Genomic DNA, 72,089 nt, shown 5'->3' with positions numbered 1-72,089 from the left:
TTCTAAATTGTAGAAGGGCCCAACAAGATTGGGTTCAGCATCGCGTGTGCCTTCGGCACGAGGAGCAGAGGGACCGGGGTTAAAGTCCAACCCTAGTGACTTCTTGTTCTCTTTGGCAGAAGGTTTGGCAAACTGGAAGGTGCGCTTAAAGAGATTATCTTCACGACACCATAACAGAGAGGATGGGTCGGCATTAGCAGGCTGAGGTCCACGAATCATGCAGGGGTAGAAGCCTTGAGCAATAACTTCGGACTTCGACTTGGGCTGAAGACCTTTGTATATAATATCTCCCCAGGGGCCCTTGATGACATTCTTTTCAGCATATTCGTCGGTGACAAATCTGTACCTGAACCATTCCTCTGCCCAATGTCTTCGAATCCATTAGATTCGGTTCTTGCGTTCGCCATAGGTCTCTTCTAGATCTGACTTGTATAACTCATAGAGATCCGGTGGCAGGTCCTTAGCAGTGTTTTCACGGTGCTGTCTATCGCCCTTCCTGACTGATTTTTCTGTTGCCATGAAGTTTAGACTGAAAGGCTTCAACACTGTCAAAGTCTTCCGTCTGCTGGTCAGACAGGAACTGGCTTTAGGAGAATTTATGTGATGCTATAAGAACTCTGCAAATGAATGCAGACTATGAGAACGAAGGGATTCTCGCACGGACATGTACCTGTGACAGCATTAGAGATGCGAGGGAAGGAGAAGAGGTCATATGCATTCTTAGAAGATTTTGAAGATAAATCAGTTTAGAAGACATTGACCTCATAGTGCGAAGACATTCACTCATATGTAGAGAGTTGGTTCCAGATTTGTACGAATCCACGAATAAGTACAAGTGAGGAATCTAACTACTTTGTGAAGCATAAGTGAACATACTAGGCATGCTATGAGATGCAGAACAGGATAGATCCAACTTTGTAGCAACAGAAACCACTTGTGGTTGAAAAGGATGAATCTATCGGATCAAAAAGACTGTAAAAAGAGTTTTTATTTACCACTCGAGGAACTGCTAGACAGAGTAGGAGATGAGGCCGAGCAGTTCGATCTTCCGTGCCCTAACTTGGCGACGGAGGACACCTACGGCGACGGCGGAGAAGACGATGTCCGCGGCCGGCGTGATGACGGCGTCGGTGAGGTCGCGGCAGCTAAGCGCTTCGTCGCCGGCGTCGTCGAGGGCTAGCGGTGGCGCTAGGGTTTGTGCGAGGAAGAGAAGTGGAAGAAGAGATAATGACTGGGGTGTGGTGAGTATTTATAAGGACAGGGACGATGCAACGTTATTACGCAGGTGCCCCTGGCAGTTCACATCTGAAAGACACGTGGCGATCATGCAACACATCGGAGGTTTTTCCACATTCCAACGTACGCCTGGATTGTCGGGTGGTCATTCCCACTTCTCCGGGTTTCAGGCAAAAAGGATTGAGCATTTAAAACAGATTTAATGATTGTCTCTGTATCTTCTGCTGACAAGGACACAACAAAGACATTCAACAGTTTCAATAGAATGCATATGATTTGGATAGATATATTTGAGACGGGAGCATAGAAAGGTTAGGGTCCGATCACATTCACTTAGTTCAAAAGATTCAATGAGAAGACATAGCTATAAGTGAATGTTGTAGAGGACAGAACGCAATCATATGAATATATCCGAATAAGACCAAATCAATATAGTGAAGATAAACATGAAACCATGTTAATATTGAAAATAAACCAAATGCGAAGACTTTGCAAATGTAACGCCAACAGAAATTACCCCAAACAAAAGTTTGGTGGTGGTGTTACCCACCGTATAGGAAGTATTAACCCAGACACGGCGCACAATTGTCGTGACGCTCCGAAGTCAAATTCCGCGTTAATGTATTCACACTTAGAGTGTAAGTCTTCATTAGTTGAAGATATACATTACTACGTGTGTTGCACATCTAAGACATCAACATGCATAAGTGTTAGGATGTGTGCATGATCACAGGACATTTGAGGATTCCAAGATATTTAGCTCACACCGCAACTTGCAAAACCTTTTCTCATCCAAGGGCTTTGTGAAGATATCTGCCAGTTGCTCTTCAGTGTTGACGTGAATGATATCAATATCTTCCTTCATGACATGATCTCTGAGAAAGTGATGACGGATCTGAATGTGCTTTGTCTTCGAGTGCTGAACTGGGTTGTTGGCGATCTTGATGGCGCTTTCATTGTCGCAGTAGAGTGGCACTTGCTTCAGATGAATGCCATAGTCTTTGAGTGTTTGCTTCATCCATAGAAGCTGAGCGCAGCAAGATCCAGCAGCAATGTATTCAGATTCAGCAGTGGAGAGAGATACACAGTTCTGCTTCTTTGAAGACCAACACACAAGTGATCGTCCCAGAAAGTGACATGTGCCTGATGTAGACTTGCGATCCACCTTGTCACCAGCATAATCAGCATCCGAGAATCCAACTAGATCAAACTCTGAGCCCTTTGGATACCATAATCCTAGTGTTGGGGTGTAAGCCAAATATCGAAGAATTCGCTTCACAGCTAAGTGATGCGATTCCTTTGGTGCCGCTTGGAATCGGGCACACATGCAAACACTAAGCATGATATCTGGCCTAGATGCACATAAATAAAGCAAAGAACCAATCATGGAGCGGTATACCTTTTGATCGAACTCTTTACCATTGGCGTCAGAATCCAGATGACTCTTGGTAGGCATTGGCGTCGTATAACCTTGCAGTCTTGCATTCCAAACTTCTTCAGGCAATCTTTGAGGTATTTCTCTTGAGATATGAAGATGCCGTTGCGTTGCTGCCGTATTTGAAGACCAAGGAAGAACTTCAGCTCACCCATCATGGACATCTGATATTGCTCTTGCATCATGTATCCAAACTCATCACTGTATTTCTGATTAGTGCAGCCGAAGATAATGTCATCCACATATATTTGGCACACAAACAGTTCACCATCATATGTCTTCGTGAAGAGTGTGGGATCCAGGGAACCAGGTTTGAAGCCTTTGCTCTTCAGGAAGTCTTTGAGTGTGTCATACCAAGCACGAGGGGCTTGTTTGAGGCCATACAGTGCCTTGTTGAGCTTGTAAACCATGTCAGGATGTTTTGGATCTTCAAAGCCAGGCGGTTGTGCAACATACACTTCTTCTTCAATCTTGCCATTGAGAAAGGCACTCTTCACATCCATTTGATACAGAAGGATGTTATGATGATTTGCATAGGCTAGCAGTATGCGTATAGCTTCAAGCCTAGCCACAGGAGCAAATGTTTCATCGAAGTCAATTCCTTCAACTTGAGTGTATCCTTGAGCAACGAGACGAGCCTTGTTTCTGACAACTTGACCATGCTCATCTTGCTTGTTGCGATATATCCATTTAGTGCCTATGATATTGTGTTTACGAGGATCAGGACGCTTGACCAGTTCCCATACATTATTCAGCTCGAACTGTTGAAGCTCTTCTTGCATAGCTTGAATCCATTCAGGTTCCATGAAGGCTTCATCAACTTTCTTGGGTTCAGATATTGAGACGAATGCAAAGTGCCCACAGAAATTTGCTAGTTGTGTTGCCCTTGAACGAGTGAGTGGACCAGGTGCATTGATGCTATCAATTATCTTCTCAATCTGTACTTCATTTGCAACACGAGGATGAACTGGACGAAGATTTTGCTCTTGCTGATCATTGTCATCGTTTGAAGGATTGTCTTCAGGCTGAGCATTGTCTTCAGGTTGATTAGGTGCAGAGATGATAAGTTCCTCTTCAGGCTGTACTTCAGACGGTATGATTTCTCCAGTTCCCATAAGCTTGATGGATTCACTGGGTGGAATTTCATCTAGCACATTTGGCAGGTGCTCTCTTTGCGAGCCGTTAGTCTCATCGAACCGCACATCCACAGTTTCAACCACTTTATAGTGAAAGAGGTTGAAGACTCTGTAGGAGTGCGAATCCTTTCCGTAACCAAGCATAAAACCTTCATGTGCTTTCGGTGCAAATTTTGAAGTGTGATGTGGATCCTTGATCCAGCACCTAGCACCAAATACTCTGAAGTAACTGACATTTGGCTTCTTACCAGTGAGGAGTTCATAGGATGTTTTCTTCAGAAGCTTGTGAAGATAAACACGGTTGATGACATGGCATGCAGTATCAATAGCTTCAGGCCAGAACTTTCTTGGTGTCTTGTATTCATCGAGCATCGTCCGAGCCATCTCAATGAGTGTTCTGTTCTTGCGTTCCACGATGCCATTCTGCTGCGGCGTGTACGGAGCTGAGAACTCATGAGTGATGCCCAATGTATCGAGATAAGTGTCGAGGCCGGTGTTCTTGAATTCAGTGCCATTGTCACTTCTGATGTGCTTGATCTTGACGCCATAGTTGTTCATGGCTCGATTGGCGAAGCGTCTGAAGACATCCTGCACTTCAGTCTTGTAGAGGATTATATGCACCCATGTATATCTTGAATAATCATCAACAATGACGAAACCATAGAGACAAGCAGTAGTAGTAAGAGTAGAGTAGTGAGTAGGGCCGAAGAGGTCCATGTGTAGCAGTTCGAAGGGTTGAGTCGTTGTCATGATTGTCTTCGAGGGATGCTTGGCCCTCGTCATCTTTCCAGCTTCGCAGGCACCGCATAAGTGATCCTTCTTGAACTTGACGCCCTCGATGCCTATGACGTGCTTCTTCTTTGCAAGAGTATGCAAGTTCCTCATGCCAGCATGCCTTAGCCTCCGATGCCAGAGCCAACACTCTGAAGCTTTTGCAAGAAGACATACGGCAAGCTGTGGTCCTGCTGAGAAATCTACCATGTAAAAATTATCTTTCCGATACCCTTCAAAGACTAGAGACTTGTCAGATTCCATTAGAACAAGGCAACGATATTTTCCAAATATCACAATCATGTTCAAATCGCAAAGCATTGAGACAGACATTAAGTTGAAACCAAGGGATTCAACAAGCATCACTTTGTCCATGTGTTGATCCTTTGAGATTGCAACTCTACCTAGACCCAATACCTTGCTTTTACCAGTATCAGCAAATGTGATGTGACTTTTGTCAGATGGACGTAAGGTTGAGTCCATGAGAAGACTTCGTTCGCCAGTCATGTGATTAGTACATCCACTATCAATAATCCATTCTGAAGCAGCTGGTGTCATACCCTACAGTGCAGTTAGGGGGATAGGCTTCACGAAGAGTATTGTGAAGCATAAACATTTGACGAGCAAGTGGATTATGAAAGCTTAGATCGAGGTTAGGACTGATAGGACAAATAGCAAGCGACTCAGGAACAAAATACATAATAAGACCATTTGGGCATTTGATCTTGCGCCCTACAAGATGTTTTAGGTCCCCAGCAATAGCTTCAGACGCATTTGATTTTCGGCTGGAGACCTTTCCCTGCAAAAGAGAGTTAAGCTTTCTTAGCCACCCACATCTTCAAGGTTGGCTTCGAAGCAATGAGTCTAAGTGCAACATCTGAGAACTTTGGCTTTGGAGCCCTAGCAAATAGTTTTGCAGGTGGAGAATAGTACTCATAAGAATAAGCAGAGTAGTTCTGGGTCTTATGAACATGGCGGTTTGATGAAACACGCTCATATTCATAGGCCTGAGTATGGTTTCCCTGCAAAACATTTGTGTTAGTGCGACTCAGGTGAGTCCTCTGTCTGTATGAAGCCTTTGGACCATATGAAGCCTGTGGTCTGGGGTTTGTCTTCTTCCCTTGTGGTGTCATGACGACATTCACAGGTAGATTCTCCAGACACCTTTTTGGCACCCAGACTTTCTTCATAGGTGGCCCATTCCTGCAGTTAGTACCAATATACCTGGCAAACACTTCACCATTCTGATTCTTAAACAGTTTATAGTTTGCATCAAAGGATTCATCAATGACAATGGGATTAGCACAAGTGAAGCCAGATAGGGTGGATGGATCCACTGAAGGTTCCTTTGCAGCAACCCATGTGGTTTTGGGGTACTGCTCAGGTTTCCAGTAAGAGCCATCAGCATTCATTTTCCTTTCGAACCCAACACCCTCTTTCCTAGGGTTTTGGTTCAGAATCTGCCTTTTGAGGACATCACATAGTGTCTGATGCCCTTTGAGACTTTTGTACATCCCTGTTTCAAGCAATGTCTTCAACCTAGCATTTTCATCAGCAATAGCAGTGGCATCCTCAGCAGAGGGGTTAGTTACCACATCAACAGTTGAAGATATTGCAACAGTAGCAGCAGTAGAACATCCAGCAACAGAAGTAGCATTATCACGCTCAAGGCATTTAAGACATGGTGGTTCAAATCCTTCCTGAGCGGGACTGATCTGTTCGGCGCGAAGTGACTCGTTTTCCTTTTGAAGATCTTCATGAGCCGCTCTCAATTTCTCAAGTTCTTGCTTCCTTTGAAGATAATCATAGGAAAGCTTTTCATGAGTTGTTGAGAGTGTTTCATGACAACTTTCAAGTTCCTCATACTTAACATGAAGATTTTTTTATGTCTTCAATTAAGGACTAAGATCGAGTCATTTCAGCGTCCAACAGGTCATCGCTTTTGTCTAACAGTTTTTGAATACGTTCCATAGCTTTCTGTTGTTCAGTTGTAATTTTAGCAAGTGTTTTGTAGCTGGGTTTGGAATTACAATCAGAGTCATCTTCACTAGATGTTTGATAGTGAGTATTGCGTGATTTTACCTTGGCACCGCGTGCCATGAAGCAATAGGTGGGAGTGAAGTTGTCCTTGTCATTAGCATCGGCGTCGTTGATGAAGTCATTGTCTTCAGTGTTGAAGATGGACTTGGCAACGTAGGCTGTAGCCAGACTTGCAATGCCAGAATCGGACTCCTCCTCAGACTCCACCTCTGCCTCCTCAGAAGCAGACTCCTCCTCTGAATCCATTTCCTTGCCAAAAAATGCATGAGCCTTGCCAGATGAGCTCTTCTTGTGTGATGAATACTTTGAGGAAGACTTGGAAGAAGATTTTGAGTACTTCTTCTTCTTCTTGTCGTCAGAATCATATTCCTTGCTCTTCTTCTTCTTGTTCTCATTGTCCCACTACGGACACTCAGAGATGTAGTGACCAGGTTTCTTACACTTGTGGCATGTTCTCTTCTTGTAGTCATGAGCAGAAGCTTCATCATTCCTTGAGCTGGATCGTGAAGACTTTCTGAAGCCTTTCTTCTTGGTGAATTTTTGGAACTTCTTCACAAGCATAGCAAGCTCTCTTCCAATGTATTCAGGATCATCAGAACTGCAGTCAGATTCTTCTCCAGATGAGGAAACAACTTTTGCCTTCAAGGCACGAGTTCGGCCATAGTTGGGACCGTACATATCTCTTTTCTCAAAAAGCTGAAACTCATGTGTGTTGAGCCTTTCAAGTATGTCAGACGGATCGAGTCTCTTGAAGTTGGGGCGTTCTTGAATCATCAGGGCTAGGGTGTCAAACGAGTTGTCAAGTGATCTCAAGAGTGTCTTGACAATTTCATGCTTGGTGATCTCAGTAGCGCCGAGAGCTTGGAGCTCATTTGTGATGTCAGTAAGGCGATCAAACGTGAGCTGAACATTCTCATTGTCGTTTCTCTTGAAGCGGTTGAAGAGGTTGCGAAGGACAGTGATCCTTTGATCTCTCTGGGTTGAGACGCCTTCGTTGACCTTGGAGAGCCAGTCCCAGACTAGCTTAGATGTTTCTAGAGCACTCACACGACCATACTGCCCTTTGGTCAGATGACCACAGATGATGTTCTTGGCAGTGGAGTCCAGTTGAACGAACTTCTAGACATCATCAGCGGTGACACCTTCACCAGCCTTGGGGACGCCATTCTTGACGACATACCAGAGGTCGACATCAATGGCTTCAAGATGCATGCACATCTTATTCTTCCAGTAGGGATATTCAGTTCCATCGAAGACGGGGCACGCAGCGGAGACTTTGATTATCCCTGCAGTCGACATAGCTAAAACTCCAGGTGGTTAAACCGAATCACACAGAACAAGGGAGTACCTTGCTCTGATACCAATTGAAAGTGCTAGTGATCGACTAGAGGGGGGGGGGTGAATAGGCGATTTTTATGAAAGTCTTCAAAGCATGGAAGTTTCAAAGACAATCGATAGAAATGAACCTATTAACATGCAGCTGAAGGTATACTACACTAGGCAAGCCATAGTCAAGTATTCAATGAAGTGAAAACACAAAGACTAATAACAGCTAGGAAGTATGGATCGGGATGGAAGACAGTATGAAGCCAATCAGAACAAGCAGTCACATAGTGGAGACAAATAGATAATGCAAACAGGCAATGACTTCACAAGGACCAACTGTAAATAAAGAGATGGGAAGGATAGAACCAGTTGCCCGTTGAAGACATGGATTTGTTGGACCAGTTCCAGTTGCTGTGACAACTGTACGTCTGGTTAGGGAGGCTGAGATTTAACTCAGAAGACCGTGTCTTCACCTTATTCCCCTTGAGCTAAGGACATCCAGTCCTCGCCCAATCACTCTGGTAAGTCTTCAAGGGAGACTTCCAAATCTTCAAAGACTTCGTTCACCGGCGATCCACAATGACTCTTGGATGCTCAGAACGCGACGCCTAATCGGCTGGAGGATTCACAGTCCTCAAGTGTAACAAGTCTTCAGATCACACAGACAGGAAGACTTCAGTGATGCCTAACACTCTTTGGCTCTGGGTGTTTAGGGCTTTGTCCTCGCAAGGATTTCTCTCTCAAAGGCTTCGAGGTGGGTTGCTCTCAAACGACAAAAGTCGTGCACTAACTCTGAGCAGCCAACCAATATATGGTGCGGGGGGTGGGCTATTTATAGCCACTAGGCAACCCGACCTGATTTGTCCGAAATGACCATGGGTCACTAAGGAACTGACATGTGTTCCAACGGTCAGATTTCAATCACACACGGCAACTTTACTTGGGCTACAAGTAAAGCTGACTCATCCAACTCTAGATAGGATTTGCTCTCATTGTCTTCGCTCGAAGACATAGGATTTTGGTTAAGCATCACTTCAGTCACTCTGACTTTGTTCACTGGGACCCCACCTAACAGTATGGTGGTTCCTATGACTCAACAAAGAAGAAAAGAAAACAATGAAACAACTAAGTCTTCGCGCTCCATAGTCTTCACTCAATGTCTTCTCTTGTCATAGTCTTCAATGTGAATATCTTCACATACCACCTTTGTCTTCAATGTCTTCATACATTTTAGGGGTCATCTCCGGTAGGAAAACCAAATCATTGAGGGACTACTACCTGTGTTATCCTGCAATTCTCACAAACACATTAGTCCCTCAACCAGGTTTGTCGTCAATACTCCAAAACCAACTAGGGGTGGCACTAGATGCACTTACACGCCCCCCCAAGACCAATCCGAATTGGGAAGGGGGCCGGGCCCCCCTTTCTTTTCTCATCCCTCCCCCTTCCTTCTCTCCTAAATCCAACAAGGCAAGGGGGAAATCATACTCCCGGTGGGAGTAGGACTCCCCATGGGGGGCGCCTAGGAGGCCGGCCCCCTCCCCCTCCTCCACTCCTTTATATACGAGGGAGGGGGGCGCCTAGGAGGCCGGCCCCCTCCCCCTCCTCCACTCCTTTATATACGAGGGAGGGGGGCACCCCATGGACACACAAGTTGATCATTGATCTCTTAGCCGTGTGTGGTGCCTCCCTCCACCATAATCCACCTCGGTCATATCGTAGCGGTGCTTAGGCGAAGCCCTGTTCCGGTAGCATCATCATCACCGTCATCATGCCATCATGCTGACGAAGCTCTCCCTCGACACTCTGCTGGATCGTGAGTTCGTGGGACGTCACCGAGCCGAACGTGTGCAGATCGCGGAGGTGCCGTACTTTCGGTACTAGGATCGGTCGATCGTGAAGACTTGTGACTACATCAACCGCGTTGTCATAACGCTTCCGCTTACGGTCTAAGAGGGTACGTAGACAGTACTCTCCCTCTCGTTGCTATGCATCACCATGATCTTGCGTGTGCGTAGGAAATTTTTGAAATTACCGTGTTCCCCAACATTATTGACTTGTGATATCACACCAAAAGAATACAAGCACTGCGAGCACACGTACAGCCTCTACACGACTATGATGCACACAACCAACACAAATGCAGAAACAGAGGAAAACACAACCCCTGAAAGTCATGTTGAAGTGAAGTCGAGCATATGACAACAACCATCGACATCAACAACCACAAATGTCAACGCTGCGAACTGTGGGGAAATTGCTTAAAAATTACGCCACCCAACCACTATTTGTTGTGATGATGGATATACATAAGATAAAGTTCCAACTTCATCCATGTCAGCATTTCAACTGCAAAGCTGATTTTGTGCAAGCATGATTGGACGGATTTTGCAAAGATTCTATTCACCATGTGTCATCATGCCTGTCTCGGTTAACCAATTTGTTTGCTAGGAAGGACTTTCTTTGAGTATAGCCTCCCATGGCATTGTGTTAGTCGGTACACAATCTGAAAGTGAAAAATCTACACGTAACACTACCAACCGACAGATCTACGATTGTCCTTTTTTGAATCAAGATTGGTGCAATGAATTGATGTATAAGTTGAGAATCATTTTGCTCCACCTATGCATTAGAAGACATGTTGATATGCAAATCTTTTTTGTCTGCATGTTGTCAGGGCTGGGTGGGTGGCTGCATGCACATATGGCTCTCTCTCCAAACTAAATTGTGACATTTTTGAATTGGAAATAAATTTTCAACCAAAATTTTTTTTTTGGAACTTTTTACATATTTGAATTTAGGTCAACAAGATCCTTAAAACAAGACCAATCTCTGACATTTCTCACTCATTCATAAAAAGAACATATTTTACTAATTTCTTAATGACTAGGAGTGTGCAATATATTTAAAACACCGATTTCACTCATTCAAAATGTTCATTTCACTAAATAAACAATTTCAATCAGTTTCAGAAAGAACGATTTAACTCATCTAAAAGAACCTATTTGAAGGAAATATGCCCTAGAGGCACTAATAAAGTTGTTATTTATATTTCCTTATATCATGATAAATGTTTATTATTCATGCTAGAATTGTATTAACTAGAAACTTGATACATGTGTGAATACATAGACAAAACAAAGTGTCCCTAGTATGCCTCTACTAGACTAGCTCGTTAAACAAAGATGGTTAAGTTTCCTGGCCATAGACATGTGTTGTCATTTGATGAACGGGATCACATCATTAGAGAATGATGTGATGGACAAGACACATCCGTTAGCTTAGCATAATGATCGTTTAGTTTTATTGCTATTGCTTTCATCATGACTTATACATGTTCCTCTGACTATGAGATTATGCAACTCCCGAATACCAGAGGAACACTTAGTATGCTATCAAACATCACAGCGTAACTGGGTGATTATAAAGATGCTCTATAGGTGTCTTCGATGGTGTTTGTTGAGTTGGCATAGGTCGAGATTAGGATTTGTCACTCCATGTATCGGAGAGGTATCTCTGGGCCCTCTCGGTAATGCTCATCACTATAAGCCTTGCAAGCAATGTGACTAATGAGTTAGTTGTGGGATGATGCATTACGGAACGAGTAAAGAGACTTTCCGATAACGAGATTGAACTAGGTATGATGATACCGACGATCGAATCTCGGGCAAGTAACATACCTATGACAAAGGGAACAACGTATGTTGTTATGCGGTTTGACCGATAAAGATCTTCGTAGAATATCTAGGAGCCAATATGAGCATCCAGGTTCCGCTATTGGTTATTGACCGGAGATGTGTCTTGGTCATGTCTACATAGTTCTCGAACCCGTAGGGTCCGCACGCTTAACGTTCGATGACGATTTGTATTATGAGTTATGTGATTTGATGACCAAAGCTTGTTCGGAGTCCCGGATGAGAACACGGACATGACGAGGAGTCTTGAAATGATCGAGAGGTAAAGATTCATACCTTGGAAGGTTGCATTTGGACATCGGAATGGTTCCGAATGGTTCAGACATTTTTCGGAGTACCGAGAGGTTACCGGAACCCCCTGGGAGAAGTTATGAGCCTTATGGGCCATAAGAGGGAAGCACACCAGCCCACAAGGAGCTGGTGCGCCCCCCTTGGGCAAGAGGCCGATTAGGACTATGAGAAGGGGGGCGCCCCCCTTTCCTTCTCCTTCTCCCTTTCCTACTCCGTGTGGGAGGTGGAATCCTACTAGGACTAGGGAGTCCTAGTAGGACTCCACACCTTGGCATGCCCCCTATGGCCGGATGCCTCTCCCTCTCCCTCCTTTATATACGGAGGCAGGGGGCACCCCAAAGACACACAAGTTGATCTTTTAGCCGTGTGCGGTGCCCCCTCCATAGTTACACACCTTGGTCATATCGTCGTAGTGCTTAGGCGAAGCCCTGCGTCGGTACCTTCATCATCACCGTCACCACACTGTCGTCCTGAGGAACTCTCCCTCGGCCTCAACTAGATCAAGAGTTCAAGGGACGTCACCGAGCTGAACGTATGCTGATCGCGGAGGTGCCGTGTGTTTGGTACTTGGATCGGTTGGATCGCGAAGACGTTCGACTACATCAACTGCGTTACTAAATGCTTCCGCTTTCGGTCTACGAGGGTACGTGTACACACTCTCCCCGCTCGTTGCTATGCTTCTCCTAGATAGATCTTGCGTGAACGTAGGTAATTTTTTTTTGAAATACTACGTTCCCCAATAGTGGATGTTATAAGCCAGGTCTATGCATAGATGTTATATGCACGAGTAGAACACAAAGAGTTACGGGCGATAATAGTCTTACTGCTTACCAGCATGTCATACTTTGATTCGGCGGTATTGTTGGATGAAGCGGCCTAGACCGACATTACATGATCGCGTTCATGAGACTGGTTCTACCGCCGTGCTTTGCACACAGGTGGCTAGTGGATGTCTGTTTCTCCAACTTTAGTTGAATCGAGTTTGACTACGCCCGGTCCTTGTTGAAGGTTAAAACAACACACTTGACGAAAAATCATTATGGTTTTGATGCGTACGTAAGAATGGTTCTTGATAGAAGCCCGTAGCAGCCACGTAAAACTTGCAACAACAAAGTAGAGGATGTCTAACTTGTTTTTGCAGGGCTTGTTGTGTGTGATATGGTCAAGACGTGATGATATATAAATTGTTGTATGAGATGATCATGTTTTGTAATAGTTATCGGCAACTGGCAGGAGCCATATGGTTGTCGCTTTATTGTATGAAATGCAATGGCCGTGTAATTGCTTTACTTTATCACTAAGCGGTAGCGAAAGTCGTAGAAGCAATAGTTGGCGAGACAACAATGATGCTTCGATGGAGATCAAGGTCTCAAGCCGGTGACGATGGTGATCATGACGGTGCTTTGGAGATGGAGATCAAAGGCACAAGATGATGATGGCCATATCATATCACTTATTTGATTCCATGTGATGTTTATCTTTTTATGCATCTTATTTTGCTTAGTATGTCGATAGCATTATAATATGATCTCTCACTAAATTTCAAGGTATAAGTGTTCTCCCTGAGTATGCATCGTTGCGACAGTTCGTCGTGCCGAGACACCACGTGATGATCGGGTGTGATAAGCTCTACGTTCACATACAACGGGTGCAAGCCAGTTTTGCACACACAGAATACTCGGGTTAAACTTGACGAGCCTAGCATATGCAGATATGGCCTCGGAACACTGAGACCGAAAGGTCGAGCGTGAATGATATAGTAGATATGATCAACATAGTGATGTTCACCATTGAAAACTACTCCATCTCACGTAATGATTGGACATGGTTTAGTTGATATGGATCACGTGATCACTTAGATGATTAGAGGGATGTCTATCTAAGTGGGAGTTCTTAAGTAATATGATTAATCGAACTTAAATTTATCATGAACTTAGTCCTGATAGTATTTTCATATCTATGTTGTAGATCAATAGCTCGCGTACAACTCCCCTGTTTTATTTTTTGATATGTTCCTGTCACATCCCTAGTTCTGATATGACCTAGGTTAGCCTTCATGTTTGCATCATGTTTAAATTTCATTTAAATTTGAAATGAGGATTTGTGAAACCCTCAGAATCATCTCTGGAAATGACCCAAGTAAAAAAAATTGCTCCAAAAGGGTCCAAGAAAATGCTCATGTTGCTCTCTGAAAATATTGGACAGAGATAAAAATCAAACCAATATTTTTAAGATCTCATAAGTATTTATTTTGGGCATTTGGAATTAATCCAGTAATTATTTGCTTTGGATATATATTTGCTATATATATAATATATGTCCAAAAATTCTGGATTTTGGTGAGGGGCTTTGGATTAATCCCTTAGGTCCTTGCAAAATTTGACAGAATTAAATAAAACAATTTAGTATTTTACTAAATCAGAAACAAATGTCAGAAAATAGAAAAGAAAATAAAAATGAAAAAAACTTACCTGTGCAGCCTGGCCTGGCCCAGTGGCCCAACAGGCCGGCCCAGCCGACTGGCAGCGCCAGTCGTCGTCCTCCTGGCGCCAGGAAGACGAGAGGCACGCGCTCGCCTCCCGCGCGCATGGGCGCCACGCCTCCTGCCGGCCCGTCCTTCCCCCCAGTCGCCTGGATGCCCCGCGCGACGCCACGCGCCGCCCCGCACCTCTCTCTCGCTCTCCCGTGGTCTCCCCTCCTCTCCCTCGCCCTCTCCCAGCGACCGAGCGCGTTCGTCGCCGCCGTTCGCCGTTGCCGCGGCCACCGTCACTGCCTCGCCTCTCCGACAAGCCCGTTAGCTCCGCGCTGTCCTCCTCGACCTCTCCGACGACGCACGCAAGCTGGGACGCCCTGCAGAGCTGCCCTCGACGTTGTCTTCCTCGTCGGTGCCGCAGATCACCGCCATCAAATTCGTCACCGTTGGACCTCCCCCGAGCTCTCTGACGCCTCCACCGGATCCGCGGTGAGCCTCGCCACCGTTCCCCCCTCTCCGCTTAGTCGCTCGCGTGCCGTAGCATCATTCCCCCGCCATGGCCGTAGCACCTCGCCACCGTCCATGCCGCCGTCGTCGTCTTGGCCCGCCTCCGCCCAAACCGAGCACCCCATCGTGCTCCTGGTGCTATGAGGGTGCCGCGGAGCCCCTTGGGTGGCCTCCCCGTGCCCCGCAGCCTGTTTTCGCCCAGAGCCGAACTCGGGCCGCCACCTCGAGCCCCACTCCGGCGAGCTCCGGCGCCCCCGCAGCCTCCCACCAGCTCCCCTGGATGCGGACGACGATGGGCTACGCCCCGGTGGTCTTCGGGCGTCTAGCGCCGCTCGTAGTGCAAGTCCGACGAGTCGCCAACGCGCTATTGGTCGCCGCCGGCCAGAACTCCGGCGGGCTGACGTGGCATCTTAGTTAGGCACTAACTACCCCCCTAGAGACACTGACACTGGGCCCCAGCGCCACTAATCTAAATTAGATTAGAAATAACCCCTCTGTTAAACTAACTATGACACTGACGTGTGGCCCCACACGTCAGGTTTGACTCAGGTTGACTGCTGACGCAGTGCTGACCTCAAGCTGACGCAATAAATGATTTCTGGAATTATTCTAAAGCAGGAAATTCCAGAAATTAGCCAAAACTTCAAAAATTCATATAAATTCAACCGTAGCTCAGATTGAAATAATTTATATATGAAAAATTACCATAAAAAATCAATCTATCCATCTATACCATTTTCATGCATGACAAACCAACCTATACATGCTGTATATATGAAAACATATAAATGACATATTTAAGAGCTTAATTTGGAGTTGCATTTGAACCCTTGGTTCAAATGGACTTCAACCAAATAAATGCTAGATGCATTAACTCAAACAACATCACATACTCATGCCATGTTCATGCATCATATTATTGTATATGCTTGTGTATTGATTGCCGACACCGTTCCTTCTTGATAGGTCCTGCTCCGGAGAGTGTTCGAGAGTACCTGTCTGAGGAGCAGTGCCCCCCTGTTGATCTACCGGGCAAGCAACCCCCCTTGTTCATTCCGATACAATCCTACTCTCTCGCTCCTGCTCTCATTTATTGCATTAGGACAACAACGATTCAACTGCTACTTTATGTTGTGGTAGTTGAACCCATTCCTCTGCATGACCTGTCATTGCCACAGTAAATAGTTAAAACCCACTAGCATGTGTAGGAGTTGATTGAGCCATGTTGTGTTCCTACCATGCCATGCCTGCTATTGCTTAGAGTTGTGTCAGGTCTGATTCATTGGGAATGAATTGGAATGCAATGCTATGTTCTGATGTTGAGAGTTAAGTGTGTGAACACGATTTGGTAAAGGTAGCGGTGAGAGGCCATGTAGGAGTACATGGTGGGTTGTCTCACTGGAACCGCCCTTAAGCACTGAGTTCCGTGTATGTCGTCCAATGACTAGCTACTACCACACATTGGAATGCTTAAGTGCCCCTCTCGACTTATTAACCAACTTGATCTCTGTCCAGGAGTTGCAAATAGTTTATGGTGTTTGTAGGTAGTGCTATTTTTCTACCGAGTGGCACCCGACAGGGTGGACTTGGGACAGACTAGGCACCGTGGCCCGGTGTACCGAGTGGCACACGGATGGTGGGCTCGGGAACCCTGTACACATTGTTTGGGGCCGTGAGTGAAACCCCGGCCAGATCTCCTTACGGATGGAACCCGAATAGGCGATAAACCTGGACTAGAGTCTTGAGTGGTTAGTCAGGTCGTGGCCGACACCCTCGCCAGGCTTCCGCTTGAAGGTTGCCGAGATACATGACGTGTATATGGTGATAAGTGGTGAGAGCGTGTGTGAAGAAGTACACCCCTGCAGGGTTATCGTGATCTATTCGAATAGCCGTGTCCTCGGTTATGGACTTCTTGGATGCTTACGTGGTACATAGACAACTTAAAGTGGATACTCTAAAATGCTCAAGACAAGTGTGAGTGCTATGGATGGCCTTCTCATAAGGAGACGGGGATGAATCCATAGTAGTGTATTGATGTGGTGATTAGTGGACTCGTGTGCGCTGCCTCACCTCAAAGAAGTTTCTCGTTATCGTAGAACAGGATAGCCACTGAGTCAAAGCTGGCTTGCTGCAACTAAACCCCACATTACCTTCTTGATACAAATGCATGTATGATAGGATCTGATGTAAGTCTTGCTGAGTACCTTTGTACTCACGTTTGCTTTATTTATGTTTTGCAGGTGAGACATCTATCTCACTAGTAGTACCGCTTGGACTTCGACGAGTAGCTTGTTACCTCAGCTACGATCTTGTACCCTTGGGAGGGACTTGTAGATAGTAAGGCTTCTCAGCCTTTTTCTTTTATAGTTGTCTGTACTCAGACATGTAATGCTTCCGTTGCTTGTATGCTCTGAATGATGGGTCATGTGACCCCTGTTTGTATTTAATGCTATGTGGCTCTTATGAGCCTTTACCTATATGAGTTTGCGTTATGTTGTGATGCCATGTTGTACAACACATACTTGCATGTTATGCATACATGTGACGTGTATTGCTATGTGTGGGATCCGACAATCTAGTTGTTTATCCTTGGCAGCCTCTCTTATGAGGAAATGTAGTCTAGTGCTTCCTTGAGCCATAGTAGTCCGCTACAGCCCGGTTCACCGGAGTCCTGCTAGCCCAGCACTACTGCTCAGAACACTTGACTGGCTGGCATGCGTTTCACTTTGTTCCAATGTCTGTCCCTTCGGGGAAATGTCACGCGGTGACATCTGGAGTCCTGCCTAACCTACTACAGCCCGGGTTCCCCGGAGTCCTGTTAGCCCAGTGCTACAGCCCGGATTCACAAGCTGCTGACCGACATGCTCGATGTGAATCATGTATGCCTGTCCCCATAGGTTAGTGCCGCTTTGGGTTCACGACTGGCCATGTCGACCCGGGTTCTCTGTCATATGGATGCTAGCGACACAATCATATATGTGAGCCAAAAGGTGCAAACTGTCCCGGGCCGGGGTAAGGCGACACCCGTGGGGATACCGTGCGTGAGGCCGCAAAGTGATATGCGGTGTTACCGGCTAGATCGATGTGACTTGGAATCGGGGTCCCGACAGCTTTGGTATCAGAGCCTGACTGCCTGTAGGATTTCCAAGCCAACCTGATCGAAGTTGAGTCTAGAAATTCTTTAGCTATATAGGGGAATTGATTGTGGAAGGGGACGTGAGGCTCTTTTACTCCTTATACCTCATGCCTTCTGATCTAAGTCATCCTATCTTTCCTACGGGGTTAAGGAACTAGGCTTTCTCTTCCGTCTATCAGGATCACGTGTTACTACTCTGTAGTCTCTAAGGTTTGGTTGATCTGAGTCTTATCCCAGTTTGAGTACCTCCGGTGTAGCCTGTTTAGTAATATCTCAGAACCTTGAGTGACGATGTTGAGTATGGTGCTACCCCGTCTTTTGCAGAATGTCTCATTTCGAGCATTTTACTGCCGTTATGCTGCCGGAATTGTCCTAGGAGTTCAATAGATAGTATTTTCCTTGTACTATAATCTACATCCTTATGATGATGCTGAATCCATCCTTGTTTCCTTGGTTGGTTCTTCAGGATGTCGTCAGTTAACCGAAGTTCTGTTGCTCATAGCCGGAACCACGGAGATGGTAGGGATGAGGATCCTCCCGACCAGCCTTCATTGGCAGAGTTCATGTTAGAAATGGAGAACAAGCGAGAGTCTAACCGCTTGTTAGCACGTATTGAGGAGAACACCTCCCATCAGCACAAAGAGTCAGCGACCATCTATGATTTCATTGGTCTGAAACCACCTACCTTCCATCATTCCATTGAACCACTCGGTGCAGATGACTGGCTCCGTAGTATCACACACAAGCTGCATTCTGCGAACGTAGCTGAAAGTGACAAGGTCACCTATGTTGCTTATCACCTGGAAGGTCCTGCTAGTATTTGGTGGCAAAACTATGAGGCTATGCTTCCAGCTGGCCAGATAACCACCTGGAGAGATTTCACCGAGGCTTTTCGCGAGCATCACATTCCTCAGGCTCTCATCGATCGCAAGAGAGAAGAGTTCTGTAGTTTCACCCAGAGTAAGATGGTTGTTGATGCTTACAGTAGAGAGTTTGAGAACCTTGGCCGCTATGCTACAGAAGAGGTGTCCACGCATGCCAAGAAGCAGGCTAGGTTCCGGAAGGGTCTCAACCCCAAGTTGCGTCGTGATCTCCACTTGCATCATTGCAATACATTCCAGGCTCTTGTGAACAAGGCCATTAATGCAGAGACAACTCAACTCACTTATGACGAGTCTCGTAAGCACACCTGTGGTTTGGGTTCTTCTTCCGGTTCTACTTCGCAGAAGCGCCGGATTTGGGTTCCGAACTCCGCTCTTCCACCCGGTTATTCACTGAGGCCCTCTCATGTGGCACCTCACCCAGTTCAACAGTATGCTCCACCCAAGCATGTTGGTAGACCGCCTTCCAATGCGGGTCCACATCCTACTTCAAGGACTTGTTTCACATGCGGAGAGCCAGGACACTATGCACGTGACTTCTCTCAAACCAACTATGCTCCACCCCTGCCTGAGAAGTCTGTTGGCCGTGGTAAGCCACCATGAAAGATGATCAGTGCCAAGTCAGCTCCCACTGAACGTGGATGTGTGCATCATGTCTCAGCTGAAGATGCTCATGATGATCCGGATGTCGTTTTGGGTACACTCCTTGTCAACTGTCATCCAGCTTCGGTTCTGTTCGATACCGGAGCATCTCACTCCTTCATCTCTGAAGGCTATGCTCATTTGCGCGATATGTCATTTTGTGATATGCCAACTCCACTTGAAATCCAAAGTCCAGGGTCTAGATGGCAAACTACCAGAATAAGCCATGGTAATGAAATCCTTGTTGACAGGCTTGTATTCCTTGCATCACTTGTAGCCCTCAAGTCTACAGATATTAACATCATCTTGGGTATGGACTGGATGAAAGCTCATCATGCCAAGATTGATTGTTACACAAGGTCTGTTCAGCTTACACACCCATCTGGCAAGATAGTCACTCGTCTCCACTAGAGTTGCAAAGCGTCAGCTCTATTCTCTTAATGCCAACCCTCTTCCAGACCTTGAAGATATCCTGGTAGTCCGTGACTTTCCGGATGTCTTTCCAGAGGAACTGCCAGGTATTCCACCTGACAGAGATGTAGAGTTTGTCATAGATCTTATCCCAGGAACCGCTCCAATCTCTAGGAGACCTTACAAGATGGCACCCTTAGAACTAGCTGAGCTTAAGAAACAACTCGATGAATCCTTGCAAAAGGGTTTCATCCGTCCTAGTTCTTCTCCCTAGGCTTGCCCCGTCCTCTTCGTCAAGAAGAAGGATGGTACGGACCGAATGGTTGTAGATTATCGTCCCGTTAATTTGGTCACGATAAAGAACAAGTATCCGCTCCCCAGGATCAACGACCTGTATGATCAGCTCGCTGGATCCTCGGTCTTTTCAAAGATGGATTTGAGGTTAGGCTACCACCAAATCAAGATCAGAAATGGGGACATTCCTAAGACGGCTTTTGTCACTCGTTATGGCCAGTACGAGTACACCATCATGTCCTTTGGTCTAACCAATGCTCCAGCTACATTCTCCCGCTTGATGAACTCGATCTTCATGGAGTACTTAGATAAGTTCGTCATGGTTTACCTTGATGATATTCTTATCTACTCGAAGAACGAGGAAGAGCACGCCGAACATCTTAGACTTGTGTTAGAGAAACTCAGAGAGCACCGCCTTTATGCCAAGTTCTCCAAGTGCGAATTTTGGTTGCTAGAAGTGACCTACCTGGGCCACGTGATATCTCGTAAGGGCATTGCTGTCAATCCCGAGAGAGTTTAGGCCATTCTTGATTGGACTCCGCCTGAAACGGTTAAGCAAGTTAGGAGTTTCCTTGGCCTAGCCAGTTATTGTTGATGCTTTGTTGAAAACTTCTCCAAAGTGGCCAAACCTCTCACGGAACTTCTCGAGAAAGATAAAAAGTTTGAGTGGTCCCCATAGTGTGAGCACAGTTTTCAGGAACTGAAAAGATGCCTGACTTCTGCTCCCATACTTGTGCCACCGGATTTCACTAAAGACTTTGTTATCTACTGCGACGCCTCACGATAGGGACTAGGTTGCATTCTTATGCAAGATCGCCATGTGATTGCCTATGCATCTCGACAGTTGCATCCACATGAGGAGAATTATCCTACACATGATCTAGAGCTTGCAGCCGTAGTCTATGCACTTAAGACCTGGCGACATTACCTTCTTGGTAAACGTTGCAAGATTTACACCGATCATCAGAGTCTCAAGTATATCTTCACCCAACCTGATTTAAACCTTAGGCAAAGACGTTGGTTGGAGTTGATCTCAGATTACGACTTAGGGATTACCTACACCCCAGGCAAGGGCAATGTCATGGCTGATGCGCTAAGTCGTAAGTCCTATTGCAACAATATCATGTTGCAACAGGGCCAACCACTTCTCCATAAGGAGTTATGTAAGCTCAACCTTCACCTTGCTCCTCACGGATTCCTTTCTACCTTGGTGGTGAAACCTACCCTTGAGGATCAGATCATTTCTGACCATAAGTTTGATAGGGGTGTTATCCGCATCAAGAGAAACATTAAGAAGGGAGTTGGTGCATGTTTCTCTATGGATGATCGAGGTGTTGTTTTCTTTGAGAATCGCTTGGTGGTTACCAAGAATCAACATCTGCGACAACTGATTCTTAAGGAGGCTCAGGAATCTCCTCTCACGATTCATTCCGGTAGTACTAAGATGTATCAGGACCTACGCCAGAGGTTCTGGTGGACTAGGATGAAGAGAGAAATTGCTGAGTTCATTGCTAACTGTGACGTTTGTCGTCGCGTTAAGGCAGAACATCAAAGACCTGCTGGCACCCTTCAACCTTTAGTTATTCCTGAGTGGAAATGGGATAAAGTTGGTATGGACTTCATCACCGGCTTTCCCAGGACCAAGAAAGGGAATAATGCTATCTTCGTAGTCATTAATCGTCTTTCCAAAGTGGCTCACTTCCTACCTGTTTGAGAGAGTATCACTTCTAGTCAGCTCGCTGACTTATATATTTCTTAAATAGTGTCACTTCATGGTGTTCCAGTAGAGATCAATTCAGACCGTGGTAGTCTTTTCACTTCTCATTTCTGGGAGAGTTTCCAAACTGCCATGGGCACCCATCTTTCCTTCAGTACCGCTTTCCACCCTCAATCAAGTGGTCAGGTGGAAAGGGTCAACCAAATTCTCGAAGACATGCTTAGAGCTTGTGTTATCTCATTCAGTATGGATTGGGAGAAGTGTCTTCCCTTCGCCGAGTTTTCTTATAACAATAGCTGCCAATCCAGCCTCAAGAAAGCTCCTTTTGAGGTTTTGTATGGATGAAGATGTCGAACACCTTTGAACTGGTCAGAAACCGGTGAAAGACAATTCTTTGGACCGGATATGATCAGGAGGCAGAAGAGCAAGTTCGCAACATTCGTGAGAATTTGAAAACAGCCCAATCTCGTCAAAAGAGCAAGTATGACCGTAGTCATAAGGAAGTGGCTTATGAAGCTGGCGACAACGCTTACCTTCGGGTTACTCCTTTGAAGGGTACCCATCGTTTCGGTATCAAGGGCAAGTTGGCTCCTCGTTACATTGGTCCCTTTCTCATTCTCGCTAAACGAGGAGAGGTTGCCTACCAGTTGGAACTACCCCCACATCTTTCTCGAGTTCATGATGTCTTCCACGTCTCTCAACTCAGGCGTTGCTTCTCGGATCCCATCCACGGAGTGGACCATGAAATGCTTGATCTCCAAGATAACCTCACTTATCGAGAGTACCCCGTCTGCATTCTGGATCAAGCAGAGCGTGTCACTCGATGTCATAACATCAAGTTTCTCAAGGTTCAGTGGTCTCATCATTCCGAGAGAGAAGCTACCTGGGAGCGTGAAGATCGTCTTCGACTTGAGTACCCCGCTTTCTTTCCGCCAACCCCTGAATCTCGGGACGAGATTCTTTCGAGTGGGGGCGAGTTGTCACATCCCTAGTTCTGGTATGACCTAGGCTAGCCTTCATGTTTGCATCATGTTTAAATTTCATTTAAATTTGAAATGAGGATTTGTGAAACCCTCAGAATCATCTCTGGAAATGACCCAAGTAAAAAAGTTGCTCCAAAAGGGTCCAAGAAAATGCTCATGTTGCTCTCTGAAAATATTGGACACAGATAAAAATCAAACCAATATTTTTAAGATCTCATAAGTATTTATTTTGGGCATTTGGAATTAATCCAGTAATTATTTGCTTTGGATATATATTTGCTATATATATAATATATGTCCAAAAATTCTGAATTTTGGTGAGGGGCTTTGGATTAATCCCTTAGGTCCCTGCAAAATTTGACAGAATTAAATAAAACGATTTAGTATTTTACTAAATCAGAAACAAATGTCAGAAAATAGAAAAGAAAACAAAAATGGAAAAAAACTTACCTGTGCAGCCTGGCCTGGCCCAGTGGCCCAACAGGCCGGCCCAGCCGACTGGCAGTGCCAGTCGTCGTCCTCCTGGCGCCAGGAGGACGAGAGGCACGCGCTCGCCGCCCGCACGCATGGGCGCCACGCCTCCTGCCTGCCTGTCCTCCCCCCTTCCGTCGCCTGGATGCCCCACGCGACGCCAAGCGCCGCCCCACACCTCTCTCTCGCTCTCCCGTGGTCTCCCCTCCTCTCCCTCGCTCTCTCCCAGCGACCGAGCGCGTTCGTCGCCGCCGTTCGCCGTTGCCGCGGCCACCGTCACTACCTCGCCTCCGACAAGCCCGTTAGCTCCGCGCTGTCCTCCTCGACCTCTCCGACGACTCACGCAAGCTGGGACGCCCTGCAGAGCTGCCCTCGACGTCGTCTTCCTCGTCGGTGCCGCAGATCGCCGCCGTCAAATTCGTCGCCGTTGGACCTCCCCCGAGCTCTCTGACGCCTCCACCGGATCTGCGGTGAGCCCCGCCACCGTCCCCCCCCCCTCTGCTTAGTCGCTCGCACGCCGTAGCATCATTCCCCCACCATGGCCGTAGCGCCTCGTCGCCGTCCATGTCGCCGTCGTCGTCTTGGCCCGCCTCCGCCCAAACCGAGCACCCCATCGTGCTCTTGGTGCCACGACGGTGCTGCGGAGCCCCTTGGGTGGCCTCCCCGTGCCCCGCAGCCCGTTTTTGCCCGGAGCCGAACTCGGGCCGCCGCCTCGAGCCCCGCTCCAGCGAGCTCCGGCGCCCCCGTAGCCTCCCACCAGCTCCACTGGATGCGGACGACGACGGGCTACGCCCCGGTGGTCTTCGGGCGTCTAGACGCCGCTCGTAGCGCAAGTCCGATGAGTCGCCGCCGCGCTATTGGTCGCCACCGGCCAGAACTCCGGCGGGCTGACGTGGCATCTTAGTTAGGCACTAACTACCCCCCTAGAGACACTAACACTGGGCCCCAGCGCCACTAATCTAAATTAGATTAGAAATAACCCCTCTGTTAAACTAACTATGACACTGACGTGTGGCCCCACACGTCAGGTTTGACTCGGGTTGACTGCTGACGCAGTGCTGACCTCAAGCTGACGCAATAAATGATTTCTGGAATTATTCTAAAGCAGGAAATTCCAGAAATTAGCCAAAACTTCAAAAATTCATATAAATTCAACCGTAGCTCAGATTGAAATAATTTATATATGAAAAATTATCAGAAAAATTCAATCTATCCATCTGTACCATTTTCATGCATGACAAACCAACCTATACATGCTGTATATATGAAAACATATAAATGACATATTTAAGAGCTTAATTTGGAGTTGCATTTGAACCCTTGGTTCAAATGGACTTCAACCAAATAAATGCTAGATGCATTAACTCAAACAACATCACATACTCATGCCATGTTCATGCATCATATTATTGTATATGCTTGTGTATTGATTGCCGACACCGTTCCTTCTCGATAGGTCCTGCTCCGGAGAGTGTTCGAGAGTACCTGTCTGAGGAGCAGTGCCCCCCTGTTGATCTACCAGGCAAGCAACCCCCCTTGTTCATTCCGATACAATCCTACTCTCTCGCTCCTGCTCTCATTTATTGCATTAGGACAACAACGATTCAACTGCTACTTTATGCTGCGGTAGTTGAACCCATTCCTCTGCATGACCTGTCATTGCCACAGTAAATAGTTAAAACCCACTAGCATGTGTAGGAGTTGATTGAGCCACGTTGTGTTCCTACCATGCTTGCCTGCTATTGCTTAGAGTTGTGTCAGGTCTGATTCATTGGGAATGAATTGGAGTGCAATGCTATGTTCTGATGTTGAGAGTTAAGTGTGTGAACACGATTTGGTAAAGGTAGCGGTGAGAGGCCATGTAGGAGTACATGGTGGGTTGTCTCACTGGAACCGTCCTTAAGCACTGAGTTCCATGTATGTCGTCCAATGACTAGCTACTACCACACATTGGAATGCTTAAGTGCCCCTCTCGACTTATTAACCAACTTGATCTCTGTCCAGGAGTTGAAAATAGTTTCTGGTGTTTGTAGGTAGTGCTATTTTTCTACCGAGTGGCACCCGGCAGGGTGGACTTGGGACAGACTAGGCACCGTGGCCCGGTGTACCGAGTGGCACCCGGATGGTGGGCTCGGGAACCCTGTACACATCGTTTGGGGCCATGAGCGAAACCCCGGCCGGATCTCCTTGCGGATGGAACCCGAATAGGCGATAAACCTGGACTAGAGTATTGAGTGGTTAGTCACACCCTCGCCAGGCTTCCGCTTGAAGGTTGACGAGATACATGACGTGTATATGGTGATAAGTGGTGAGTGCGTGTGTGAAGAAGTACACCCCTGCAGGGTTATCGTGATCTATTCGAATAGCCGTGTCCTCGGTTATGGACTTCTTGGATGCTTATGTGGTACATAGACAACTTAAAGTGGATACTCTAAAATGCTCCAGACAAGTGTGAGTGCTATGGATGGCCTTCTCATAAGGAGACGAGGATGAATCCATAGTAGTGTATTGATGTGGTGATTAGTGGACTCATGTGCGCTGCCTCACCTCAAAGAAGTTTCTCATTATCGTAGAACAGGATAGCCACTGAGTCAAAGCTGGCTTGCTGCAACTAAACCCCACATTACCTTCTTGATGCAAATGCATGTATGATAGGATCTGATTTAAGTCTTGTTGAGTACCTTTGTACTCACGTTTGCTTTATTTATGTTTTGCAGGTGAGACATCTGTCTCACTAGTAGTACCGCTTGGACTTCGACGAGTAGCTTGTTACCTCAGCTACGATCTTGTACCCTTTGGAGGGACTTGTAGATAGTCAGGCTTCTCAACCTTTTTCTTTTGTAGTTGTCTGTACTCAGACATGTAATGCTTCCGTTGCTTGTATGCTCTGAATGATGGGTCATGTGACCCCTGTTTGTATTAATTAATGCTATGTGGCTCTTCTGAGCCTTTATCTATATGAGTTTGTGTTATGTTGTGATGCCATGTTGTACAGCAGATACTTGCATGTTATGCGTACGTGTGACGTGTATTGCTATGTGTGAGATCCGACAATCTAGTTGTTTATACTTGGCAGCCTCTCTTATGGGGAAATGTAGTATAGTCCTTCCTTGAGCCATAGTAGTCCACTACAGCCCAGTTCACCGGAGTCCTGCTAGCCCAGCACTACTGCTCAGAACACTTGACTGGCCGGCATGTGTTTCACTTCGTTCCTGTGTCTGTCCCTTCGGGGAAATGTCACGCGGTGACATCTGGAGTCCTGCCTAGCCTGCTACAGGCCGGGTTCCCCGGAGTCCTGTTAGCCCAGTGCTACAGCCCGAATTCACACGCTGTTGACCGACATGCTCGATGTGAATCATGTATGCCTGTCCCCATAGGTTAGTGCCGCTTTGGGTTCACGACTAGCCATGTCGTCCCGGGTTCTCTATCACATGGATGCTAGCGACACTATCATATACGTGAGCCAAAAGGCGCAAACGGTCCCGGGCCAGGGTAAGGCGACACCCGTGGGGATACCGTGTGTGAGGACGCAAAGTGATATGAGGTGTTACCGGCTAGATCGATGTGACTTGGAATCGGGGTCCCGACAGTTCCTAGAGAAAAATAAGTTGAAAGATGATAGTAGGAATGATGCGGACTTGGTCAGTGATGTGAGGATTATCCTCATTACTGCACAGAAGAATTATGTCCTGGATGCACCGCTAGGTGACAGACCTATTGCAGGAGCAGATGCAGACGTTATGAACGTTTAACAAAGCAAGGTATGATGACTACTTGATAGTTTAGTGCACCATGCTTTACGGCTTAGAACCGGGACTTCAAAAATGTTTTGAATGCCACAGAGCATATGAGATGTTCCAAGAGCTGGAGTTGGTATTTCAGACTCATGCCCGAGCTGAGAGGTATGAGACCTCGGACAAAGTACTTAGCCTACAAAATGGAGGAGAATAGCTCAACTAGTGAGCACGTGCTTAGAATGTCTGAGTACTACAATCGCTTGAATCAAGTGGGAGTTAATCTTCCGGATAAGATAGTGATTGACAAAATTCTCTAGTCACTATCACCAAGTTACTCGAACTTTGTGATGAACTATAATATGCAATGGATCACGAAAATAATCCCCGAGCTCTTCGTGATGCTGAAATCAACGAAGGTAGAAATCAAGAAAGAGCATCAATTGTTGATGGTTAACAAAACCAATAGTTTCAAGAAAAGGGCAAAGGAAAAGAAAGGGAACTTCAAGAAGAATGACAAGCAAGTCGTCACTCCGATGAAGAATTCCAAAGCTAGACCCAAACCTGAAACTGAGTGTTTCTACTGCAAAGGAAATGGTCACTGGAAGCGGAACTGCCCCAAATACTTGGCGGATAAGAAGGATGGCAAAGTGAACAAAAGTATATATGATATACATTTTTTGATGTGTACTTTACTAGTCTTCATAGTAGCCCCTGGGTATTTGATACTCGTTCAGTTGCTATGATTAGTAACTCAAAACAGGAGTTACAAAATGAACAAAGACTAGTTGAGGACGAGGTGACGATGTGTGTTGGAAATGATTCCAAAGGTTGATAAGATCACCATCGCACACTCCCTTTACCTTCGGGATTAGTGTTGAACCTAAAATAAATGTTATTTGGTGTTTGCGTTGAGCATAATATGATTGGATCATGTTTATTGCAATACAGTTATTCATTTAAGTCAAAGAATAATTGTTATTCTGTTTACATGAATAAAACCTTCTGTGGTCGTACACCCAACGTGAATGGTTTATTAAATCTCGATCGTAGTGATACACATATTCATGATATTGATGCCAAAAGATGCAAAGTTAATAATGATAGTGCAACATACTAGTGGCACTGCCGTTTAGGTCATATTGGTGTAAAGCGCATGAAGAAACTCCATGCGTATGGACTTTTGAAATCACTTGATTATGAATCATTTGATGCTTACGAACCATGCCTCATGGGAAAGATGACTAAGACTCTATTCTCCGGAACAATGGAGCGAGCCACTGACTTATTGAAAATAATACATACCGATGTATGCGGTCTGATGAGTGTTGAGGCTCACGGCGGGTATCATTGTTTTCTGACATGCACAGATGATTTGAGCAGATATGGGTATATCTACTTAATGAAACATAAAGTCTGAAAAATGTGAATAGTTCAAAGAATTTCAGAGTGAAGTGGAAAATCATCGTAACAAGAAAATAAAGTTTATACGATCTGATCGTGGAGGTGAATATTTGAGTTATGAGTTTGGTATTCATTTGAAACAATGTGGAATAGTTTCACAACTCACGCCACCTGGAACACCATGATAACCCACAAGTATAGGGGATCGCAACGGCTTTCAAGGGTAGAGTATTCAACCCAAATTTATTGATTCGACACAAGGGGAGCCAAAGAATATTCTCAAGTATTAGCAGCTGAGTTGTCAATTCAACCACACCTGGAAACTTAGTACCTGCAGCAAGTGTTTAGTAGCACAGTAATATGATAGTGGTGGTAGCAGCAACAAAAGTAAAGACAGCAAAAGTAATGTTTTTGGTATTTTGTAGTGATTGTAACAGTAGCAACGGGAAAGTAAATAAGCGAGAACCAGTATATGGAAAACTCGTAGGCACCGGATCAGTGATGGATAATTATGCCGGATGCGGTTCATCATGTAACAGTCATAACATAGGGTGACACAGAACTAGCTGCAATTCATCAATGTAATGTAGGCATGTATTCCGTATATAGTCATACGTGCTTATGGAAAAGAACTTGCATGACATCTTTTGTCCTACCCTCCCGTGGCAGCGGGGTCCTATTGGAAACTAAGGGATATTGAGGCCTCCTTTTAATAGAGAACCGGAACAAAGCATTAGCACATAGTGAATACATGAATTCCTCAGACTATGGTCATTACCGGGAGTGGTCCCGATTATTGTCACTTCGGGGTTGCCGGATCATAACACATAGTAGGTGACTATAGACTTGCAAGATAGGATCAAGAACTCACATATATTCATGAAAACATAATAGGTTCAGATCTGAAATCATGGCACTCGGGCACTAGTGACAAGCATTAAGCATAGCAAAGTCATAGCAACATCAATATCAGAACATAGTGGATACTAGGGATCAAACCCTAACAAAACTAATTCGATTACATGACAAATCTCATCCAACCCATCACTGTCCAGCAAGCCTACGATGGAATTACTCACGCACGGCGGTGAGCATCATGAAATTGGTGATGGAGGATGGTTGATGATGACGACGGCGACGAATCCCCCTCTCTGGAGCCCCGAACGGACTCCAGATCAGCCCTCCCGAGAGGTTTTAGGGCTTGGCGGCGGCTCCATATCGTAAAACGCGATGATTTCTTCTCTATGATTTTTTTCTCTCCGAAAGCAAATATATAGAGTTGGAGTTGGCGTCAGAGGGCATCCAGGGGGCCCAGGAGGTAGGGGGCGCGCCCCCACCCTCGTGAGAAGGGTGTGGGCCCCCTGGTCTTCATCTTTGGCGAGGATTTTTTATTATTTTTTCTAAGATGTTCTGTGGAGTTTCAGGTCATTCCAAGAATATTTGTTTTCTGCACATAAAACAACATCATGGCAATTTTGCTGAAAACAGCGTCAGCCCGAGTTAGTTCCATTCAAATCATACAAGTTAGAGTCCAAAACAAGGGCAAAAGTGTTTGGAAAATTAGATACGACGGAGACGTATCACACCACAGCGTAATGGTGTGTCCGAACATTGTAACCGTACTTTCTTGGATATGGTGCGGTCTATGATGTCTCTTACCGATTTACCACTATCGTTTTGGGGTTATGCATTAGAGGCAGCTGCATTCACATTAAATAGGGCACCATCTAAATCCTTTGAGGCGACACCGTATGAACTGTGGTTTGGTAAGAAACCTAAGCTGTCGTTTCTTAAAGTTTGGGGCTGTGATGCTTATGTGAAAAAGCTTCAACCTGATAAGCTCCAACCCAAATCAGGGAAATGTGTCTTCATAGGATACCCAAAGCCCAAAGGAGATTGTTGCGTACACCTTCTATCACAGATCTGAAGGCAAAATATTCGTTGTTAAGAATGGATCCTTTCTAGAGAAGGAGTTTCTCTCGAAAGAAGTGAGTGGGAGGGAAGTAGAACTTGATGAGGTAATTGTACCTGCTCCCGAATTGGAAAGTAGTTCATCACAAAAATCAGTTCCAATGATTCCTACACCAATTAGTGAGGAAGCTAATGATGATGATCATGAAACTTCAGATCAAGTTACTACGGAACCTCGTAGGTCAACCAGAATATGGTCCACACTAGAGTCGTACGGTAATCCTGTTCTGGAAGTCATGTTACTTGACCATGACGAACCTACGAACTATGAGGAAGCGATGATGAGTCCAGATTCCACGAAATGGCTTGAGGCCATAAAATCTGAGATGGGATCCATGTATGAGAACAAAGTATGGACTTTGGCTGACTTGCCTGATGATCGGCAAGCCACTGAGAATAAATGAATCTTCAACAGGAAGACGAATGCTAATAGTAGTGTTACTATCTATAAAGCTCAAATTGTCACAAAAAGTTTTCGACAAGTTCAAGGTGTTGACTACGATGAGATTTTCTCACTCGTAGCGATGCTTAAGTATGTCCGAATCATGTTAGCAATTGCCACATTTTATGAAATCTGGCAAATGGATGTCAAAACTGCATTCCTTAATGGATTTATTAAAGAAGAGTTGTATATAGTACAACAAGAAGGTTTTGTCAATCTTAAAGGTGCTAACAAAGTGTGCAAGCTCCAGCGATCCATCTATGGACTGGTGCAAGCATCTCGGAGTTGGAATACACGCTTTGATGAGTTGATCAAAGCATATAGTTTTATAGAGACTTGCGGTGAAGCCTGTATTTACAAGAAAGTGAGTGGGAGCACTACAACATTTCTATAAGTATATGTGAATGACATATTGTTGATGGAAATAATGTAGAATTTTTTGGAAAGCATAAAGGAGTGTTTGAAAAGAGTTTTTCAAAGAAAGACCTCAGTGAAGCTGCTTACATATTGAGCATCAAGATCTATAGAGATAGATCAAGACGATTGATAGATTTTTTCAATGAGTACATACCTTGACAAGTTTTTGAAGTAGTTCAAAATGGAACAGTCAAAGAAGGAGTTCTTGCATGTGTTGTGAGGTGTGAAGTTGAGTAAAGAGTAAAAACCCGACCACGGCAGAAAATAGAAAGAGAATGAAAAGTCATTCCCTATGCCTCAGTCATAGGTTCTATAAAGTATGCTATGCTGTGTACCAGACCTATTGTGTACCTCACCATGAGTTTGGCAAGAGGGTACAATAGTGATCCAGGAGTGGATCACTGGACAATGGTCAAAATTATCCTTAGTGGAATAAGGAAATGTTTCTCGGTTATGGAGGTGAAAAGGAGTTCATCGTAAAGAGTTATGTCGATGCAAGCTTTGACACCTATCTGGATGACTCTAAGTCTCGATCTAGATACATATTGAAAGTGGGAGAAATTAGCTAGAGTAGCTCCATGCAGAGTATTGTAGACATAGAAATTTGCAAAATATAAACATATCTGAATGTTGCAGACCCATAGACTAAAATTTCTCTCACAGACAAAACATGATCATACCTTATTACTCTTGGGTGTTAATCACATAGCGATGTGAACTAGATTATTGACTCTAGTAAACCTTTTGAGTCTTGGTCACATGGCAATGTGAACTATGGGTGTTAATCACATAAAGATGTGAATTATTGGTGTTAAATAACATGGCGATGTGAACTAGATTATTGACTCTAGTGCAAGTGGGAGACTGAAAGAAATATGCCCTAGAGGCAATAATAAAGTTGTTATTTATATTTTCTTATATCATGATAAATGTTTATTATTCATGCTAGAATTGTATTAACCAGAAACTTGATACATGTGTGAATACATAGACAAAACAAAGTGTCCCTAGTACGTCTCTACTAGACTAGCTCGTTAATCAAAGATGGTTAAGTTTCCTGACCATAGGCATGTGTTGTCATTTGATGAACATGATCACATCATTAGAGAATGATGTGATGGACAAGACCCATCCGTTAGCTTAGCATAATGATCGTTTAGTTTTATTGCTATTGCTTTCATCATGACTTATACATGTTCCTCTGACTATGAGATTATGCAACTCCCGAATACCGGAGGAACACTTAGTGTGCTATCAAACGTCACAACATAACTGGGTGATTATAAATATGCTCTACAGGTGTCTCCGATGGTGTTTGTTGAGTTGGCATAGATCGAGATTAGGATTTTGTCATTCCATGTATCGGAGAGGTATCTCTGGGCCCTCTCGGTAATGCTCATCACTGTAAGCCTTGCAAGCAATGTGACTAATGAGTTAGTTGCAAGATGATGCATTACAGAATGAGTAAAGAGATTTGCCAGTAATGAGATTGAACTAGGTATGATGATACCGACGATCGAATCTTGGGCAAGTAACATACCGATGACAAAGGGAACAACATATGTTGTTATGCGGTTTGACCAATAAAGATCTTCGTAGAATATGTAGGAGCCGATATGAGCATCCAGGTTCCGGTATTGGTTATTGACTGGATATGTGTAGCGGTCATGCCTACATAGTTCTCGAACCTGTAGGGTCCGCACGCTTAACGTTTGATGACGATTTGTATTATGAGTTATGTGATTTGACGACCGAAGCTTTTTGGGAGTCCCGGATGAGATCACGGACATGACGGGGAGTCTCAAAATGATCGAGAGGTAAAGATTCATATATTGGAAGGTTGCATTTGGACATCAGAATGGTCCCGAGTGGCTTGGGCATTTTTCCGGAGTACCTGGAGGTTACCGGAAACCCCCGGGAGAAGTTATGGGCCTTATGGGCCATAAGAGGGAAGCACACCAGCCCACAAGGGGCTGGTGTGCCCCCCCTTGGGCAGGAGGCCGATTAGGACTATGAGAAGGGGGCACCCCCCTTTCCTTCTCCTTCTCCCTTCCCTCTTTCCTACTCTGTGTGGGAGGTGGAATACTATTAGGACTAGGGAGTCCTAGTAGGACTCCACACCTTGGCGCGCCCCCCTATGGCCGACTGCCTCTCCCTCTCCCTCCTTTATATACGGAGGCAGGGGGCACCCCAAAGACACATAAGTTGATCTTTTAGCCGTGTGCAGTGCCCCCCTCCACAATTACAGACCTCGGTCATATTGTCGTAGTGCTTAGGCGAAGCCCTGCGCTGGTAACTTCATCATCACCGTCACCACGCTGTCGTGCTAACGAAACTCTCCCTCGGCCTCAATTGGATCAAGAGTTCGAGGGACGTCACCGAGCTGAATGTGTGCTGATCGCGGAGGTGCCGTGCATTCGGTACTTGGATCGGTTGGATCGCGAAGACGTTCGACTACATCAACCGCGTTACTAAACGCTTCCGCTTTCGGTCTACGAGGGTATGTGGACATACTCTCCCCACTCGTTGCTATGCTTCTCCTAGATAGATCTTGCGTGATCATAGGTAAATTTTTAGAAATACTATGTTCCCCAACACTATTTCACTCATTTCAAACCATAGATACTTTCTAAATCATTGATTTCACTAAATTCAAAACACTAATTCCAATCAACTAAAAATCACTTATTTTAGAGAAGTGGTTTCACCAATTTCACAAGATTCAAGAAAAAGTTTTCACTCATTTAGCAAAACTTATCCATTCAATTCAAATAACTCTTTTCACTCATTTCAAAATACTTATTTCACTCATTTTAGATAGTAAATTTCACTAATTTTTTTTAAAAAAGACCTACTCTTCTGAAAAAAAAATCTATTTCACTTATTTTGGAAAACTTATTTTGCTCATTAAAAAAACAAAGTTCACTCATTTTTTAAAAACCAGGAGTGTGAGATATATTCGAAACACTTATTTCACTCAATTTTTTTTAAAAAATCACTCGTTATTAGAAAGACCAGTTTCACTCGTTCAAAATGATATATTTCACTTATTTTGGAAACTAGATTTTATTATTTTTTGAATCATTTATTTCACTTAAAGTAAACACTGAATTCATTCAACTCACAAAATAGTTTCAGTTATGTCAAAGAAGTGTTTCACTTATTTCACGCAATTAAAAAAGTTTCCAACCATTTCAAAAAACTGATCTCAGTCATTTCAAAAAACTAATTTAACTTAATTTAAAAAATTACTCGTTTCAAAGAAAAAAAATGATTTCACTCAATTTACATTTTAGGTAGCAGATTTCACAAATTTAAAAGGAGTGATTTCACTAATTTCACAAGATTCAAGAAAAGGGTTTCACTCATTTCACAAAAATGATTCCTGTCAATTCAAAAAACTCATTTCACTCATTTTAAAAAGGTCACACTTCTAAAAAAATATCATTTCACTCATTTTGAAAACATTATTTGCTCATTTTATAGAAAAAATAGAGTTCACTCATTTCTTAAAAACCGAGACTGTGAAATACATTAAATATTGTGGTTTCACCCAGTTCACATGAATTGTTTCACTTAGTTCAAAAAAGAAATTCACTCATTATGAGAAATGCCAATTTCAGTCTTGTAAAACAACATATTTCACTCATTTCAAAAAATAGATTTCATAATTTTTCTGAATCCTTGATTTCACTTAATTCAAAGCACCGATTTCACTCAACTCAAACAATAATTTCAATTTTTTTCAAAGAAGTGGTTTAACTTATTTCACACAATTAAAAAAAATCATTCATTTCAAAAATCTGATCTCAGACATTTCAAAAAATGGATTTAACTGAATTTGAAAAATCAATCATTTTAAAGAAAACCAATTTCGCTCATTTTACATGTTAGGTAGCAGATTTCAACCATTTCAAAAAATTGATTTCACTCATATGAAAATATTAAATCTCCTGAAATGAAAACTAATTCCACCAAAAAAACTTTCTCTCATTTTCGAAAATTAGGTTCCGCTCATCTCAAAAGAATAATTTCACTAAACTCAAAAACACTTTTCACTCATTGGTCTTGTTCCTGGCAGTTTCGCACACTGAAATAGACTGAGTGAAACAAGTGGATTGAAACATTGAAGTTTAAACATGTTTGAAATATATCCAAGATTGATCTTGTTTTAAAGGTCTTGCACCATGAGTTGAAATAAATATTCTTAAAAAAATGAGATTATGATTAATAAGATATTCATAATTTAATTAGGTTAACATGAAATAAAGTCCATGTATTTGTGTGTGTGTGTGTGTGAGAGAGAGAGAGAGAGAGAGAGAGAGGAGAGATGCTGCATGCGTACTACGTCATCCCAGTTGCAGGCACGAAGACATACTAATTGTCATCGACAAGGTCAAACTGGCTTCGGTAGGGGAGCGACGACACGGCACATCGGCGACTCTTTCTAGTGGCAATAGTAGTCGTTCCATAATATTGAAATCTAGATGTAATTTTTATTATGTTTGAGATGCTATGTACTTCCGATGAACTTTTATAAAAAATCTTATTGTTTTCGCAAAAAAGAATGATACTTTGTGACATATATCAAAGGGAGCATCTATTTAATAGGCACCTCATTTTTTGAAACAATAACTTTTCTCTTATCCGGCCCAACAATCCAACATGTGTGTGTTGTTCTTCTTCCACATCTCGTTCTTCTTTCTTCTCGTGCAACGATTCCTCCTCCATCAAGCCCTACCGAGCCGTCATGATGGGCATCACTCCGGCCATCTCTCTAAGCCCCCTCCCCTACCTTGACCTGTAGAAACTCCGTCAACCCTTGCGCGAGCCCTGGGATCCGGCGAGGTCCTGGTAAGACCTTGGGGCACCTGACGCTCGTCACTATCGCTCATTATGCCGTCCCTATCTTCGGCCTCGGGCCAAGCAAAAATTGACTGACGCTAAAATATTTTTGGGTTTGTCTAGGGTAGGGTACATCTAGATATGCCCTAGTTGTTGCACATCTAAGTGACTCAATCAAGTATAAGAACGAAGAGAGAGAAAAAAAAAGAAAATATCACACGAATCTTCATGTAAAATTAATGACTTAGGACTTAGATGTGCTTTGCACATCTAAATGTGATTTAGCAAAACTGAATAGCAAACGTGTTAAATCAAAATACATGCCAACTCAAAAAGGAAATTCAAAATACATGTAATATTAGTGTCATGAACTTTTCAATATATATAATTAATATTTTAAAATATATGTCTAAAGAAACTTTCAAATACCTTTTCCCCCAAACTTCTTCCTCCTCGGCCCCCGCCTTATCCTCGGCCGCGATTGCGTTGGCATCGTCCTTCTTCCCGGGCCATTCGAACTCCCCGCCGCACCAACTCAGCAATGCCGATGCAGTTCCTCTCGCTGCCCACCGCCCCCGCCGCCTCCCCGGCGCCCCACCTCCTCCCACCCAAGCCCTTCTTCCTCAAGCCCCTCTCCTCCTCCTCCTCCGCCGCCGCCTCCTTCCGCCGCCCCTTCCAGCCCCCGCCACCGCCCCCCAAACCCTCCCCTCCGCCCCCGCCCCCACCGACTCCTCCCCCTCTCCCCAACCCGCTCTCCTCCAAGCTATGGCTCTCCAGCAAGCTCTCCCCGCCCCCGCCTCCCCCTCCCCCACCCCCAACGCGGCAACACCACCCTCCCCCGCCTCCGCCAGTGGAGCCGGAGCCCGAGGAAGAGGAGGATGTGGAGGACGCGGAGGGGGATTTCCGTCAGAAGGGGAAGGTGTTCGTCGGGAACCTGCCGCCGCGGGCTCGGAAGGCGGAGGTGGCCGACTTCTTCCGCCAGTTCGGGCCGCTCGACAAGGTGGAGCTCGTGCGCGCCCACGACGACCCGGAGCGCAACGCCGGCTTCTGCTTCCTCTACTACGCCGACGCCGAGGGCCAGGGCGCCGACGCCGCCGCGGAGCGCGCGGCGGAGGTCGACGGGGTGGACTTCCGGGGCAGGTCGCTCACGGTGCGGCTCGACGACGGGAGGAAGGGGCGGGCCAGGGCGGAGGACCGGGCGCACTGGGTGGACCACGGCCAAGGGAAGGAGGCGCCGTCGCCGTGGCACCACGGCAGGGACGAGGCCTGCCGCGAGTTCCGCAGGGTGGTGGAGTCGCGGCCCGAGGACTGGCAGGCCGTCGTCTCCGCCTTCGAGAGGATCCCCAAGGTGGGCGGCTCCTCTCCTCGTACCACCTCGCCCTTGTTATCTGCCACTCCTAGTTGCAGTGCTCCTCCACTTATATAACATGCCAATTGCATATATCATCTTAACATGTGGTAATACTGATATGGTACTGAATAGTTCCTCTAGGATGCGAATTGCACGATAACGCGAGGATGGTCTAGTTGTCCATTCAATGGCAGATGATCTGTGATTGCACACACTGAAAATTCACCTTCTGTAAATCCTCATTTGCCTAATGTAGTTGCTGCACAGCTTGCCTCTGTAATTTCAATCTGCTGTTTACTTTGACGTCACCTGCAATTTCAATCAAAGTTCAAGTTCCCAAATATTTGGCCAGTTGACTGTTGAAAAATTAGCTGCTCAACAAGGTGTTCTTCATTTACACGAACAATTATTGTACTCATTCTGCATTTTCTGTATATTTTGTAAGCTGTAACCATGTGCAGGAATAGATATTATATGAGTTGGTTAAGAGTTAGCGACCCTATATTTTTGTGTGTGCAAGCGACTGTGTTTCAACTCATATCGTTCCTTTCTTATTCGAAAGCCTGGATAATGATATTTATGCACCCAAGACCTCCTATGGAAGTTGCACAGCAATTTACTTGATACGCAGGGCCGAAAAAGTAAAATAATGTTGGTTTAGTTGATGCTTGCTGCTTTTTTTATTGCGCAGAAGATAGAATCGCCTGAGTCTCATTGTGATTGAATTCTTTTGATATGATCCATTTATATTCGTTGTTTTGATTGTTTCAGCCATCAAGGAGAGAATTTGGTCTGATGATTGTGTATTATGCCAAGCGGGGTGATAAGCATCATGCTCGTGCAACCTTTGAGAACATGAGAGCAAGAGGAATAGAACCCAATGCCTTTGTCTTCACAAGGTAGGCGCATTTTAGCTGTTACTTACATTTTTTAGGCCGTTTCTTTCCCGTGATAGACAGACTAATGTAGGATAAAATAAAAGCCAGAGGTCTTGTGCAAACAACTTTATGAAATAGACAAACTGCAAAACTTATTACATGTAAATTGACTGATTGAGCATGAACATGTTTCTGCATGGTACCAGAATGAAAGGTGACTGAGGAAATATTAGTAGTGAACCGACCCAGAAACAGAATAGGCTGCCACCTTAATGCCAGTTTGCCAATGTGAAATAAAGATGTTTATCGATGCAGATAGTGAGATACAAAGGCAGGTGGTTCTCAAGGTCACATCTAGAAAAAAATTGCTTTGCATAGATAGTGTGCTCCCATCATAATTCTCTTTAAACATAAAATAGCAATCCTTGAATAATGTGTTGTAGTCACATTGCTATTATACTTCTACATTTGCGGTGTTGCTAGATATAATCTTCATGGTTGCTTCACTTTGCTGGCTTCTCCCCTGCATTAAATTTTATTCATTTCATGCAGCCTTGTTCACGCTTATGCAGTTGCTAGAGATATGCGTGGAGCGCTGTCATGCGTCGAAGAAATGAAAGCTGAGGGCATTGAGCTGACAATTGTTACTTACAGTATCCTTATTTCAGGATTCGGCAAAATCAATGATGCTCAGTGAGTAACCAACCCCCTACCCTCTCCTCCCTCAAGCAATGGAGCCATGCTCTATGTGCTCCTTATGTCCTTCATTCAGAACTTCTGATATTTATAACAATACTTCTGCATTTGACAGATTCAGACATTTTCTTTATGTACCATGTCACTTGACTTTTCATGTCTCTATTTCTCAGCCCAAGACGGCTTCTTGCTAATATCTTTTCTCTTGTTTCGGAAGATCTGCAGACAACTTGTTCAAAGAGGCTAAGACCAACCTAGGGGATCTCAATGGGATCATATATAGCAACATCATACATGCCCACTGGTTAGTGTTACCAGATTCATCAGGCCCTTCAAAGTTCAAATGGAGATAACTATTATATGGGAAATGATTATGATGCTAATATGTTACCTATTTGGCGATGTAGTAATATCAGCTTGTAGCTCATATAGTATTGATCTAGCACTCAAGTATATGTACTTTCTGCAGCCAGTCTGGCAATATGGATAGAGCTGAAGAGCTGGTCCGTGAAATGGAAGAGGATGGGATAGACGCTCCCATAGATGCATATCACAGTATGATGCATGGATATACTATCATTCAAGATGAAAAGAAATGTCTAATTGTGTTTGAAAGGCTGAAGGTATAGTCTATAGTGGGAAATGACATCTCATGGCTAATTGAGCTGGCTGGCATTCTTACATTATTGTTTTCTCCTTCCTGAACCTACAATACATTTTGAAGCTCTTGGGTTTGGGGTGGATTAAGTATTGTGTGTCACATCCTTTTTGATCTGGTTATTTACTTTTCATTTTGCAGGAATGTTGCTTTACACCATCAATAATTTCTTATGGATGCCTTATTAATTTGTATGTCAAGGTAAAATTCTAGCTTATACCTTTCCAGTTTTTTCATTGCCTGCGTGGGTCGCTGCCTGGCTGCCTTGCGGAATAGCCTTTTACTTCCCCGCAAAAAAGCCTTTTACTATCTTTTTCCCTTTGTGTTAAATGTGTAAAACTAGCTGATTTAGGGTTTTCTCTTTTGCTTTCTGTTGCTCTTTGTTCTTTATACTAGTGTCTGGCAGCTTTAATGGAAGAAAGATTTCTTATATAAGATATTTGAAGTGCAACAGTTGTTCAGATAATGTGCAAGTGATGCTATCTGAGGATTGTCCCAGGCTGGGGCCGTAAAGTTGATAAAGCTATTACGTGCTTGATAGTTATTGATGAACTTATCTGCTTCATAATGTCTTATACATCCAGTACTCTCTAGCATGTTCACAAATCATAGTTTCAACTTCCAAGTAGGTAAATGAAACAAAAATAAAAAGAAAACAAATATCTAGCCCTACAGTATAGACCAACAATATATGAGCATCATTTTTGTGCATGTTGCATTGCACTCTATGATGACAGTCGCTGATGCCACTTTTTGGTGTGTTTTCGTACAGATTGGTAAGGTCGCTAAAGCTATAGCTATTAGCAAAGAAATGGAGTCATATGGAATCAAGCATAACAACAAAACTTACTCTATGCTGATAAGTGGATTTATCCATTTACACGACTTCACAAATGCTTTCCACATATTTGAGGAAATGCTAAAATCTGGTCTTCAGCCTGATCGTGCCATATACAATTTGCTGATAGAAGCATTTTGTAAGATGGGAAATATGGATCGAGCTATTCGCATTCTGGAAAAAATGCAGAAGGAACGAATGCAACCATCAAATAGGGCATTTAGGCCAATCATAGAGGGGTTTGCGGTTGCTGGAGATATGAAAAGGGCTCTGGATATTCTTGATCTGATGCGACGAAGTGGTTGTGCTCCCACTGTAATGACCTACAATGCTCTTATTCATGGGCTAATTAGAAAGAACCAGGTATTTTTCAAATACGTCGTGGCTCTTCAAACTTAAACCATGCACTGTTGTCATTTCCTTTATTTGTCTTTGTAGGTTGAAAGGGCCGTTTCTGTGCTTAACAAGATGTATATTGCTGGTATTACGCCAAATGAACATACATACACAATCATTATGAGAGGTTATGCTGCTACTGGGGATATCGCAAAGGCATTTGAATATTTCATGAAGATCAAAGAGGGTGGTCTAAAACTTGATGTCTACATTTACGAGACGCTGCTAAGGGCCTGTTGCAAATCAGGGAGAATGCAGAGTGCTTTAGCAGTCACCCGTGAGATGAGCTCTCAGAAGATATCAAGGAATACATTTGTATATAACATTCTGATTGATGGGTAGGTACTCTATATAAGCCCTTAATTTGACCAATATCCGTTAACCTTGTTCTCCTACAGTTCTGCTGGGTTATTATTTGTGGGCTGTCTCAGTAACTCAGGTACACCTGTATTCATTTCATGACTAGTGGAGCTTGTAGAACTAGTAAGCCAAGTTCTAATTCAGAGAGATGAAGAAACTATCATGATAGGTCTTTATTGAATTAGTTCTACAGTATTTTGCAAGGGCATACTGCAGAATAATTTATGGTCTGTTTCACAAAGTATTTTAGGCAATTCCTTTTGCTTGTCTATAATCATTGATCTTTTTCTCTAGGTGGGCTCGGAGGGGAGATGTTTGGGAGGCAGCAGACTTGATGAAGCAAATGAAAGAAGATGGAGTCCCACCGAACATTCATACATATACCTCCTACATAAATGCATGCTGCAAAGCAGGAGACATGCAGGTACAATTTTTTTGCATTATTTAATTTGTAGCCTATTGTTAGTTTGTTACTGGATGCTGGAGATAGACCGACAAGGATAGTACAATTCCTTGTGACAATCATGACTACATATTTTCTAGTACAATGAGCTTTATCCTGCATGGCTTCATCTCATTAGAATTAGAAATTTGCGAATGGAGAAATATTTCTCTTGGGCATTTCATTGCACACTATCCATTGATATATCTTAATTAAATGATCTATTTGTAGAGGGCACAAACGGTGATAGAAGAAATGGCAGATGTCGGACTGAAACCTAATCTCAAGACATATACTACCTTGATTAAAGGTTGGGCAAGGGCGTCACTTCCAGACAGAGCATTGAAATGTTTTGAAGAGATGAAGCTGGCGGGGCTGAAGCCTGATGAGGCCGCTTATCATTGCTTGGTAACTTCACTTCTCTCCAGGGCAACTGTGATGGAGGGAAGCACCTACACAGGAATCTTGAGTGTTTGTAGAGAAATGTTTGAGAATGATTTGACTGTTGATATGCGCACTGCTGTTCACTGGTCAAGATGGCTTCACAAGATTGAGATGACGGGTGGCGCACTAACTGAAGCACTTCAGAGAATATTTCCTCCTGATTGGAATTCATTAGAAGTTCTAGGAGAGGTTTCTGATTCTGTAAGCACTGGGGACTCAGATTATTCCAGTGATTCTGATTTTAGCGATGGTGACGAGAATCAAGAAGCTGATGACAGCTGACAATCTGTAAACAACTTTCGACGGTATGCACTCCCAAGCTGCTTTTGCGTGAGCTGTGCCAGAGTTTACCTAACAAGGTATGTGTATGCTTGTGGGAAATATACCACTACCTTCTGTGGATGCTAATAAATACACAAACATTATGTTTATATTTCTATCATTAATTGTCTGTCCAAAATTTTATCTAGAATGATTTAATAGGAAAAGGAAGTTTGCAATGATCTTTAGTAATGATAATTTTTATAGTTTCTGAAAGCAGTGTTCCAGAGAAACTAATATTCTTTTGTCTGAAACGACAGCATCGTTGAACAAACCCTGTTCTTGAATTACAGGTCGGCAGTTTGTGGACGACCCAAAAGTTGGGTTTGGAATCTTACAGTGCAGTAAGCATGGGCTGTCTGTCTTCTGCTGTATTTTTTCAAGAGCTGCCGACAGTCAGCAACAGTTCTACTGGCGCTAAGGACTCAGTCTGTCATTGCAAGTTAGCAGCAGACCAAGCTTGCTCAGTTATGTGTGTTCCTGTACAGAACAGTGACTGCCGTAGGTAAATATTCGTGAGGTATGGGCAAGTTTGTTTTTGTTATGCTATCCTTGACTAGAGTCCAACTTGTTTATACTCGTAAATGAAGTTTAAAGCCAGACATTTGCATAATTTTTTTAGCGTATTAGTCACCCACAACCAATTTTTAGCTTGCTTTTGATTTGCTATGGGAAAATCTGGGTGCTCACTTCACAGCATTCAAATGTTAGGAATCGGACGCAAGGAGCTCATATATCTATGTTTCTCTGTAGGACTTTTAGGCCTATGGCTGAGTAGTGAGTACCACTGCTTTGACGGGCATTTAGTAAAGCATTTCATAGCACATGACTCCTAACTGGTGTGAGGCAGTACATTATTTGTACTACCCCCGTCTCGGTGAATAAGTCATTCGCGAAATTCTAGGTCGATGATTTAACTATCTAAATATGTATTATATGTGACAAAAAATATATATTTAGAAACTACATCCGTGTAGAAATCTACTGATATACTTTTTATGACATATAACACATATTTGATTTCTCAAATCGATGACCTAGAACTACGCGAATGACTTATTCACCTAGACAGAGGTAGTACAATTATTCTGTAATCTCAGCACTTGACAAGCCGTGGGCAGCTTATTAGCTGAATACCACACAAAGCAACTGTGGTGTAGTACTAGTTGTATGCCTATAAAATGCGAGATAATCTGAATACTGATAATATGTCGCGGAATGAAGCTTCTCATTGCCTCCATGAGGAGATATTAATTTTATTGTTTTGATAAATAGGAGCATAGATTGTTGTCTCGTCGGTGTCTTAGAGTAGTATACATTATTGTGGTTTTGGGCAGATTCAATGGAGGAATTCCCCTCTTAGAGTTTGAAGTACAGGTCCAAGTCCAATCAAGTGCTAGATGATGACTGCTCTCTCATTAAAGATTTGGCATCTTCCAGTACAGCAGCTTCAATAAAACGAGCCTTAACTTGGCACAGCCCGGCTCAGCATCACTTGGAAATGCACGCCCCTGAGTCCAAGCTGGGCTGAACTGAATGCCTGCACAAGCCGGCATTAATACGGTTCTTATGAGCCCAGTTTCTTGAGATTGGCGTGTGTCTGTAAACTCGTAGCTGGCTGGTAGGAGTAGTCCATCTTTCTTCATTGATTCAAGCAAGAGTGGTCTCCATCCCACCCCCCATTCAAGTCCTGCCCACAATATAACACAGTGCTCCATTTATGCCACGTGAATAGTAAAATCAGAAAGAAAAAAACACTAGAATATTAATAAAAAATATTCTAAAATTTTGGGGTATCAAACTTGATCGACCATTCTACTCATGTGTGAAGTTTTGTGAAGTAATGATACCCGTGGTATCCTTATTGAAGAAAATACAATCAGGGCCTTACCATTCATCAAACTGTGTTTCTTAGTATATACTCCCTCCGTTCCAAAATAGATGACTCAACTTTGTACTAACTTTAGTACAAAGTTACTATAAAATTGGGTCATCTATTTTAGAACGGAGGGAGTAGCTTTGAGTTTGTCAGTTTTGCCCAGAATACGACGGATGTCATATCTTCATGAAACTTCATACGCGAGTATACGGTAGACTATGTATGTTACAAAAGAAATATCATTATTTTATTTTTCCTAGTATTTTTTTTCTTTCGAATTTACTGTTCTATCGGGTGCGCGTGGAACCATGTTCCAAAAATTCCTGTCCTCCATTTAAGCCCGTTATTTAAGCTTGCCTATTTAAGCTGCATTCATCTCCATTCATGCGCACCATAAATTCCGGCTAGGAAACCTTAATGTAGCTGCAGTATTTTGTATTCAGTGTGCCACTTAATGTTCTTTGAATGATAAGGATGTACCGGAGTACTGTACAGAATATTTTTAGACCACCAATACTGCTAAGAATTTCTTTCTCCTTGCACATTTTTCTGAATATTTTTTCTTTTGGCATTGCAGCCTCTTCCTTGTGAGACAGTTAAGGTGGCAAAGGCTTGAGGCTGTGTCTAGTTTCGTGAAGTTGTTAGATGTTGCCCTATCCTAATGAGCGGAAGATGGAAGGGCCTGGAAATATGTTTGTTCATATAGGGCCAGTAACTGGAAATGGCACCACAGGTGGGCAACAATCAAAATCTCCCTTCTTGTTTTAGTTTCCTTTGGAAATAGACTTTTGGAATCTCTACTTGGATTGTAACTGCGATCCAGAAGGTAGCCACAGTGGCGGCAGTGCTGTACAAAGACTTGTCTGCTATAGTGATATATTTGAACAGATAAAATATATATCTCTTTTCCTCTGTTCTGATGAATTTGAAAGTTCAGATAGAGCGTGCGAATCGTTAGTTGGCTCTTACTTTGGCATGACTCAGCTGTTGTATAACTAAATCTATTTTGAGTGATTCCGAGAGCACAAGCCAGTAAATATCATTTACTCCCTCCGTCCCATAATGTAAGAGCATTTTTGACAGCGCTACGCTCTTATGAGGGAGTAGTTATCTCTAGTTCTGTTCTGTGGCCAACTACTCCTGCAGTGACACTAATTATGACCACCTCTGTTGTGAAGTGTCAACTGTATATCTTTGCGGGTATTTTTGGTTCTTCACCCTTAATTTTAGTGAAGGGAAACACATAGCGGTACATGTATCTCTAGTTCAATTTCGTTTTCAGTGCTCTGTTTTATTTCCGCATTTCCATTTTATCCACTTGTTTGGAGAAGAAAAGAAAAAGAGCAAGGAGAAGTACACGTATTTGAACCAAAGTCGAGCGGGACAGGGAAGGACGCAAACATTCAAGCCGTTCGCTGCTGATGCATTCAAGTGACCCCCTCTTCTTGATGCACAACAGAAGCGCTATATATATACAGCAAGGTGGCACACCATTCTTCCGCAGCCCAAGCACGGACGCACGCACACTCATCCCCCCTTTCTCCCTGTTAGTGGTCGCCAGTACACAGCACCCACCTACCTAACCTAGATAGATAGATATATAGGCAGGAGCTGATATCCATGGCCAGCATGGCACCGTCGCCGGCGAGCTCCTGCGTGTCCTCCGACGAGGAGGAGGCCGCGGCGGCCAAGGCGATGGTGGTGGCGGGGTGCCCGCGGTGCCTCATGTACGTGATGCTCTCGTCGGAGCCGCCTCGGTGCCCTCGCTGCAACAGCCCCGTGCTCCTGCAATTCCTCCACGGCGCCGACGCCAACACCGCCAACGCCAACGCCGACGCCGACGCCAACACCAACATGCACGGCGGCAAGAGCTAGCCTGCCTGCTTGCTTCTCCTTTCTTACCCACTGTAGCCGTGATGATCTGCATGGGATTTTCAGGTCGTAGTCAGGAAGTAGCTAGCTTTCGAATCGACTTGCAGCATCGTTGACCAACCAAATCTAGAATTTGAGCGGACTGAGAAAGAGCGTTTGCAATGTGGCTTGTGACCAATCACCGTGTGGCTGGATGATTGGATTGCACGACTATTTCTGCTTTGTTTTGATTCTAGTATTGAAGATGGGTTCGTGACCGATCAACCTCCAGCTAATTATATAGCACAGCAGTATAGCCAGCCCGGATGCTGACTGGGGATGATCAAAGTCAGGATGCCTTATTATGAGGGATGGACGACAGAAGTCGGGATCGATCGATAATCCGTGACGGTTTTAATGAGGGATCACCAAGTAGTAGTACTAACAGATGGAATGAATACGAGTTACAATTGAATCGGATCGGTGGTTGACAAGAGGTGTTTGTTAACACCATCTAAACGCATGAACTAACCCATAATGTGTTGTTACTTGAACAAACAACATACTTATGATAATAATAACATCTACTATGTAATTAAGCATCCGCGGATACATGAAAGTAATTAAGATAACATCCAACCATAGCAATAAACTCTAGAGTTGCAACACCCCTCATGCAACAGTTCATAAACTTAGAGTGTACACTATACAGGAGAACCGTAGGAGATGCAGGATAACATCTAACCATAGCAATAAAACATGGTTATTTTCCTACTGCTGCCTTCAAAAAAGTTAAGGTTGTGTCATGGAAGAAGAAAGAGTTTGAAGATTTCCTCGTTTCTTTTAGACTTTATTTTGTAATAGATTCATACGAATACGATGGTATCAAGTGTACGACACGCACAGATTTAAATGAGTCATAGGGTTTCAATAGGGTTAAACTTGACTTAGTTATTTCTTAATGCCCATCATGCCTTTAATTATAAAGGGGTACAAGCCGGTCTCAACCGTTGATGTGTTTAGGGGGTGTGGTAAAGCAGAAGTGTTATCGTTGTATGTCGTTAGCAGACACACAAGGCAAATGTAAATGCAAAACGAACATGGTCACTTCCACATAGTTCACGAGAAACATCCTTCAAATAGTTCACATAAATCCTCGGTTGCATTTGTTTTCTGTCCCTTTGTGGATCATTCATAAAAATATGTTGTTCGTAAGGTGCTTCGCTTCTTGGCTGCAATTGGTCTTTGCGCCAATGACGTGACTACACAGAAGTGCATGGCGCATGCCTTTGTGTATGAATGGACCGTATCTGAATTCCAGGAATTCATTCGTCATATTGTTTCATGTAACAAGCTTACCTTCTTTGTTGTAGCTAGCCTCGCCTCAAACGGCTAGTGGGTCACTGATAAGTTTGAGTAAAAACATTCTTACTTGGTACCAAATGTTTGATATTGTTACCACAAGCTTGCCTCACGTCTGCATTGTTACTAATTGCGGGTCATCACTCATCAGATATTTTTTCATGTAGCATACTTACCACAAACATTCTTATTAGTAATGTTGAGGCGAGGCGAGCTTGTTTCATTACGCAGCGAGTTATTAACAAGTTTGAGTAAAAACATTCTTCAAATAGTCATTGATCAAACGCAATGCAAACGTCGGGCTTCCTTTTGCTTGTGTTCTAATAAGTGGGGTGTGCGTGTTTTGCCAAGTTTGCCCGGATTTTGATCGTTGCGGCTGCCGTGTGGTGTATTCTCCGAGCTATTCCACTTTGACCGGTGTGGCGGGCCAAATGGCGTGTTTTGGCTTCTCAACTGGCTTTTCACTGCTGTGATTGGCCGGATGGCGTGTTTTGCCATCTCTCCTAGCTTTCACCCCCTGCGGCATGGCCGGATGCCGTGTTTTCTCACCTCTCCCAGCTTTTTATCACTGCTCATGTGATTCTGGGAGGGGATCAATTTTCAGTTTCGATGCTTTAGCTCATTTGGCTTGGAGGGTGCGGTTGGGTTTTCTATCATCCTGGCTGGAGTATGAAAAAAAAAACTTAGAATCGATTTGGTTTTTCAATCAAACGGCTTATGTATCACCAAAGAAATAGATAGGCAACGATCATCGTCGTTTGTCGTTACTAAGTACAAGGCAAATATAAAACGGAATACAAACATAATCACTTGTAGATAATTCATGAAAAACGTCCTTCAAATAGTTCATGTAAGTCCCCACTTGTCTTTTTCTGCCTGTTCATAAGTTGCCTCGTTTCTTGGCTCCAGTTGAGCTTTGCGCCAATGACACAATGGTCATCTGGTGAACATAAAGAGAAGAAGCATAAATGGACGTTGACACGCTCCGTCCCACGTCTCATCGACTATATTATGTTCCAAGTGTTGTATAAAAATATGATTGATTTCCTTCCATCCGAATTGGTCCGAGTTTGATTCGTTGAGAACCGTCGATCCAGTCTCCGTCCACGTCTGAGAGCCTCCCCTGGGTCCCTCTGCCCACAAATCCAGCCTCCTACAGATCCGTGCCGTACATTACTTGAACCAAATCGAGGTCTCGATCGCCCGTTCTCGTTTGGGAGCGGTTGTGCGCCGCCTGCGGCGAAACACAAGCTCGCCTCACCTCAGCATTGTTCCTAATGGACCGGCCCAAGTAGCTTCATGAAGGTTAATTCATTTTCCTTCTCTGTTTTCTTACTTGTTTGTTTTTTAATATTTTTCACATTATAAAAATGTTTTAAATTCATATATTTAAAGAACTAAATTACTTAACAAAAACTTAAACTATGAATTTTAGAAATGTTAACACAGTGTAAAAAATTGTTAGAGTAATCTTAGAAAATATTGATAGCATTAAGTTTTTAATGACATTTGAAAATATTCACACATTTCAAAAATGGATGTGATAATTAAAAAATTGGTTATACAATGTAAAAAATGTTTTTGTGATTCACATAAATATTTTGTGCAATTCAAAGAAAATATATGATACATCGCACGTTCCAAAATATGTTTATGACATTTAAATAAATGTTTATACAATGTAGCAAATATTCACATAGTTCAAGAAAATGTTTCATATCATTAAAAAAATCACATATATTTGAAATTTTTTAACACGTATTTAAAAATGTTCAAAAAACATGTGTTGAAATTTTTTAATCATGTGCTTCAAAATTTTAAACATGAATTCATATGTACAATGTGTATAAAAAAGTGGACATTAAAAGATATATTTTTAAAAGTGTTATGATGTATTTGAACAATGTTTAATGTGCATAGAAATGTTCTTGATGCATGCAAAAATGCACAATGTGTATGAAATAAGTAGGCATGTATTGGAAAAACAAAAAGAAAAAAAGGGAAAATAACCGAAAAACAAAAATTCAGTGAAGAAGCACATAAAAGTGAAACCCAACCGAAAACCGTTAAACACCGATACACAAAAAATGTGTATAAAAACACAGAAGAAGAAAGAAGATAAATACAATGAAAATCATAAAGAAAGCCACAGAAAAAGAAAGATGTGTTTGTGTATCTACAGGTTGGATCCTTCTTATTTACGATTGTTTTCATCAATGATGATTGATATTCTGGTGTGTTTGTCCTTTGGGTGTTAGCACGACGACTTCCCGAGGGAGGGGGGCCATCCTTTGGCTCGCTTCAGTGCTTGTAGTCGTCGTTAGGTGGTATATGAATCTGAATATATTTTATTTTATTTTTGGTGTTCTTTGTACTATCATGAAGTTTGATGAATAAATTGGTATTTTTTTTCAAAAAAAGAAAATAGGCTGAAAGGATGGAGAGGAAACAAGGGATTTAGGCCTGTTAAATAACCCGGCTCCACTTGACCAACATGCCAGCCGCCGCAGCGTTGAACAAGGGAACGATGGCACGGCGGTTCGTGAACGTGGTGACGAAGAATCTCGGCGGCGGCGGCTTGTACTCGGTGCGCCGCATCAAGCCCGATGAGCACCTCTTCTACCCATCCACGTCGGAAGCACAAGCGGCGGCGGCTCGACAGGCGCCATGGCTGGAGACCTTGCCGCGGCTCCCCGCGCCGAAGATCAAGCTCCAGGCGTACCGCTCCAAGGACACGCGGCTCGACTTCCTGCCCATCTACGGCGCCGGCGGTGGCAGTGGCGCCACGGAGAGCAGGATGGTCTGCACCGACCGGGCGGGCAGCAGCATCCTCTGCGACGCCGGGATCCGCTCCGTCGAGCCGGTGCCCTCCCTCAACTGGCCCAAAGGCCCCAGCCCCGTCTCCTTCTCCGTCGCCCTCGCCGACGCCGCCGACCCCAGGCGCGCCCGCGCTCTCTACGTGCTCGACAGGTTCCCCGCGAGCCGCAGCCCGTGCAACTTCGAGGCACTCGTCTACGCGTACGGCGAGGTGCCGGGACTTGGCTACGGCGAGAAGTGCTGGCGGTGGCAGTGGCAGCGGCTCCCGCAGCCGCCCTTCGTCAGCGATACCAACTACGAATGCACGGACATCCGGTCCTACGCGCTGCTCGACGGCGGCTCCACCGTCTGCATCTCTGGGGCCGCCGCCGCCGTCGGCACCTACTGCTTCGACACGGCCAGTGGCGAGTGGGACAAGGCCGGCCGCTGGACGCTGCCGTTCCACGGCCGCTCCGAGCACGTCCCCGAGCTCCACAACCTCTGGTTCGGCCTCGCCTGCGGCAACGCTCACCACCGCGTGTGCGCGCTTGACCTTGACGGGGTCCGCCGCGCTCGGCCGAGACTGCTGCACGAGTGGCAAGACCTCGAGCCGCCGGAGGGCTGGCTGCAGGTCAAGCAGTGGCGGTGCCAGGAATCCAATCGTGTGTAGTCAATTGAATGTTGTGTGGTCAGATGTATGTATTTATAAGATTGTTTGGCATGAATTCTACTTGAGGTATGCAGTTTTTGGAAAAAGTTGTGTAGTCAATTGACTACCCAGCTCAAGTGTGGCTTCGCCACTGAGGTCAAGGGCAGTCTACTGTACCTGGGAGGCGGCAGGTTCTGCGTCACCAGAATCTTCGATGTTGGGCACCAAGAGACGCAGATCGCGGCGGTGATCACCAGCGTGGAGGTCGTGCGCGGCGGCGGAGGGCCAACGGAGCCCTCCAAATGATCAAGCACAAGTCATTTATCAGCAATGAGATCCAGTGTGTCGTCTAAATAAATATAGATGGCATACAGACATACTCACATTAACACAATAACACTACAATTATATATATGAACCCAAAGCTTTCTGTTTTAGGTGCATATAATAACAGTAATATTGATGAAAAGTGGAACACCAGAAAGTCTGATATCAGTCCGGTGTAACATCGCATTGCTGCTTGCCTTTCAGTAAAAACCTTGGCATTCCCATACAAATCAAACGATTTTCTCAAAGAAATTAAAGTTTAATTCAGTGTTTCAGATTTGTAACTGCATGCTCTCATTTCACTAGATCGAAATATGTCAACATACATTGGTGTTTCTCCGAATTAAGCTTCCCAAACGGAGTGGTTGGTTTGGGAATGATTCAACTCCATCGATCGGATCTCTCTCTCTCTCTCTAGTCGGTAAGGTTGTATAACCCTTTGACAAAAGAAACAAGGTTACATGGATTTTAAAATAAATGGGTCCATCAATAGCAGATTTATTCGCCTATGTTGGCATGATTTACTTCTGTGCATTGCAAATTAGATGATATATATGTTCGACTTATATACTCAAACTAGCTGCATTACATACTTTTTGGTACATTTCTGATCATAATTCTTGGATTTTTAGTCTCATAGAAATTTTTGTATAATTATGCATGAAGACATTAATAATGTAACAATGGACTAGAATTAAAATGGATGATATATAGACACACACCATGCATAAACATTATCTCCTTGGTTCGAGCATCCTAGCCCTTCCTCTATCCAACCCCCTAACTTTCCTAGCACCCTAAACTTAACTCCTCAACTAAGCTTGACCCCACATGGAAGTCTCTCTATGTTCTTCCTTCCATATGGCCAACAACTATTTCTGGTTAGTAGATGATATGTAGGAGCTAGTTTGGGCCTAGGTTAGATGATCTACAAGTAATTTGATTAAGGCTTGCCGAGCGTGGCGTGCGCGTGCGAGGAAGAAGTCGAGAACGTTAACGAAATTCGTCGTTCACAGGACATGGTTTGGGCACATCTTCGTATCAATGGGTTCTCCTCCTCCTCGTTCTATTCGTGGCACGATAGCGTGGTCTAAGACGAAAAGATTCGTCAGGATCGGCAACGCTGGATGTTGGCCATGTGTTTGATTGTAAGTGCTTCTCTTTTTAGATGATTCTATCTCTGCCATGTACATCATCATGATCAAAACAACGTCCTTGTCTTCATCCATCTCATATTCTTCGGAGGAAAAGGAATTATCCCACTGAGAGGATTCAAACAAACTCATCTACAACATAATACTTTCCATTACAATTTACTCCTATATAGCAAAAAAAGATAAACATATTTTTTACCTTTGAGGCTTTTCGTCGAACACCTAGTGCGCAAGGAGGAGAAATCCGGTTGGTTGATCACCGGGGCCGAGTGACAGTGTCATACACCGGGGGTGGCTCACCCAAGGGAGTCTGGCCTCAGGCTTGACAAGATGCCCACGAGGCCCAGGGTTAAAGGAAACCCTAAAAAGGGCGCCAGAGGCCTTCTTGCCCTCCAAGTCAAGGGCGGCGACATCAAAGATCGCATCCACCTTCGTGTAAACCCTAGCCTCCTCTGTGTATATAAGAAGAGGCTAAGGGACTCTCATTCACATCTATACTCGTTAGAAATCTCATACACCATTGTAAACCCTTTGCATGAGGCATCCCTTCATGAATAACAAAAGCAAGCAGGATGTAGGGTATTACTCTCTCGTGGACTGAACCTAGGTAAAACCCTCGTGTGATATCCGATCTAAGACTTCCAGCTGCGCTTGGACCCCAACCGATGGATATGATGGTATTTGACAGTATCATCGATGTGGTCGGGCACCAGCTAGGAATGGCCTAGAGGAGGTCTTCTCGACACCTCCAACCTTGCAGCGTAATATGAAATTCATCATCGCGTCGTCCGAAAACCAAACGCTCCGAACGAGAAGCAGCTCGGCTCGGCCGCGACGATCAAGTAGTGGTCGAGGTGGACGCTAATCGACCTCCTCGGCAAGCAGTGGTGCCGCGGTGGCCATTAAGGGCGGCAAAGGGGCGGTGAATGGCCGAAATCAGCACAATTCAAGGTAGCGATGGATCCCGAATTGGCAGCGGCACCGAGGCTGTTATGGGCATCTCGAGCGGCGGGATTCAACAGCGAAGTCGTGTCTGGGCCATGGGAGAATGGAGGATTAGCAGTGGTGGTGTAGAACAACGAGATTCCGCTGACGATATGATCGCATTGGAGAGGCGAGTGCGGCGGTGAGAAACTTCCGGGTGGTAGTTGGGTTGCATGCGTCAGCTGTTATATTTTGTGGCCGTAGGTTGGAGTGTTTTAAATATGCAACACTTGACCGCAAAATATGGGGCTGCCCTAAAAAAAATCATATCAAGATTTAAAGATACATCATCAGCTGGAACACTTATCAGGGCTTGCGCATGTCAATTGGAATAGCAGCTATTTTCATTTTTACAGACTTTCTCTACTACTCATGAGAATATGATACCAACTAAATCAAATGGATTTGTATTACTAAAAAACGAATGACCTAACATAAATGAGATGGACGAGGATTGGAGTATGAACTAGCAAGGATATGACATACATGGAATGAATATGACATCTATAATGTGAATTTCATAACATTGAGGCCCTCATAATGACATAAGAAGACATGGACAAAATATACAAGATGACACCTCATAATTTTGTGTGTAATATCCCATATGTGTTGCACCATCTCACTTTTGTGTCAAGCCCGTGTAAATTCTAAATACACGACAATAGACAATTTTGAAGGTCATATTAGTGGAGAAAACCGATTTAGGGTGGATTTTGGCTCCCCTTCATGTGCAGACCGAATTTCCCCTATGACCCTCGATAAGCTCCACTCATATGGCATTTGGCTTTTGTTTAAATAAAAGTTAGCATAATGCATGTCTTACATGGGCGAAGAAAGACATTCAGTGACCTAGTAACCAAGCTACTATATAAGCTAACTAAGTGGCTATAGTCTCACTACAACCAAATAAGTAAGTGTTATTAATTTCGCGGGTACTGGCGAGATATTTCATCCAAATATATCAATATTTGATCAACTTTTTTAGTCTCGTCGTAGGTAATTCAACGGCGAAAACAAAGCGTTAATCGGATTGACGTTCAACAGATAAGTATTTTGAAGATTCAAAACTTAAAATATCTTCATTGATACCATGTTTACACATATTGTCTACAAGTTCATTTAGTTGCACGTGTATGTGCGAGAGAGACGGGGGGGGGGGGGGAGGAAATAGGAGCCACACCGTAAAACACTAATATGAAGTGTGGCTATATATGAAGTTGCCATCCTCACGTCAGTAAACTTGCCATAAAAAAAGTTAAGAGTTGCCACGTGTTCGTGCCACACGTGTAGCACTTATCAGGATCCTTGATTAAAACAACACTGGTTGTTCGATCCCGTACCTTATCCCCTCATACACTTTGCACATCTTCCTTGCAAAAGCCAAGCAGCGAACACAACTTCTCTCGATCCCCACATAAAAAATTCCATGCCGAAGAGGCCCCCACTACTAGGAAAACGCCTAGTAATAGAGCGGGTTAAAAGCTAGTAGTAGCGCGGGTGCCTGCGCTACTACTACGGCGCTACAACTAACTAGTAGTAGTGTAGTAGCGCGGTGCATCCCGCGCTACTACTACTGACTATCTGTAGCGCGTGTCTGTGACCTGCGCTACTACTATTGATTTGAAAAACCAAAAAAACATATCGACCCCGTGCGTGCTGTCAATGGTGTCAATGGTTCGGTCGACGGCGCCGACAACCATGGCGACGGGGCGGCGGACGGCAGCGACGCGCACGTTGGTCGGGAGCAGGGAGATCTCGGCCATGACGCGCGCCTCGTGGAGGCCGCGGAGGCTAGCCCGGCATGGGCCGGGAGCTGGAGGACCTGGACATTGGCGTCGTGCGTGGGGAGCAGCACCTCGCGGCGGCCCTCGTGCTGTCCAAGGAGGAGGGGGATGGGTCAGCTAGGGTTCCGGATCGAATCAGAGAGGGGGGGGGAGGAGGAGGGCTGACCTGGAGCGAGAAGAAGACGGCGAAGGCGGCAAAGAGGAGGATGCTGAGGTCGTGCTTCCGCATCTTGGCGGTGACAAGGAGCTCCGGCAACCTTCCATCGGAGGGATCTCGGAGAGGGAGGGGGAAGAAAGCAGAGTGTACCAGCGGCGGCCACCGCTGGAGTACGAGGGAGAGAGGAGGAAAGTGAGAGAGGGGGAAAGTGAGGAGAGAGGAGGGATTCGGCCGAGGATATGGGGATTTCACCTACCTCGTACTTAGTAGTAGCGAGGGGTATAAAACCGCGCTACTACTATCAACTTAGTAGTAGCGCGGGTTTGTACCCCTCGCTACCACTATGGCATGTCCCGGGAGGGCACGGTAGAGACCGCTTAGTAGTAGCGCGGGTTAAAAACCCACGCTACTAGTATCAACTTAGTAGTAGCGAGGGGTAAAAACCCGTGCTACTAGTAAGTAGCAGTAGCGAGGGTTATAAACCCGCGCTACTAGTAAGCGTCTGCCTATAAGCTTTTCCCTAGTAGTGCCCAAGCACCTCTCAACTGCTTGGAGAATCGTCGGAGCAACCGCCAGGAGCTGCCCCTCAACACCCTCACGCCCCCTTGATCCTAGCATCGTCTCCGGCTTGTAACACCTATGTCAGCGGCTTCAGAATGCGTCCATCTTGGCAGTAGCTCGTCGTTGCCACGCTACACACGGGCACCGCCATTGCAGCTCCAGACCGCCGGTTGCTGGTGAACTCCCCATGGTTGCAACACATCGCCTCATGCAAAAAAGCTCATTGTACCATCGGCTGTCGCCAGTCCTGGCAAATCGACTCCCCGGTCACAACTTTCCATCTGGTTGGTCACAGAAAAAATCGTACCTTGTGTAGAAGGCTGTCATCTCGCTCGGTCCCAACAAAAAGAACTAAGCGAAATGGCTGTAGCATTTACAAATGCAGGTCGCAGCTTTCCCAGCCGCCGGTCACAGTCGTCTTCTCGCTGCTTGTAGTTTTTGTTGTCGTAGATCGTAGGAGGCACATATTAAATCTTTTTGCTTCTTCGATCACAACTTTCAGCACTGACGATTGCAACATTCAGTGGTTGGCTACTCTTGCCTCATCTTGCACCGCCGCTGGTTGCAACTTTCGTTGTCATCAGTCGTAGCTTCACCATTGCTGATTATAGTACCCATAGTCATTGGCTCCATCAAACACAAAACCCACGATCACCGCCGTTGTAGCTTCTCCCAGCCATTGCTGGTAGTAGATCCCCCAACATCGAGTGATACTGTTTGCAGCACTAGTGGTCGTTGTTTCTAGCACCGACAGATGCTGGTTACAACATTGAGCTTCGGAGCCGCTTCCAGCGGCAGCATCAATGTTGCAACATGACACATCCTAGCCATGATCTCGCAGCATCAGCAGTGCCCCGGCTCGTGCCATCGCCAGTATGACTAAGTACCAACGGTTTTCTCTCGGTGTCACCAGTGACGTAGTGGCGGCGTGTGGTGCAGGCCCATCCTCATCATCTTGTGCGACGGTGTGGGGAGTAGAGGAAAAAGCTAGCAATGCGCCTCGAGATGGTGAATTGGTGAGGAAGAAAGAGATGGATACGATCGAGGGTGAGAGGAAAGAGTGGATGAGGATGGTGCGTGGATCCCAGCCACATGGCACATCATGTGCGAATGTCATTTCATGATGAAAGTTTACAAAAAAATAAAAAATTATCAATGTTTGGCACAAAAAGTCAGTATTTTTTATATAGTTTGCAACACGCAATGTTGTCGCGGCTGCGAAATTTTTATTTTGGCCATGCAACCATTTCAGTGGCGGGCGTTGCGAAAGGCCCACCCTTGAAACTAATTACAGGAGTAGTGGGCGCCCTGTCCACCACTGATGTCATGTTACCAATGGAGGGTGTCCCTGAGAGCCTCGCCCGCCACTGGTAGGCATTCCTGCAGTAGTGTGTGCATGGGATAGAGTTGGAGGCTTTACACAAAGATCAAAAGTACTATTATTTATACATGCATTAGGGTCGAATCTCGACCCCTTTTGTCAAATAGCATTTCACCATGGAGAGTGGTCTTTCTTTCATTCCATGCACCTGGCCTAGAGCATTTACAATCGGGCGCCTCAAAACCCCCATACACCCGGACGGTCCGCCACATCGAGCTGACCCCAAGGACCCACGTGGAAACACTCAAAAACCCATCTGTCCGACGGGCATCTTCTTCGATTCTTGATGGAGCCTCATGGCACCACTCGGACGCGTTGCTCGAGGGCCCTGACCCTGATATATAAGCAGGATGTCGGCACCCAAACCCTATCCCATCCCATTCCAATCCACTGGTTGTCTGCTAGCCATGCCCCGAAGCCGGATCACTACGCGCACCATGTTCACGCCGGAGCGGCAGCTCGAGCTCCTTGAGTAGATCCGGGCTAGGTGCGAAGCTCGGATCACAACCAGCCTACCTCCTAACTCGTTGGAGCCAAAGGAGGGGGAGGTGGAGGAGGAGCAGGACATGGACATGGAGAACGCGGAGCAGGGGAAGCAGATCTGGCACCTCCAGCTGTAGGCTTCACCATGCCTAAGATGCTGGCGAAGTTCGAGGTGGCCTAAGCGGAGGAGGCGCACTAGTGCAAAATTAGGCTATAGTCCCGGTTTGTAAGGACCTTTAGTCCCGGTTTTGCAACTGGCACTAAAGGGTGGGGACTGAAGGTCCCCCCCTTTAGTCCCGGTTCAACACGAACTGGGACCAAAGGCCCACCATGTGGCACGAGCTCGTGCCGGGGGCTGTGGGACCTTTAGTCCCGTTGGTAACACCAAGCGGGACTAAAAGATTTTTTTATTTTTTTCTTCGGATTTTCAAATTTCTGAAATATTTAACAATTTAATCTTTAATCACCCTCACTGCTCAAGTGTGGAGCACTCATTATTTCAAATCATCTAACTTACCGTCCGGTCACCCATCCCTCTCACTACTCCAGCCTAAGCACGCTTAACTTTCGAGTTTTATTCCCCCTAGTTTCCAACTCTGCACTTGTTGTTTTCCTGATAATAGCAAGCTATCCTTAGGAGTTTAGCTTGAGCATGAAGTCACATGTTTCACCGTTTGAGTTTGAAACTATTATTGTAAAAAACAATAATTATTTATTAACACTAATATTTCTTGAATAAGTAGTTTGACCATAGTTAGACCAAATTAAAAAAAACTAAAAATTTGAGCATAACTTTTTTTCCTTTCAGAATTTCAGGATTCTAAAAATTTGCAACACGGTCTACGGCCGTCGAAATCGGAACCGGATTTTTGTGCTGAACATTTTGATATATTATACATTTTTTCCACATCGTATGCAAAAGTTATGGTCTTTTTACTTTTTCATAACAATTTTTGCAAAACATGTTGAAATTTATGTTTTTAAATTTTCCTAACTAGTAGATGTAGTAACATAACTACATCTCAAAGGATTTAAATGTTTGAAGTTTTTATCATTTTGTTTTTTTTCAAAACTGAAAAGGCGGTGTGGGGGGGGGGGGTAGAGTTTGAAAATTGCAGAACCCCTTTAGTCCGGGTTGGAGCCACCAACCGGGACTACACCCCTTTAGTCCCGGTTGGTGGCTCCAACCCGAACTAAAGGTCTAACCTATAGTCCCGGTTTGTGTCACAAACCAGGACTAATGATGCCGTAATTGAACTGGGACTAATGGTCACATTAGTACCGGTCCATAACTGAACCGGGACTAATGTGCTGAACATTAGGTCGTTTTTCTACTAGTGGCGGTGGAGCAGCAGGCCATCCTCAACTCCATCCAGCCGGAGGCGGAGGTGGAGGTGGAGGCCAATCACCCATTCCTCCGCTAGGGGAACGTGGAGCTCGACGATATCTTCGCCGAGATTTAGTTCTACGAGGATCTGGAGGTGCGGCAGGCGACCATCCACCCGGAGGCAGGTCCGTCTGGCACTGCCGGTACAAAGGTGGTTGACATCTCCGTCGACGTGTAGTCTAGTCTAGTTTTAGGTTATCTACGTAGTACATAGATTTTGTGATCCATGCTATTGTATGCATTTAGGTATGAAATATGAGAGGTAGTTGGCTGCAATGGAGGAAAAATGCGGGGTGGTCGAACACTGGGCGCGCTGCCCGGGTGCGTCCATGGACTTATAGGGTGTTCGATTTGCCAAGTTCGTCTGTAGATGCTCTTAGCCCATGGATTACTTTGAAGGGGGCCTTCTCGTTTTTTCAGTTCCCATGTAAATTTGAATCTATTATATCTTTTGAACTGAAAGTCTAGTTTTATGATGCATTTGCTGTTGGGTTCTACGGTAGGGTGCGTCGACTGCAAATTAAAATTTTCCTACGCGAAGAACAACCAAGAACATGCTACGGGAGATGGATCACAGATCATTACCACTAGACGCGCAGTGCCGTGCAGCGGAAGAAGAGTTGGGGTAGCGCGTTCGCGTGACTCGTCTCCTCCTCGTTCGATCTCCCTCGAACAGCTGGTTGTCGGATCCCACATACAAGTTCGCCGGAGCGGCGCAGGTGCACCGCCTCTAACGGTATCCGCGCGTGCAGGAGGAACGTCATGCGCGGACTGCTAGGTCCAATCACACAACCAGCGGCGAGTGGAGGTGTCTATTCGCAACACATGCAAACCCTAGTGACAGCGCCAAAGCGATCAATCGCATGAGTGTGCCGCACCCCACTTTATATACGCGTCCGTCGCGGACTCAACACTTGGGCCTCGCACGGACCCTAAAGCCCATAAGTCTACTCGGCCACAATCCGAATACAGCTCGGATCACATCCGACCAGTGTCCCCGGATCCGACCTCGTAGGTTCCTTCCCTTAAGCGTGCGGCCCCTTAGGTTCAAGCCGGCTTGGTCACAGTTCAGATCACCTCCAAACTGCATGGTTGGTAGCGGCCCCTAGCAAGGCATGCCGAACACCAAGCAGACTATGAAGCTGGTTAGGCGAACCTGTACATTATACTTCCATTCCTTTTTCCACACGATATATGTTGTCGGGCTCAAGGCGAGTTTGTCATCCTTGTGCTAGCCCAACCTCTTTCTCGTTCCAGTGATGCCCACCACAAACCAGATTATCTCATAATCCTTGTCGCATGACCATGCTTATCCTGGTCGGATCACACGAGGGGCCCAGAGCATATCTCTCCTGATCGGAGGGGCAAATCTCATTTTGCTCGACCATGTCTCGCAGCATGGGTCTGGACAAGCCCGAAACCTACCTTTGTAACTACCCAGTCACGGAGTAGCGTTTGGTTGGCCCAAAGCAAGCCCGCCACCATCCCGAGTACATGCGCCAGCTCAGGTCTTAGGACATAGAACGTATGTTATACTAGAGACTCACATATGACATATCGCTGCGTCTCATAGTTGGGTCTGTCCGACTCGGACCTTATCTCAACTCGGATCCGACTACGTCGAATCCGACCAGATCCTTCCGAGTCCATATTACCCGGTTAGTATTCAATGCTCCATGGCTAGTGAGACCAGACCATCGACCGTGTCATATGCTAGTCTAGTCGGCTGCGCGTCCACACAACCCTTTCAACTAGGGACCTTTAAGGACGTTCATCATACAATGCATAGTCCCACAAACAAGTCACGTACTTGCTGATACACATCATTGATAATGTCCAAAGACTATCTTTATTCATAAACACATAGGAAATATCATTATACATGATTGCCTCTAGGGCATATCTGCAACATTTGCATATTTGTTTTCCTTGTGATGAGGTGTTTCAAATATGGCCACTTTTAAACCCATTTGAAAAAATTCATCTTGTTTCAATTGTTAAACTTGTAAAGAAAGGGATAAATTCACCAACTTTCAAATACTAAAACCCTAAACCTGGACTACTAAAACTCTAAACCCTAATCCTAAGGCCTAAACCCTAAGAGCATATGGAACTTGGTGAAACTTGGCAAAAACTTAATATTACTATTATCAAGTTTGAATATTGGTAAAATTTGCATCTGTCAAAATGTATTCATGTGTGATCTTGTTTCAAAGCCCTCGTCGCCAGGAACATGAATAAAATTCAAATTAAAAGTCAAAAGAAAAGGCATGGGAAATGAGATGGGTGGACCATGCAATCTCTGAAGAAGAAAAACATCCATACATGGGACACCCCAAACATAATGACAAAGGTATGCAGTCCACACAGTAGTGTTTTGATGCACGTCGTCGAAGTTGACCCACATCCACATGGGAGCTGCGCTTAAGGTTGACCCGTCGGATCCGAGCGGCTGCTCCTAATTGGCGCCTTATGCCCCAGTTAGGGATACTGGCGCTCACATCCTCCCGCTCATGGGCCTGCCCAATCAACCTTTCGAGCTTAGGCTCAGTTACTGGATCGATCATTAAAAGAAGAAAAAAGTTCCTTGTTCGTTCGGTTTTTTATTTCCTAGTTCGGTTGGTTCCTAGTTGACCGGGCGCTGTTCACCATTGAGTAGGGGCCACGTTGATAGTTGACTATTCAGAAAAGTTCACAAAATAAAAAAATCTGGAAAGTAAAAAAATCATGAATAGGAAAAAAGTTCATCGATTTTGAAAATGGTTCATGGATTTTGAAAAAAGTTCATAGATTTTTAAAAATAAAGATAATCGATTTTGGAAAAAGTTCATCGATTTTGAAAAAAGTTCATCGATTGGAACAAAAGTTCACAAATTTTAAAAAAGTTCATTGATTTTTTTAAAAAATTACGAATATATAAAAAAAACCTCACACATTTGCAACAGAAAAAGAAAACAAAAAGGAAACAGAAAAATAAAATAAAAAACCAAACAAAACCATCCGAAAAAGTTAAAAAAAAACTGGTTTAGGAAGTTTCCCAAAACTGGGGGATTCGCGAACTGGAGAAAGAGAATTGAAGGCATAAAACAAAGTTAGTACGCACAAGTAGTGTGATAGCGTAGTTTTTTGTTTTTGTTTGAGGGGTTGTGTGCTAGCCTAGTGGTTGGTGAGTTACCCTGTGAAGGTTAAAGTCCCAGGAGAAAGTGAAAATTTTGAAATGGGCCAGCCCAAGCGCACAGGGGGTTGTTTGCCGGTTTATAATGAAATCACTAATTAAGGAGTACTTGTTGTAAAGAACACTTCATTTTCTCACGTTGCGACAAGTGGCGCGCTGTCGCAACATGGGAGTTTTTCCTTTTCTGTAGATCCGTTTATTCAAAACGTTTTATCTCTTAAACCGTGCGTCCAAATCTCGAACCGTTTTCATCATTGAATTCCTCGCGTCGAGATTTTCAAAACTAGATTCCATGTTGATAAGTTTTGACGATTTTTTTTTCACGAAAAAAATCCAGACAAAAAATACCGGGCGAAAAAACCGAACCGGGAACTTGGTTTTTTTCCCTTTCCGAAAAATGCATGCCCGTGCCTCTCGCGAAATCACAACCGTGCCTCTCGTGAAAGCAAAACCGTGACTCTCGTGGAAGGAAAAAAAATACAGAAAACACGTTTTTTTTCGTTTCCGAGAGGCACGGCCGTGACTCTCGCGAAGGCACAACCGTGCCTCTCGTGAAAGCAAACCGTGACTCTCGCGAAAGAAAAAAACAAAAAACACGTATTTTTTCCCTTTCCTAGAGGCACGGTCGTGACTTTCGCGAAAGTACAACCATGCCTCTCGCGGAAGCAAAATCGTGACTCTCATGAAAGAAAGAAAAACAGAAAACGCGTTTTGTTTTTCCCTTTCCTAGAGGCACGGCCGTGACTTTCGCGAAAGCACAACCGTGCCTCTCGGTTAAGCAAAACCGTGACTCTCACGAAAAAAAAGCAGAAAACGTGTTTTATTTTTTCCTTTTCCGAGAGGCACGGCCGTGACTCTCGCAAAAGCACAACCGTGCCTCTCGCGGAAGCAAAAACGTGACTCTCGCGAAAGAAAAAAAAACAGAAAACGCGTTTTTTTCGTTTCCAAAAGGCACGACCGTGCCTCTCGCGAAAGAAAACCGTGACTTTCGCGAAAGGAAAATAAAAGAAAACGCGTTTTTCACCCAAAATTTTTTTTCGGATTTTTTTGAACGAAAAGCTAAGAAAGACCGGGGGAAGAATCAAAACGTCGAAAAAACCCAGAAAAAAACCGTTTAAAAAGCCGAAAACGCGTGCGGAAAAATAAAAAAAAATCCGAAGGGAGCGTCCAGAGCGCGACACGTGGCGAATGGCTGAGAGCGCGCCAAATGGCGCTGATCGTTGCGAGGCTCCCGAAGAAGCGCTCGTTAACTAGTTGCTCCCGGTTTATAAACCACACAGCACAATTTTATTTTTTTTAGAACCAAAAAAAAGGACGGACGCGTGATGGGCTGTGGTGCTTGGGAATATTCAAGCATGGCTGGGCCGACCCAGGGATCATGGTCCAAACGCATGATTTCATTCACCCTTATCGCCGCCGCCGCCGCTGCCCCTTCTCCAAACCAAGCCGCACCTCATCCCCCTCCCCCCTCCTCACGAATCCTCTCTTGCATCTTGAACAAAGAGAGTGCCTAGGACTCATCTAGATGAGATATAATTTGGTCTCATTCACCTGAAAACAAAAACAGATAAAAATAGTACTACAAACCACATTAGCATACACGCATCTTATAGTATCAATCCAATGGCTATAAAAGTGAATGAGACATAATTAAAACTCAGCTAGATGAGTTCTAGCAAAGCCGTTGAACAAATCCAGCTTCCACCCCGTTCGGTCTTCCTCCCTGCCAGAGCCCAGAGGTAAGCTTGGATCCGACATGCTCGCCTGCCGCATGTTTACATTTGTGGATTTAAGTGGAAGGGGTTTCTACGATTCATTTTTGTTATCTCGTTCGATCACGAGGGCGAAGTGAGAAGTATATAATCTTGTGTTCTTTTTTGTTTTTCTGAGCAGAATTTCTAATCTTTCGCTGAAAATTCTAATCTTTGTTTTCTCGTATGATTCGATAGGCCATGTTCTCCCGGCAGTTCATCAACCTGGTGGTGAAGGATTTTCGAGTCGGCGGCTCGTATTGGCTTAGCCGCTTGATGCCCGAGGAGAATATCTGCGTCAAGGCCAACGCTAATGGTGACCAGGACTCTCTCTACGCCATCAACAGGGCCTACCCCAGCGAATTTGAGGCTCTTGTCCATTGCAACCCATATGGGCTTGGGAGGCGTGATGAAAATAAGGCTTGGCACTGGCGGAAGCTCCCGCTGCCGCCCTACCTTGACCATCCAGACTGCGAAGACCGCACCATCCAGTCATACACGCTGCTTGAAGACGGCAAGACCATCTGCTTCTCTTCAGTCCGTGACAAAGGTGGCTTTGGCACCTACTTCTTCGACACGTCCAACCACCAGTGGGCCAAGGCAGGCGGCTGGGTGCTGCCCTTCTATGGTCGTGCTCTGCAAGTCCCAGAGCTCCATGGCCTCTGGTTTGGCATCGGTGACAACCAGCATGAGCTCTGTGCCGCTGACCTATCTTCTCTAGACTGTGCTCCCGAGGTGCTGCACAGGTGGCAAAGCTCCAACCCTCCCAAACACTGGCTCTTGATTGGTAGCAGCATGGTGTACCTGGGGGCCAACAGGTTTTGCGTGGCCAAAACCTTTGGCGTTTATAGCAAACCCCAGAAGCATGATGAAGAACTAGCACCTCATACGGCTGCTATCCTCACTGGCGTGGAGATTGTGAATGGAGAAGCAAATAAAGGCAAGCTGCGCATGGTCGAGCACAAGAGCAGAACATACATCTTTGAGCGCTGTGGCATTATGTCTGTGTTCTAGCTGTCTGCTTCTATCCTCATCAGTGTGGAGACTGTGAACGGGGGAAAAAGAAAACAAAGACTTGCTGACCGTATGGTCGAGCACAAGAGCAGAACTTACATCTTTGAGCGCTGTGGCATTGTGTCTGTGCTATAACTGTCTGCTTCTATCCTCGTCAGTGTGGAGATCGTGAAAGGAGGAGAAAATAAAGACTTGCTGAACGGATGGTCAAGCACAAGAGCAAGAACCTGCATCTTCGAATGTAGCATTGAGTCTGTCCTCTAATCGTCTGTCCTTTGTTTAGTTTCAACACTGAAGTTGTTACAGCAGCTTCAGCTTTGTAGCAGCTTGTCCCCCAATATATCTGTATCACTCCGTATGTTATCCTGGTAGGAAGGTTAAAGTTCCACCTCCATCAATGTAATATGAAACTTTCTTCTAGTAGTATTTATCATGATTTTTCTTTTACATCTTCATAAATGTTAGTATATCATCGCTGTAACTTGAAAATTTTATAAAGAGTCTGTCCACCATGTATTATCATTACTCAGTTGACCATTATTTTCCTAGAAAGAAACTACTAGTAGTTTTGAGTATAGCCTGTGGTTGTGGTACATAGCCTTTGCCTCTGGCCAGATTGAGCTGACCTCAACCATCTTACCGATCAAGGATTTAGAGTGCAAGCATCTGAGCCTGGTGCTGTCCAATTCTCACCCTCGGTTCATTGTTTTTATAGGTTGGCTATCATGCAGTTCGCTTTTTTTTTTTTTGAAAGGATCCAGCTTTAGGCTGGTTTCATTGATTCATAAGCAGGGAGCAGGTGGACAAATGACAAGGGCGATGATCCAAGGATCAAGGATGTAAGAAAAGGAAAGGAAAGGGAAGTGCCCAACAGGCACGGCCTCAAGACTAACTACTCAGGGCGGGTCCCCGAAGGGGCTCTGCAAGGATCGACCGCCGCACTGTTGCCAGAGGTTTAGGTTGCGCCGGGTTGCGTTTATGATCTCCCTAACATCAGCTTCCTTGTCTCTGAAGGTGCAGTTGTTTCTTTCTCGCCAGACTTCCCAGAGAGCTAGCATTGCTAGCGATTTCAAACCCTTTCTGAAAGCTGGCTGTGTTGATTTTATCATGGTAGCCATCCTATCTAGCGAGTTGTTGCAGTTGCTCCAGGTTGCTGGGTGATATGCCTGGCAGTGCTGCCAAGATGCCAATTCGTTCCAGACGGCCTTTGTGGTGCTGCATTCCCAGAACAGGTGTTCTGCACTCTCCAGGTTTTTGTGGCAGAATTGGCAGAAATAGCTGTTGGTCCACCCTCTGCGTTGGAGCCGATCGTTGCACCATAGCCGATCTTGGTGAAGAAGCCAGGCGAAGATTTTAAGCTTTGCCGGTGCCCAACTGTCCCAGATGGCGCTCTTGAGTTGACTCGTTGGTGATCCCAGGAACTGCAAAGCATATGCCGAGCGAGCGGTGTACTTGCCGGAGCCTTCAAAGTTCCATCTGACCCTGTCAGGGATATCTACCTGCAGTGCCCCATGTTGCTGCTGGATCTGTCGATGTAGGGAAACAACGTCGATGAGCAGATCGCTGGTGTCGCCGTGTGCGAGGTCCGCGATCCATTGATCACCAGTAATTGCTTGGGCCACCGTTCTGTTTTTTCTTCTCGAGTGCACAAATAGAGCTGGGTAACTGATCTTTAGGGGCGCCGATCCGAGCCAGATGGCGTGCCAAAACCTTGATGTCTGACCGTTGCCGATGGTGACCGTCGTGGCAGCGTTGAAAAGGGTTTGATCCAGCTCATCACAGGGCGTCTCCCCACCTACCCATGGCCTGATCGGGTGCTGCTAGGATTGCCATAACCAACGCAGGCGCAGCGCCCTGCTGAATTTTTGCAAGTTCAGAATTCCGAGCCCTCCCAGATCGATCGGGGAGCAGACTCGGTGCCAATTTATTTTGCAGCTTCCCCCAGAGAGTTCTTGATCTCTTCCCCAAAGGAAACGACGTCTACTTTTGTCAATTTCCTTTAGCAGCTTGGAAGGAAACTTCAGGGCCGTCAGGGCAAAGGTTGGCAGGGCAGAGAGCACGCACCGGACCAGGACTCGGCGACCAGCAATAGAGAGCATCTTTCCTTTCCATCCTGCAAGTCTGCTCCTGACGCGGTCCAGGATGAACTGAAGATGGACCAGCCGGATCCGACCGAGGACGAGGGGGAGCCCCAAGTACCTGATCGGGAACTGCTCTGTTTGCCCGCCGAAGGATTGCAGAACCGTGGTGAGGTCGATCTCATCACAGCTGATCGGCGTTGCCGTTGATTTGGCCGTGTTGATCCATAGTCCAGTGGCATCACCGAAACCTTTTAGGATGCACATCAGGTAGTCGATATCCTCCTTGATAGGATTTGCGAAGATGATTGCGTCATCCGCATACAGGCTGACCCTCAGTTTCACTTCCCGGCCCTGAATCAGGGTGATGTCGAGCGATTCTTCCGCTGCCTGGAGGAGACGGTGGATGGGGTCGATGGCTATGATGAACAGCAGAGGGGACAGCGGGTCGCCCTGTCGCAGCCCCCTCCTATGCCTAATCTTTCTGCCTGGTGATCCGTTGAGGAGGAACGCTGAAGAGGATGTTGATAGGAGCAACGATATCCAATCCCGCCAACGAGCGCTAAAACCTAGCCTCGCCAGGAGCTCAAGTAGGTACTCCCAGGAGATGTTGTCGAAGGCCCTAGAGATGTCTAGTTTTAGCAGCACTGTCGGCGTTTTTCTACGATGAAGCGCTTGGACGCAGTTTTGCACATAGACGAAGCTGTCGTGCAGACACCTTGTCTTCAGAAATGCCGTTTGCGCAGGCGAGATGATGGTCTGAACCACTGTAGTTAGGCGAATTGACAGCACCTTGGAGATTAACTTAGCTATGGAGTGGATGAGGCTAATTGGCCTGTAATCGTTCATGCAGTCAGCTCCATCTTTTTTGGGGATCAATGCGACTATTGCGGTGTTTAGGAGGTTGAAGTTGTGGCCAGCCAGGTTGTAGAACTGGTTGAAAGCTAGCATGATGTCTTCTTTGATGATGGGCCAGCAGGATATGAAAAAAGTGCCGGAGAAGCCGTCCGGTCCTGGCGATTTTTCTGCTGGAGATGCCTTTATCGCTGCCCAAACTTCGTCTTCAGTAAAAGGGTTATCGAGACCTCCTCCCTGAATTTGTGGCATCTGAAGTTGGCTCCAGTTGATCGAGGTGGGGCGGTGTTGGGTGGCTCCGAGGATGTCGCTGAAACGATCGTGGATGGCTTCTGCTTTCTCTTCGTGTGCGGTGGTGATGGAGCCGTTGATCTTCAGGGCATGGATAAAAGTTTTGCGCCTTCTTGAGTTGATTTTGGCCATGAAGAACTTTGTCGTTGCGTCCCCCGATCGCAGCCAGGTCAGCCTTGAAGCCTGCCTCTTTCTGCAGTGCTCAATCGCAGCCAAACCGAGCAACCTGAGTTTCAGCCCTTTTCTAAGCTCGGCCTCAGCCGGCGTGAGCTGTTGCCGCTCCTGAGCGACATCGAGGCGTAGGATTACTTCACAGGCGATGTGGAACTGGAGCTTGGCCTCTCCAAAGAGCGATCTGCTCCAAATGCGCAAGTCTCTGGCTGTTCGCTCCATCTTGGCATGAAGGCGCACGAAAGGGCAGGGATCCGGCACTGGCCGCGCCCAGGCCGCGGTCACTGTGTCGAGGAAGCGCGGGAAGCAAGGCCAAAATGATTCAAATTTGAACGTGGCTCTCCTTCGAGTTCGGGCCGCATCGGCGAGGAGGAGCGGGCAGTGGTCAGAGCACGAAGTGGAGGCTGCCATGAGGAGGGTATGCGGAAACAGGGTCTCCCAGTGGATGTTGTAGAAGAACTTATCAATGCTCACGAGCGTGGGGTTTTCTCGCTCGTTGCTCCAAGTAAACGTACGGTTGCTGCACTTCATTTGACGTAGGCCTGCGTTGTCGATAGCCGCCCTAAAACGACCTAACATCCTCCTGTTTAGGTTTTGATTGTTCTTGTCTCTAGCCTCATAGATGAGGTTGAAGTCGCTGTTGATGAGCCAAGGATTGTCTGGCGGGGGAGCTGTTCTAGCTAGTTCGGCGAGAAACGCATCCTTGTGAGCATCGCTCGCCGGCCCGTAGACCATAGTGAGCCAGAAGGTTGCTCGATTACAGGCCACCACTACTTTCGCCGTGATCGCGAATTCTCCTACTGCGTGCGTGTCGATGGAGACTACATCTTTGTTCCAAAGGATCGCCGCGCCGCCGCGCGTGCCGATGGCAGGGAGCACCGCGCAGCCTAGCAGCGCGGCTCCGCCGATGTCGCGAACCGGACTTGGGTTCCACGCGTCCAGTTTGGTCTCCTGGAGGCAAAGGATAGCCGTGCGGTGAGCCGCAACAACCTCCCGGACTGCCTCGCGCTTGGCCAGCGAGTTGAGCCCGCGCACGTTCCAGCTCATGATGTGTGGAGTTTTGTTGTTGTCATTCATAGGGGAACATAAGAGGATCGCCGACAACTAACAATACTACTGAAACAAATGCACTGATACACCATCCCTCTCGCCGGGCGGCGTCGTCGACCTCCAATAGGCCCCAAGCTTCGACGGCGCGCAACTAACCTGAAACTAATATAGCTACTGGGAGAATGAAGACCTAACTCAAACCAGCTGAGCGCTGGTCGTCGCTGGCAACTACAGCTACTACTATTAAGAAGAGCTAACATGACTACACCAAGGCCTCCCCGGCGACATCTTCAGGCCCGTTGAGCCCTGCCGCGATGCGGAGGGCGTCCTTGCCCATCCTGGTGAGCCTTGCGATGACGGCAATGTCGTCGTCGGTGAGCGGCTCCTCGAACCTGTGGACGAGCGCTTTTGCGGCCTTGTTCGTCATGCGCTCTTTGGGACCGAGCAGGCCTAGGCCTTGCACCAGGCGGAGTGTGCCGCGCTGCGCCACCGAGACCTGGCAGTTCTGCGCTGCCTGGCGCGCGCTCTGGCGAGGTGGAGGGATGGAGGTAGCACGTGTCTTGGGTGGAGCAGATTTGCGCTTGGATGGCGGCAGGGGGAGCAGTGGGGCTGGCTTGTCGCAGAAGAGACGGCGTGGCGCGACGTCGGGGGGTGCTTGGATCTCCAGGTGCTGGACTTGTTCGGTTACCGCTCCAAGTTGGACGGCGATCGTGTCTGCTTGCGTGGGTGTCTGGCAGCTGAAATGCTCTGGTGCATGGCGCGGGCCTGACAGGGTGGGGCCGAAAATGTCGGGGACGTCCATCGCTTGCTTGCCCTTCTCGTCCTCACCGTCGTGGAAGTCGAGTGGCGAAGCCGTAGCGGCCGCAACCACCGCCTCTAGGTGATTGGCATAAAAAACGCCCGGGGCCAGGGGAGGAGCGAGGGCATGCCCATTGGTGGTGAAGAACTCCGTGACCACGTCCGTGGCAGCCACACTGTTGGTCGAGGCCGGCGTGGAGGTGCGCATGGCAGTGCGTGGCGTGGGTACGTGGACTTGGCTTGCTAGCTTCGGTCTGCCCTTCTTCTTCGTCTTGTCGGGGTATGCCGGAGCAGCGGATCGACCACCATGTCGCCCGCTGCCCTTGGAGCTGTCCTGGCGGCGAGGTGGGGGGGGGGGAGCGGCTGCGCTGGCGCACCTTGCTTGTGGCACCGTCGTCGCCTGTCTTGGAGGTGCTGCCGCGCCCCCTCCCGAGAAGGGTGTCTTTCCAGGAGCGCCGCCCACCGCCCTGTTCGTCGTGGTCACGGCGCGGCCCGCCCCTCGGGAGGCCTCCACAGCTCGTGTCCACCACGGGCGGCCGCCGCTGTCTGCGGTGGGGCTCTTCCGGTTGGCCATCCTCAACGTGCATCGTCCAGGCACCGGGGAAGGTGCGCAGCAGTTCGTCGTCGTGGTCGGAGTCGGAAGACGACAATCCACTCTGGGCCGAGTGCGAGGAGCGGGGCGATCTGGGCGACCAGTCCTCCACCCGGTCCACATGGATGAGCAAGTCGTAGCGCTCGGCGCCGGGCGGCGGAGCCACGCGGCGGTCAGGCGGCGAAAAGCCCTCCATCTCCTCCACCCGGCCGGCGCCTTGTGGCAGCTTCCAGTAGGTGTGGCGGGTTGGGATGAACGCCATGTCCCAGACCCACACCCAGCACGCGAAAGTTTTGGTGTGGTCGCGCTCCAGGGTGCGGCTGTCCAGCCGATCGACACGCACCTTGTCGCCGAAGACCTCCTCGACGCCCTCAAGTGTCCAGTACTGCTGGGGGAGGTGCTCGATGACGCAACGAACATGGAGGTTGAAAGTGTCGTAGCCCGCGTGGTCGTTCTCCCTCCAGGGCGCGATGGCGAAGGCGGCACCGTCGACGCGCAGCGTACAGCGGCGAACCGCGTTGTCGTGGTGGGCCGGCTGCGTGAAGACGACGAAGAAATCCTCCGGGTTGTGCGCGGTGACCCGCAGCTGGTGGGGGGGACGCAGAGCTGCGACTCCAGGGCACGGCCCACCGCCATTGATGAGGTGGCGCAGACTCCGTCGATGATGCGCAACGTGATGGCGTGGCGACGCAGGAAGAAGATGCTCTGCTCGACAGCTGGGGAGGAGACGCCCACTCTGTGGCTAGAACGAGGCCGGCGTGCTGGATCGACAAGGCTGAGCTCCGCCATGGCCTCTGCCAGGTGCTGGGGGGTGTAGGAGGAGGTGGTGTAGGGAAACGCAGGCGTTGGTGGATCGGAGGGCGAGGTGGGAGAGGACCTAGCCGACGAGGAGCAGGGCCGCCGCGACCATTGCG

At 45.9% G+C, this 72,089-nt stretch overlaps 3 protein-coding genes across 3 annotated transcripts; all 3 read left to right on the top strand.

Annotated features, from left to right (window-relative positions):
• Positions 1 to 36,747: 36,747 nt before the first annotated feature.
• LOC123191114 (pentatricopeptide repeat-containing protein At5g04810, chloroplastic) lies at positions 36,748 to 45,433 on the top strand. The gene is made up of 12 exons (XM_044603896.1): positions 36,748 to 37,606; positions 38,381 to 38,508; positions 39,040 to 39,180; positions 39,401 to 39,487; positions 39,653 to 39,806; positions 39,983 to 40,042; positions 40,614 to 41,042; positions 41,118 to 41,413; positions 41,730 to 41,859; positions 42,109 to 42,680; positions 42,936 to 43,162; positions 45,099 to 45,433. The coding sequence occupies exons 1-10, from the start codon at positions 36,800 to 36,802 to the stop codon at positions 42,601 to 42,603; spliced, it is 2,727 nt and encodes a 908-aa protein (XP_044459831.1). The 5' UTR covers positions 36,748 to 36,799; the 3' UTR covers positions 42,604 to 42,680; positions 42,936 to 43,162; positions 45,099 to 45,433.
• Positions 45,434 to 45,944: 511 nt separating this feature from the next.
• Positions 45,945 to 46,817, top strand: LOC123191115 (protein GL2-INTERACTING REPRESSOR 1-like). The gene has a single exon (XM_044603897.1). It carries the CDS (start codon positions 46,142 to 46,144, stop codon positions 46,394 to 46,396), a length of 255 nt encoding a protein of 84 aa, XP_044459832.1. The 5' UTR covers positions 45,945 to 46,141; the 3' UTR covers positions 46,397 to 46,817.
• A 17,448-nt stretch (positions 46,818 to 64,265) lies between these two features.
• LOC123186640 (uncharacterized) lies at positions 64,266 to 65,862 on the top strand. Its single transcript, XM_044598368.1, has 2 exons — positions 64,266 to 64,305; positions 64,523 to 65,862. Exon 2 carries the CDS (start codon positions 64,528 to 64,530, stop codon positions 65,338 to 65,340), a length of 813 nt encoding a protein of 270 aa, XP_044454303.1. The 5' UTR covers positions 64,266 to 64,305; positions 64,523 to 64,527; the 3' UTR covers positions 65,341 to 65,862.
• The last annotated feature ends 6,227 nt before the right edge of the window (positions 65,863 to 72,089 follow it).

This window comes from Triticum aestivum, chromosome 2A (assembly GCF_018294505.1).
Source record: "Triticum aestivum cultivar Chinese Spring chromosome 2A, IWGSC CS RefSeq v2.1, whole genome shotgun sequence".
In the NCBI taxonomy this organism is placed as follows: domain Eukaryota; kingdom Viridiplantae; phylum Streptophyta; class Magnoliopsida; order Poales; family Poaceae; genus Triticum; species Triticum aestivum.
The sequence above is the reverse complement of the archived record's forward strand: the minus strand, read 5'-3'. Positions and strand labels throughout refer to the sequence as shown.

Coding starts and splice junctions, on each gene's coding strand:
- LOC123191114 (XM_044603896.1), top strand. CDS start 36,800: ATGCCGATGCAGTTCCTCTCGCTGCCCACCGCCCCCGCCGCCTCCCCG. Junction 40,043..40,613: donor TTATTAATTTGTATGTCAAG/GTAAAATTCTAG, acceptor GTTTTCGTACAG/ATTGGTAAGGTCGCTAAAGC. Junction 41,043..41,117: donor GGCTAATTAGAAAGAACCAG/GTATTTTTCAAA, acceptor TTGTCTTTGTAG/GTTGAAAGGGCCGTTTCTGT.
- LOC123191115 (XM_044603897.1), top strand. CDS start 46,142: ATGGCCAGCATGGCACCGTCGCCGGCGAGCTCCTGCGTGTCCTCCGAC.
- LOC123186640 (XM_044598368.1), top strand. CDS start 64,528: ATGTTCTCCCGGCAGTTCATCAACCTGGTGGTGAAGGATTTTCGAGTC.